This window comes from Mytilus galloprovincialis, chromosome 12 (assembly GCF_965363235.1).
Source record: "Mytilus galloprovincialis chromosome 12, xbMytGall1.hap1.1, whole genome shotgun sequence".
Classification (NCBI taxonomy): domain Eukaryota; kingdom Metazoa; phylum Mollusca; class Bivalvia; order Mytilida; family Mytilidae; genus Mytilus; species Mytilus galloprovincialis.
In genome coordinates this window covers 4,774,662-4,846,750 of record NC_134849.1, presented here as the reverse complement: position 1 = coordinate 4,846,750, position 72,089 = coordinate 4,774,662, and the positions used below count along the sequence as shown (strand labels likewise).

General features: G+C 33.4%; 2 protein-coding genes across 2 annotated transcripts; one reads left to right on the top strand and one right to left on the bottom strand.

The window, feature by feature from the left end:
• Positions 1 to 15,514: 15,514 nt before the first annotated feature.
• LOC143054224 (T-complex protein 1 subunit alpha-like) lies at positions 15,515 to 47,688 on the top strand. The gene is made up of 12 exons (XM_076227151.1): positions 15,515 to 15,637; positions 23,130 to 23,215; positions 23,624 to 23,752; positions 28,371 to 28,468; positions 29,310 to 29,420; positions 31,025 to 31,206; positions 31,916 to 32,042; positions 35,999 to 36,174; positions 36,729 to 36,852; positions 38,196 to 38,388; positions 39,109 to 39,272; positions 46,847 to 47,688. Exons 1-12 carry the CDS (start codon positions 15,565 to 15,567, stop codon positions 47,058 to 47,060), a joined length of 1,677 nt encoding a protein of 558 aa, XP_076083266.1. The 5' UTR covers positions 15,515 to 15,564; the 3' UTR covers positions 47,061 to 47,688.
• Positions 47,689 to 62,800: 15,112 nt separating this feature from the next.
• Positions 62,801 to 71,220, bottom strand: LOC143054770 (uncharacterized). The gene is made up of 3 exons (XM_076227818.1): positions 71,143 to 71,220; positions 65,846 to 66,183; positions 62,801 to 64,911 (listed from the first exon to the last, which is right to left on the bottom strand). Exons 2-3 carry the CDS (start codon positions 66,174 to 66,176, stop codon positions 62,933 to 62,935), a joined length of 2,310 nt encoding a protein of 769 aa, XP_076083933.1. The 5' UTR covers positions 66,177 to 66,183; positions 71,143 to 71,220; the 3' UTR covers positions 62,801 to 62,932.
• Between the last annotated feature and the right edge of the window lie 869 nt (positions 71,221 to 72,089).

Sequence of the window (72,089 nt, the reverse complement as noted above, 5' to 3'; positions counted from 1 at the left end):
TAATCTTGAATGATTTGTGATATTCTTCACACTGACCACAAAAACCCTACTCATAGGTGGTACACCAAGAAATGGCTTCCTTTGTCTTATTTTTTACATGACACGAATTACACATTTTTTCAGACCTTTGACTCGCACTCTCGTCCAACATTGAGTCAATGACGTAACAAAATTGTTCCTTGGTAGCTTTGAGGCCCAAGCCTCTGGTTTCTCATATATTCCTTTGAATGACACAACAAACATTCGGCATACTGGACATCTAAACCCCTCCGAAAGTATTGTCCTTTTCCTTTGATGACACAATGTAGGTGTCAATACATGTTTCACAGAAGGTATGAAGACATGGTAGATATTTTTGAACTTTAAAAGTTTCTAAACAAAGTTTACACGTTAATAAATCATCGAACTGTTCCGTGTCTTTTGAAGGTGTGGCAATTTTAGATTTTGTTTTGACTATGATAATTTCTTCCTGTTTCGTATATATGATCACAATTTACCTTGATACGTTCTATATGGGTCGCAGTTGTTTCTAGACAGATAGTACACGTCAATAAATCATCGAACTGTTCCTTGTATTTTGAAGGTGTGGCCATTTTAGATTTTGTTTTGACTTTGATAATTTCTTCCTGTTTCGTATATATGATCACAGTTTACCTTGATACGTGCTTTATTGGTCGTAGATATTTCATAATGGTGAATAAACTCTCGTTTTGATCGTTTTACGAAATCAAAGGTCCACAGCATTGATGGCATTCATAGCCTAGGAAATTCAAATCAAATCATCACATTCAAAATTTTTAAATAACGTCAGTGTGTCACATATATATAGGCAAAACTACCTCAGTTGAACCCGGAAGATTTTCGTGTATAGAATGTCTGTAAGGGCCTGACCATTAAATATAACCGACGATTGGGCTCAAGCAATAAGAATATCAGGTGCTGACAATTTATTCTCAAACCAATCTAACAAATTTATGGTAAAAAGCTGAAAAACAAATAAAATTACAATGTGTTGAATTAATGTTTCTAGTGTATGAAATGTCCAAATCAATTGATTGCACAGTCCCGTTGAATTCGAGAAAATGTTGTACTTTCTAGAACGGTTACATTTCCAGTATTTCACGGAGAAAAGGTTCAATTTTACGAAAGGCAATTTGAAGGCTTTAAATACAATGTTATATAATTAACTCACTCTGTGGTTAGCCACGAACTGTGTCCAAGGTGACGTCTCAACGAAATGTTCCTCGTGGTCGTAAAAACCTTGCAATTTTCCTGTAACGGATACGTATAAGAGAGGAAAAGGTAGCGAAAATACGATGTTTTAACGTTCTTATATAATCCTCATAGACTGGAACGCAGAAACAGATTAAGAATATAATAAAACTAACTATATATTAAAATTGAGGAGCGGCGTAACAGAATAATGTCAGTAACTGCTAGTAGTCTTTTGTTAATTTATGTAACATTATCATTTTGTTTAGTTTATTTTGTCTAATGCTTAGTCCGTTTCTGTGTGTGTTATTGTCCATTTGACTTCTATATATTTGCAGAAAAAAATTCTTAAAAAATCATTTTTATGAATTAATATTTTTTTCCTTGATGTATATTATTATATGGTATATACGAACTCTGACTATTAATTTCATAATTTTTGGTCAATAATTAAAAAAGTTTCCCATTAGGTCTCTATGTTAATTTTATTTTTTGAAGTGTTGATTACCTGATGGAGTAAGTATAAGTAGTGTAACAGCCTTCTAAACACAACAAAAACAACATACATGTGCTTTTAATGTTTGTTTATTTGTTTCGTGCTTTAATGGCAATGTTAAATATAACACTAAAATAACAGCATTACATGACAGGACTACAGTATACAAATAAATGCAAGAACATTCATGACAGAGAATTCACAAATAAACATTACAATGAGACATTTAAGTCATTTCTTTTTTTTTCTGTTTTCAGTCATGGTTAAAGTTTGCAAAATGTCAAATGCCGAAAAGGCTTAATTTTACACAAAAAAAAAAGAAATACGTAGAAAATCACAAAAAAATAGATTGCTACCATACGAATTCTGAAAAGTATAACAAAATAAGACAGCCGAACGCAATGCAAAAGGCAACAACTCTCCCTCAACCCATGCTATCTATAAACGCTAACAAAGGTCAAAACTTGATCAGAAAAGAGAAAAACAGCGACAATACAAACAGATGTACCGTAACAGAATCCTGGTTACCTGATAAGACAAACATATCCAAAATAAAACTACGGTGCACATGCGTAGAATTAAAGAATCGAGCCCAATAGATACATCAGAAAAGCGCTGCCAAATACTCCGGGTGATCGTGTAGTATTGGGTCATTAAATGTCTTCATATTCACAGACTGTCCAGAAAATTACTAATCAAAGGAGAAAAAATAGCTGCGTATCGGAACAAATTTTATATTACATAAAAAAAAATGTATTTAAGAAACGAGTATACAAGAAGTACAGTATCTTTAACTGTAATGCATATTCTATTAGTCTCTGTAAGTATAGTAAAATATTTCTTGTGACAATGAGAAAAGTAAAGCAGCAAGAAAGCTTAGTTTACAAGCTCATAGATTATCAGGTACATGAGATAATTCGTACAAGTGTTTTTAAAGCCGGAAAAATGTGCTTTGAACTTTTACAAAACGGCGCACCAGAACAGATGCTACATGTACATCTGATGATACAAGGAAACTGGCGTACGAATTTTGTTCCTTATGGAGCAACCAAGACCCCTCCCCTTTCCCCCAGTTGTTAGCGGGTTTGTATTGCTTAGTCTTTAGTTTTTTTATATGTTGTGTCTTGTGTACTTTTATTTGTCTGTTTGTCTCTTTCTTTCTTTCAGCCATGGCATTTTCATTTTACTTTCGATCTATGAGTTTGAAAGTCTCTCTGGTATCTTTCGCTCCTCTTTTGGATATCTCCGGAGAATTCCAGGACGACTAGAAACAAAAGTGACATTAAACACATGAATATAGCACCTAAAGAGTATGTTTCCCATTCTATCCAAATTTTAGAAAAAACACATAGGAGACTTATTTAGCATTTAAGAATAAATACCCAGAAGTTACAAAGTGTCAAAGTTACAAGCCATTCTTTGTATCTTAAGTTCGCCTTAAAGATAGAAATACTTGCTGTTGTCTCATGCACGTAGAGGTTAAGGTAGTGTTCAAAAAAATATATGAAGCTTAGAATAACAATTACTCACCCGTTTCTTTCAGCAAGTAGTACTCATAATATGGATCATCTGCGAGTACCGCTATAACGGAGTTTTTGAAAATTATGTAATCACTTTAGGTATCCGAGTAGGAACTGTTCTTTTCCTTTGCATCGTTAATTGGATTTAAACACATCATTGTCGTTTTTCTGATAAATAAAGGCAACAGTAGTATACCGCTGTTCAAAACTCATAAATCCATAGACAAGAAAAACTAAATCGGGTACCGGTAACACACTAAAACCGAGGGAAACGCATTAAATATAAGAGGAGAACAACGACATAACACTAAAATGTAACACACATAGACAAAATCTCACGAGAATAACAAATATAACATATATATATAACATCAAAACCAAATACATGAATTTGGGATAGACAAGTACCGTGACACGTCTTATCGCAATGTGAATTTACACTAAAAAATAAGAGAAAACAAACGACACAACGTTATAATGTAATACACACAGAAACGAACTATAATATAACAATTGCCATATTCCTGACTTGGTAACAGATTCGTGGGGATGCACTTTTTAACCAGGAGCAACCGTTATCACAAGGTTACCATAGCTTCATTTTTTTCAATCATTAATGAAAATGAAATAGCGAAATAAGCTTTAAGCAGTCACTTTACCATAGCTCTAACAATCCTAATCTTCCAACGACTCTCCGTAGACAAAAAGAAGACTACTGGATTAGACAATTGGGAACTGCAACACCGTATGGCTGCAATGACAAAATTGATGGTATAGGTATTCTATCTAGTCCTTCGTGTAACTCGGTGAATGTGATGAATATTTTCAACTCGACTCCTCGACGTAGACGCAGTCATGGTCATCGTCATTATACATCACCTTCTCTGCATGATGTCTCTATTAATTACTTTGTCATTCATACAAAAGCCGTTAGGTATTCATCACATTCGCACGAAACTTTATTCATTACCCCTTTCAAAACTTCATTCTCTGTTCAGTTTATGTTTGGAATCCACTGTTACAAAGTTAGCAATATCCTTTAACTCTACTTTCCGCTATATAGATGATGTTCTTTCACTAAACAATTCAAAATTTGGTGACTATGTGGAACGCATCTATCCAATCGAACTAGAGATAAAGGATACTACACATACAGTTAAGTCGGCTTCATATCTTGACTTACATCTAGAAATTGACAATGAGGGTCGGTTGAAAACAAAACTTTACGACAAAAGAGATGATTTCAGCTTTCCAATTGTGAACTTTCCATTTCTAAGTAGCAACATTCCAGCAGCACCTGTATACGGGTATATATCTCCCAATTGATACGATATTCCCGTGCTTGCATTTCCTATCATGATTTTCTTGATAGAGGTTTGCTGCTCACAAGGAAGCTATTAAACCAAGAGTTCCAAGTGGTGAAGTTGAAATCATCCCTTCGTAAATTTTACGGACGCCATCACCAGTTGGTTGACCGTTATGGAATAACCGTTTCACAAATGATATCGGATATGTTCCTTACGTCGTAACTACAATCCCCTTCCCTTTCATGAATATGACCTACCGAATTAGACTATTTACCGGATTTGTAATCACTTAAGCAACACGACGGGTGCCACATGTGGAGCAGGATCTGCTTACCCTTCCGGAGCACCTGAGATCACCCCTAGTTTTTGGTGGGGTTCGTGTTGTTTATTCTTTAGTTTTCTATGTTGTGTCGTGTGTACTATTGTTTTTCTGTTTGTCTTTTTTATTTTTAGCCATGGCGTTGTCAGTTTGTTTTAGATTTATGAGTTTGACTGTCCCTTTGGTATCTTTCGTCCCTCTTTTACAAACCCTCATTCAAACCAATACAAACGTCAAGCTATAATTTCGGATATTGCTAGTCACAGACTTTTCAAGCCAGTTCGCATTGGGAAAGATGAAAAAGAGAAAAGATCTTTTCTAAATCTTTCCTTTGCCAACAAAGGTCTCGATGGCGTCAACCTAGGCAATATCCTTCATCATAAATTAGTTCAATCGAAAATACCTCCTTATTTCAAAGACCAGTCTGTACCAATAATTTCTTATACCTATACCAAACCTATTGCAACTAAAATTTTCAATTACAAACGCGTTTTGCAGAATCTCGATATTGACGACTTCAAGTCTAAACCTCCTGATTGCACTTGTGCTAGTTCCCAATTCACATATAATCCTGCTGGCCACGTTATTACCGGTGACCTTAACATTGTTAATAACACTTCTCTACGAAATGTGTTATCGAAAGGTCCGAAATATCGTGAGCCTAAATCCATCAATTGGAAATACAACTTTAAAATTTTGATGGACTCAGTCGAGGATTATGCCAGGCAATGGGCTAAACGTGAAAAGGAGGACGTAGACACTCTATCAGAATGGATTAAGGCAGTGAGGTCGTTAATACAAATCAGAATTAAGAAACTGAATGGGTCCATCAATGCCCATGCTACGTCAATCTTTAAACACCCAAATGTTGCTAAACACTTATCCGACCTCCATGATAAATATGTTGTTGTTCCCGCAGACAAAGCCCCAAATAACATCGTTTTTGTCTGTAAAAGTCACTACATTAATTGCTTGATAAACGAATTAGGTATAGACAATTCACTTGGAAACTCAACATATACCCTCACGACACTTACCAAAGAGGAAATCCTGGATAATCATAGGTCTGTTCTTTGTTCCTTTGGTATTTCAACCAAAGATATCATGAAGAACTGGATCTTCCATCACTGTATTGGATACCTAAACTACATAAGTGTCCTTACAAACAACGGTATATTGCTGGGTCTTCCAAGTGCTACACGAAACCTCTTTCTAAATTATTAACATCTATTTTATCAGCAATCAAAGACGGGCTTCAAAGTTATTGTGAAACTGCCTATTCTAGAGGTGGCGTGAATCAGATGTGGATACTTAAAAATTCCAAAGATCTTTTAGAGTACATACAATCTAACTCTCTTTCATCTTGTAACAGTATTAAAACATTTGACTTTTCTACTCTTTACACAAGTATTTCACATTCCAAACTAAAAGACAAATTGAAAGAGTTGGTATTACTTTGCTTCATAAAAAAGAATGGCCAACGTAGATACAAGTATCTTGTCTTAGGGAGGGATAAATCATACTTTGTAAAGAATCACTCTGATTCAAACAAAAAATTCTCTGAAACCGATATTATCAAGATGCTTGATTTCTTGATTGACAACATATTTGTAACGTTCGGAGGACGTGTTTTTCAACAGACTGTCGGCATCCCAATGGGAAAAAACTGTGCCCCTCTACTTGCCGACTTGTTTCTTTATTATTATGAGGCTGACTTCATGCAGGAACTTCTTAGGAAGAAAGATAAGAAGTTAGCAATATCCTTTAACTCTACTTTCCGCTATATAGATGACGTTCTTTCACTAAACAATTCAAAATTTGGTGACTATGTGGAACGCATCTATCCCATCGAATTGGAGATAAAGGATACTACAGATACAGTTAAGTCGGCTTCATATCTTGACTTACATCTAGAAATTGACAATAAGGGTCGGTTGAAAACAAAACTTTACGACAAAAGAGATGATTTCAGCTTTCCAATTGTGAACTTTCCATTTCTAAGTAGCAACATTCCAGCAGCACCTGCATACGGGGTATATATCTCCCAATTGATACGATATTCCCGTGCTTGCATTTCCTATCATGATTTTCATGAAAGAGGGTTACTGCTCACAAGGAAGCTATTAAACCAAGAGTTCCCAATGGTGAAGTTGGAATCATCCCTTCGTAAATTTTACGGACGCCATCACGAGTTGGTTGACCGTTATGGAATAACCGTTTCACAAATGATATCGGATATGTTCCTTACGTCGTAACTACAATCCCCTTCCCTTTCATGAATGTGACCTACCGAATTAGACTATTTACCGGATTTGTAATCACATAAGCAACACGACGGGTGCCACATGTGGAGCAGGATCTGTTTACCCTTCCGGAGCACCTGAGATCACCCCTAGTTTTTGGAGGGGTTCGTGTTGTTTATTCTTTAGTTTTCTATGTTGTGTCGTGTGTACTATTGTTTTTCTGTTTGTCTTTTTCATTTTTGGCCATGGCGTTGTCAGTTTGTTTTGGTTTTATGAGTTTGACTGTCCCTTTGGTATCTTTCGTCCCTTTTTTAGTTCCATTTTTGCCAAAATAAGATGATAAATATCCACCTGCAAGTGAAGGTTTAATTTAAGATTTAAATTATTTAATTAGCAAAACAGTGAAATTTATATTTTACACCTCAGTAATCACACTGGTTCAAACTAGATTTTCGTTAGTATAAACTCTTGCATTAAATTTACTCTTTCGCTCTTTTTATTGGATATAAACTTTTCCTTTGTTGTTAATTGTTTATTTATACTATTGCAAAGTGTTTTCTTTATCTTTAAGATATCTGCATTTATTATTAGATTTAGAATATCCACAGTTTGAAGCTTTTCATTTTAGATTAGTATTAAGAGTTTTATGTAGAATTAAGGCAGATTGTCTAAAACAGGCCTTGCCAATTACTCCTCACATTTTACTTCAAATTTATAAGAACCTGGATATGAATAGTGCATATGATGCTACTATATGGTGTTTATTTTTACATGCCTTTTTTCTAATGTTAGGAAATCTAAATTCGTAGATACTATTATGTCATATTTCGGAGATTTAATTCACAAGTTAAAAGATGACATTTGCTAAGTTGATATTTACTTCTATTCTTCCTAGACCAGTTGATCACATGAAAACTGGAGCTAAAGTTAATAAAGTTAATACTGAGTTAAAAAGATTGTGTAAAAGAAATAATTTATTATATTGTAATTTGTATAGGAGTTTCTTACTGGACAATATTCCAGATTCTTCCTTATTTGCTCCGAGAGATGGGCTTCGTTTAAATTTTGCTGGTACAGAACTTTTCAGAAAAAAGATAATCAATATTATTAAGCATCAGAGTATATAAATTGTAATGTGTTACAATTGTGTTTTTTATTTACTTCATACATGTATATTGTTTACTATAATTATTCTTTTTTCTCTTTTCAGAGAACTTGCATCCTGAATATGATGCTGGTTTTCCTCTAACTACTCAAGATCTACATATATTTTGAGTTGGTTTGCTGGAAAGGCTATTTATATTTTTTGCTGTTAACATCATATTAACATGGTTTTAATTTTTTCCCCCTTAGACCTTGCAAAGTTCTACATCTACATTTACATCAATTTCTATGTCGTCACACGAAAAAGATATATTGATCCATCACTCAAGTGTAAGTTTCCTGCTTTATTAAGACGTTTGGCCTATTTCTAGTCAACACGCTTCAACTTAGGAGTATGTAGAAAATTCCTTCTAAAAATCGAAAACAAAAGAAATGGCTTCTGCTATATGACGTCAAAAGTAAATAAGAAAATAGTTTTTCAAGACCTCACAATTATTTGGACTTTGCTGGTCACACCAACATGACATTTGGGACACACGTGGAGCAAGATCCTTCCGGAGCACCTGAGATCACTAGGGTCCCAACCCAGAGTAAAGGGGGGATTCCAATTATATGCTCCCATTCAAATGCTTTGTTCGTCCAAAAAAGGGGGGGTTTCAACCCCCGGAAATCCCCCCTGAATTCGCCACGGAACAGTCAAATGATAGTACACAAGACATAAAACAAAGAACTAAAGACTAATTAAGCAACACAAACCCCACCCCTGGTGATCTCAGGTGCTCCAGAAGGATCTTGCTCCACGTGTGTAACCCGTCGTGTTGCTCGTGTTATTACAAAATGACAAAAGTTTAAGGGAGGGGTCCATGCATTGAAAATTGTTTGTTTCAGACTTATAGACACTTTGATATACATCTGCATGAGCAGAGACATGTGTATATGTCTCTGGTGTTAGCAGGTTATAAATGAAATGTGATAATTTGAGTCAAATCGGTGTAAGTTACTAAAATGAATCAGTTTGACAGATTTTTAGGGGACGGCCATTCAACCTGATAGATCTTCAAAGAAAGGAAGAGGGGTTGGGAAAACATTACCAACTAACATCGGATTTTAAAGACTAGATATTGAGTGTCAAGAATGTAGATAATGGATATCCGTGTGTTACGTTTTTATTTGTACCAAAGGCAAAACATCTTTTATCTTTCACGAATCTGATCATGGGTACATCACTACATGTGACTAAAAATCTGTCAATTTCTATTTGTTCCATATGTGATAACCTGGATAACTGTACATGTCAATAAAGATTAGAAACCAAGGAATCTGATAATACTTTAGATGGGAGATATAATTCTTCTATGTTTTTTTATTTGAACATTTTTTTCCAAAAAAATGGCTAAATTTCGAACCGGAAATGTTACATTCCACCATCTTAGATTTTTAGAAGGTTCTGTATTAAATATGTTTGTGAATAATGAACAGCGCTTTATGAAAATGAATAAAACTGACACATGAATGGCCATTTCTTGTACTACATTCATATTCTATCATTTAGTTAAGTCAGAATATATCGTCAAAAAAACTAATCATGTTCATAACAGTGGTGTCCAATAAAACGTTGGAAGAAAATGTCAAAATTATCTTAATGTTTATACATTCTTATTAGAGCTTTAACTAAAAAAAATCATTGTTAATCGAATATTATCGAGCAAGCAGTTGAAATTAAACACGTAGTCCTAATAGAACAATTATCATTGACCAAATTGTCAATCAGGTTTTCGAGGTGTCCAGTTATTATGAACGTAAAAATACGTAATAAATCCGTTGTTAGCAATACAATGTGCTCCACCAAAATATGGAATGGAACATTCCAGTACACACAAGGTTATGACATAGTTATCATATTGATGTGACTACACACAGAGATGTGACCAACTACACAACGTCGGTGTCCGTCCATAAAATGCGTAAGTTATGAACGCTAGAAAAGAAAGAGCAGCTAGTTTTAATGAATTTTCTAGGTTTTTGTGAACAGTATCAGTGTCGAATGAACTTTTTATCAAAGTATAGTAACTATTAAATAAAATTAATGTAATTATCAGTGTTATATAGTCTTTGCAGTTTGCAAAAATTCAGTTTTTTATACCGACTTGGCGGAAAGGGTCATGATTTCCATAGTTTTGAACATGACATATATTAAAATTCAAACTTGAAATGAAACTTGTTCAACATTGAAATCGAAAACACAACATAATATTTTAATGTCAAAATTGTAAATCTAGGATGTATAATAAACTTTAAATAGAGTAAATTATGCCGTTCATAACTCTAACACTAGCTTACAGTATTGGAGTTATGAACAAATGTTATAAATCTGTTTTTTAATAAATAAAATGAATAACTGGTGCTTGTTTTAAACATAATCGAAAACATTTGATGTCTGATTTTATTTTATCACGTCACACATTTATAACTTTTGGCATGAAGATTAAATTTTCGATATCAGCATTGTTAATAATTTGAAGACACACTATTTTTGTGTCTGTTGTTATGAACGATTATTATTTGATTATTTTTATATGATTTTGAGCAATAAATGATAAATTAGTTGTATGTTCAAGAAATCTTATGTTGTCTTTAAAAGAGGAGTTGTTGAAATTGCTAGCAATTTTCGACTTTCATTTGAATTTTGGGAAAATGTTATTGTTCATAACCATGCTAACGACGGAAGCACAGTTTTGAAATATTGTTATGAACGTTTTAAAAATGTCTATAATCATGGTTTTATTAACAGAATGTAACTTTTTTTAAGACCTTAAGCTAGTATTTGGTATTGTTTGATACAATGAGTTCACATATAAAGCGACTGAAATGTTTATTTATTCACACAGGGAACATAATGATAGATTTGAGAACAATATTTCTGTTCATAACGGTGTCCAAACATTTTATGTATTTTATTTATTACTGTTTGCAAAAAACAATTAGGGCAACGTCGGCAGTTTTCGACCACTTAACTGTAAATTCGATTGTGACGTCAGAGAAAAAACAATGGTCATCTCCACGTTACAAGTGAACATCTTTACATATTGAACATTATTTTCGTCGAAGAAACAATACTTAATTTTTGATAATTGCATTAGTAATGACTATTTTGACGTTGTTAAATATTCGGGTATTTTCGACCATGTTCGGGTATTTTCGACCACGGTCGGACATTTTCGACCACTTTCTAATTTCCTTCTGTCATATCACTGATCATGTGATAACATTATATTATGGTTCGACCCCAGAATCAATTGTTCATGAAGTGTTTAATTGATAATTATTTTGCCATCGTAAGTGGAGATAAACGGCCATTTAACTTCTCAAAGTGATACCGTTTCGGTATTCACACGAACGTTACAAGTTTTGATCCGCAACTGATATTATTCAGGCATGCAGGCTTTAAAAAAAATCAATGTTGTGTTTCTGAAAATTTCGAATGACCTGTTTTAAGCGGATTTCACAAGAAAAAATGAACCTCTACAACTGCTTGCACGGGGCTTGTGAATACTTGTGCGAATTTAAATTAATTGTCGTGACCTGTATTGATAAGATCACATTGTCAGATGAATAAAGTAAGTGTTTCTTTGTGAGAATAATTATAGTGGTGCACGTGATATTGTTCATTCAGTGTGCCCTTTTACGGTCCATATAATTGATTGATAAAGAACACGGGCTTGAATATGCATTGAACACAAGAAGGCTTATATTATAGGACTAACATTATGATATCCCCCTCAAACAAATAATAATAAAATAGTTTCTCCCTAAAGTTACGGCAAGTAATTATTTATGACAAAAATGTATTTATCAGAAAAACGGTATAACAAATTGCCGAAGCCACGCTGAATTTATCATTTTTCAAAATGTTCTGTATTCTAAGATAAAATACGGGGGGGGGGGGGGGGGGGGGGGGGCAGATACCAAAAGGACAATTAAACTAAAAAAAATACGACGACAGTCCACACATACCCAACACAGAAAACTAAGAGTGAGCAACACAAACCCCACAACAAACTAAAGACTGGGCATCACTAACCCTACAAAAACTAAAGAAATTGTGCAACACGAAACCCACAAAAAACTAGACTGTGCAACACGAACCCCACAAAAACATAAGACTGCAACACGAATCCCACAAAAAACTAAAGATTGATCAACACTAGCCCCACAAAAAACTAGACTGCAACAAGAACCACACAAAAAACTAAAGACTGTGCAACACATACCTGTACCAAAGACTAATGACTCCCCAAAAAAATGTGTTCCAACTATCGAAGATAACAACAGATAATGCATCACAGTATACATGTAGCAAAATTATTTCTTTTAAATCATTGCACTGTAGTAATAAATATATAGAATTTGTAACAAGTCATACATTCATTTTGAAAATTTTGTCACATAATATATCTGACGGTTTTTAGAGGCAATCATCACACTCATATGGAAAGCTAACGGTGTCGTCAATATGCACACAAGAAAAGTCAACACCAGAGCATTTTGCATGATAAAAGGAGGAGCAAATCTCGCAACATATATAAACATCGTCTGTTTCAAGTAAACACTTGGAACAAAGCCTGGAAGTAGTCGATTTCTCCGATTTCTTTTGTTTTTTGGATAATTTACGTTTCTTATTTTCTTCCATTCTTTTCTTTTTCTCGTTTTTTTTTCTCTTCCTTTTTAGCATTTTCCTCTTCCTTTAGTTTGCGAATTAATTCTCTATCAATCTTACGCTTTTCTTTCATTTCCTGTTCATCTTCTTTCTGCTGTTATCTATTCTTTAAAATTTTTATCATTTCCGATCCCGATACGGCTTTTGGTAGTACAGTGCGAGTTTTCTTTTTCTTGAGAGTCTTTTGTTCACTTGGAGTAACAAGTAGGAGTCCAAAAGATGATGAAGGTGCTTTTTCACACGATTGTTTGTTTTCGTCTTTGTGTGGTGTTACATTGACATTTCATGGATTAACTTGTATGATGGTTTCTGGATAAAGACAAGGAGGCTGATCATGCAATTCTTCAACTATTGTATGTGATGTTTCACATGAGACAGAGTCAAAAATTTCAGATGGCATTAAAGCAATTCTGTATCCGCCTCATCAACAATTTGTACGGGTTCTTGATCTAGATTGTAGGTCCCAGAACTAAGTGCACCACGAGAAAAACAAACACAACAGAGAAAACAGGTAGGAGTTGGTGGACATGGGGTCCCTGGGATAAGGGAGGCTATATTCGGGAGTAACTGGGAGTAAAATAAGGGGATCGGGTTAAGGGGAATGAGAACAGGGAGTAAAGGGGAGGGATTGTTAGCTCAAGTTGATATTAAAAGAAAGGAAGTGGTGATTGCTACTCCTTGTCAAACCCCTCCCGTCCACCCTCTTTTAGGGAGTATTTTATAAACGTCTTCGAGTTTTCTATTGACACGTAGACAAATTGCTTTGATTTCGCAGGGGAGAAAAAATAAGTTTGGACTAAAATAGTTATCAAAGGTACCAGGATTATAATTTAGTACGCCAGACGCGCGTTTCGTCTACATAAGACTCATCAGTGACGCTCATATCAAAATATTCATAAAGCCAAACAAGTACAAAGTTGAAGAGCATTGAGGATCCAAAATTCCAAAAAGTTGTGCCAAATACGGCTAAGGTAATCTATGCCTGGGATAAGAAAATCCTTAGTTTTTCGATAATTCAAAGTTTTGTAACAGGAAATTTATTAAAATGACCACATTATTGATATTCATGTCAACACCGAAGTGTTGACTACTGGGCTGGTGATACCCTCGGGGACGAAACGTCCACCAGCAGTGGCATCGACCCAGTGGTGTAAATAGTTATCAAAGGTACCAGGATTATAATTTAGTACGCCAGACGCGCGTTTCGTCTACATAAGACTCATCAGTGACGCTCATATCAAAATATTCATAAAGCCAAACAAGTACAAAGTTGAAGAGCATTGAGGATCCAAAATTCCAAAAAGTTGTGCCAAATACGGCTAAGGTAATCTATGCCTGGGATAAGAAAATCCTTAATTTTCGATAATTCAAAGTTTTGTAATCCTTCAAAAGCAGACTGCATTTTGATCTTGTTGCTCAGATAAAGTTTTGATTTTCTTATTTTCAGCTAGTAAAAAAAATTACAATCACAGTGTATTCGACATTCCAATTGCATAACATTGTCCTTCTGACTATGACATTGTCTATACAAGGTGCCCGATTTCGTTACGTCATTCATATTGTGACGTCACTGTAGCCTTGAAAAACGTAAACAAAGCGTCCATAGTAACACAAAATATACAAGACTGGTCGAAAATAGGCGAAATACGTGTGAAAGGGATATAAGTTGATAATCGGTAAAATATTTTTTAAAATGCGTCTGATTTATTCATTTATGTGTTCATTTTTATTCCCAGGAATTTAGCGAACATTGTCATTAGGATTTCATGCTTGAACAGTAGGTGTTTTTTACTGAAATCATTTGTTGAAAGACAGATATTTTTTAACACATGACATAATACTTGTTTTTATCATGGCGAGATTTTCCACGACAACCGTTACCAATTATGTAACTTACTACTTCTTTCCGTGAGTTGCAGCTAACCTAACCTTTCATGACAAATATTTAGTTCTGCAGATCTGCACGCTGAAAGGATGCGGAAACAACGCCTGGCGTGCATGAAATCGCTCCCGAAATGTTCGGTGGTCGAAAACTGCCTCTGGTCGAAAATACCCGACAGTACTCTACAAAGTCGATAATAGTGTGTTAACAAGGCTGTTCTTGTAAACAGTATACACACCAATTATTCTAGCTACTCAATTTGACCTGGTATCGGTATTTTGAAGTAAATAAGGACACTGGTTATGAACATAAAAAATATTTTTCACCTTAAATAAAAGTAAGATACAGATTTTCTACAGCTCTATAAATTTGAAAACAATTACTGGCATTACTTTGGATATTGGGCTAAATACATAGCCCATAATTTTGGTGATTGAATGACATTTATTTTTCCGATAATCTGTAACATAATGTGACCCATGATCAGATTCGTGCAAAATTAAAAAAAAAAAAAAAAATATGTAATAAGATGCAAACTTCGCTGATCTTCGCTGAAAACGAAAATATTTGAACTTTCCCGCCAAAATACTTTTTTTAATAATTTTATTTTTGGTGTTTTTAAAATTTATGTTGCTTATCTTTTCATATTTTTTTTTACATATTTTAGTGTATGAAAGAAAACGAAACTCTAAAAATATCCCGTAATTTATATACATTTTTTAATCGGGATCTACGAGATTGAACATGTGCATTCACAAACAAACATGGCCGACACCACAACAGCTCTCACCGTCGGTGGAAACCGAACAACAGGACAGTCAGTCAGAACACAAAATGGTGTGTTTGTAAAGTTGAAACATTATAGAATTTAAAATTCTTTATCATTATCTCTATTTTTTACTGCTTTTCGTCATAAATCAACCAAAATCGCTCGTCAAACTCAAGGCATGAGTCGCACATGGCTTTCGAACATTCCAGAAAGATCCTATAATTTCTTATTGCACGCAATGAAGATTATTTTAAATGACTTTAACAAGGCTGTGTATTATTTTGGAAACATTTATTGGTTTGAAATCAGATCATATTTTCCATTCGGCATATTAAAATGATTACTGTTAATTATCAAACAAAATCCTAGCTATAGTACCACACCGACACAGTGTCGAGTGACAGGCACTTGTATCGGTCTATGTGGGGTTTACTATCCACACCTGTACTATTTTTCATACTGGTGTGGAAAGAACACACTGCATTGACAGAAAGAATTGTGTCGCTGCATATTATTTTGTAATCTGAGATTACTCTGATGTCCAACGGCTGTTTTGCCAGACATGCTGGGGCCGTGCGATACAGAGGTCATCCCATATCAAAAAGTGGATATTTGCCCATCCAAAATAGATGCGCTGCTTTGTCGCTTCTAGTGCCAATAGTAATGGGATTGGAATTTTATAAATCGGGTATCAATTTGTTCACCTTTCATTTATCTCTTTATTTATGTAAGCTTCACCTACATTTGTACTCGCCACCCTTTATTTTTCCATATTTAATCAGTTTTCACAGTGAACCATCGAATCAGACATTTTTACTTTTATTTTGGATGGGCCAATATCCACTTTTTGATATGGGACGGCCTCAGCTTTGTCCGGCAAAACAGCCATTAGACGTCAGAATAATCTCAGACTAATTATTTTGTTATAAATTGAATCCTGACTAAAATGTGAAATCAGCATTAACCCTCTTGCTGCTGTAGGAACACGTGTCCACACCGACTGTGCTGAAGGGACACATATATGGGCTATTTCAAAAAAAATGATGCCTTTCCTTTAAACCTTTGTCAGTCTCTTGTATGATACTATATCTGTAATGTTTTTAGGTCAGATAATGTATTATGATTAGTTGGTCCTAACTACCAAAGATAATAGCAGTATGTGCTCTGTTTAAAAAATATTGTCCAAAATTGTACCTCAAAATGTCAGGAGTGTAACGCTTTTAGTGTGACATTTAGAAGAAAGCATGTGCATTCATTGATGATATAGAATAAATAAGGGCAGATACAATACCAAACAATATCTTTCATCCAACTATTATATCTTGACTATGATTTCTTGTTCAATTCTTCCATATATTTACATTTTTATGAGCCTCATAAGGTAAGTCAAATAAGTTTGTGTAAAAAAAAAAAATGTTAGTAAAAGTCAATATGCTGCCAGAAAATGTCTTTGTAGGTGAAATAACATGTTTCTGTACATCTTGCACGGTTTATTTTTTTGTTTAGTATCATAGCTTGGCACAGGTGCATCCAGTTGACCCTGAAGTTCTACTACTGGAATATTATGGTTACAATAAGAGGACTACCCAGGTCTGTCAGGAGTGTAACAACTGGGTTAAGATGTATTTTTTTTTAGAAACAATGTTGTTATAGTTTTTGTTTTTTCTTGAATTTCAGTGACCATTACCTGTTACAGTTTATCAGTAACAAACATGCCATTATTATGGCCTTCATTGCTTTTGTATGCTCAATACTTCAATGTCAGGAGTGTAACACAAAAAATGCCTTATTTCAATCTTATTAGCAAAGGTTAGTTATTGGAAGAAAAACAAGCTGACAATTATTATAAAATGACATTACTACACCTCAGCTTAACACAGAATACAAGTCTACATCATTACTTTTGAAATTTTTGAACTAAAATTGCAATTGAACTAGCTTGTTTAAATGTGTTACAGTCCTGACATAAAAGTATTGAGCATAAACAAGCAATAAAGGCCATAATAATGGCATGTTTGTTACTGAAAATATGCAACAGATGGTGTTCACACTCAAATTCCAGAAAAGAAAACCAATAATAACAACATTGTTTCTATAAAAAATAACATGAATGTTACACTTAAACATTTTAAAGCGTTACACTCCTGACATTTTGGGGTACATTTTTGGACAATTTTTAATATACAGAGCACATACTGCTACCATCTTTGGTAGTACGAACAAACTTATCATAATACATTATCTGACATAAAAACAGCATATATATAGTATCAAACAGGAGACTGAACAAGGTTTAAAGGAAAGCCATCTTTTTTTTTTAAATAGACAATTAGCAAAATTTGTAAATATGTAAGAAGTATATAATTTTTTTTAACCTGTTCTTAATTTGAACTAAAATAATATGTGAAATATAAAGACTCTACATGATTTCAGGTCAGTTTCAGGTTAAAATATGGTAGCAATAAATTATGGTCAGGAGTGTAACATTTGTTACACTCCTGACAAGTTTCTGATGTAGCTTATCTATAACAAAATTCAACATGATTCTTTATTAAAATAATTGTAACATCTTTACAATGTAATGAGAAAGCCGATCTGTCTTGTAAAAGTGATTTTTCTGCACACTATTCACCAAAGATTCTTAAAAATTAAAGTGTAATTCTCATTAAACATGTTAAAAGTTTGCTCTTTGCTCAGAAATTAAAAAAATATGTAATCAAATATCTAATAAATTTATTTATTTGTGAGATTGTAAATTTAAAATAGATATCATTACTGATTTTCTAAACATTCCATTAAAAAACAGTCTTACAGTTACTGAAAAAATATGTCAGGAGTGTAACAAAAGGATAAAAAACACATGTTTGTTTTTTTAAATGAAGAAAACTTAGAATTGACTGAAGCAATTGTTGTGAAATTTTCAGAGGATGTAATTAGATCATATATGTTTGCTTCCTTATACTTTTTATATAAAATTAAAGCTTTTGCAAAGAGATATAAAAACTTTTGAAATAAGATATTAAAGAATACACTAAAAATTGGTGAAATTTACATAATTAAAAAAAAAAACTGTTTATAAGTAAAAAAAAATTGCAGGAAAATCATTTAGTACCTTTATTGCAACAAACAAAATAATTACATTGACATTTATATTCTTATTTATTTTTGTCAGTTGATATTATTATTTTGTTGTTTCCTTTGAAAAGTGGATGAATTCTTATGAGTAAAATGTTGTTAAAATTTTTGTTTTTATTATTTTGCATAAACCCTTGGTAGTTTTGTAAACTTGAATGTCTCTGGATTAAAGAAAAATGATAGAAAAAAGATTAGCAATGACTTAATTTTTTACCATGTTTGTCACACTTTGGCATCATTTTTTTTGAAATAGCCCATATCCATGTTTTAATTTTTGCAAGCTTCTCCTCATTCATGTCATTGCTTAATCTTTAAAAAAAAAAAAAAAGACCAAAGATTAAACTGGTATTTTCATATCCAATGGGTTCCTAATGTATCAGTCATGTTGTTGTGACCAGCAAAGTCCAAATAATTGTGAGGTCTTGAAAGACTATTTTCTTATTTACTTTTGACGTCATATAGCAGAAGCCATTTCTTTTGTTTTCGATTTTAGAAGGAATTTTCTACATACTCCTAAATTGAAGCGTGTTGACTAGATATAGGCCAAACGTCTTAATAAAGCAGGAAACTTACACTTGAGTGATGGATCAACATATCTTTTTCGTGTGACGACATAGAAGTTGATGTAAATGTAGATGTAGAACTTTGCAAAGTCTAACTGAAAAAAAATTAAAACCATGTTAATATGATGTTAAAAGCAAAAAATATAAATAGCCTTTCAAGACGTCATAATTATTGGACTAGTGGTCCTATGATTAAGTGTGAAGACAGGGAAATACACACTGCAAAATTTCTGTCCCCCTTGATTTAATACAGTACGCCCAGAGAGTTTTTAATCGCGAACTTTTATCACCGATTTCCGAGTGTAGCGGTGTGACACCGCGAATCACGGATTCTACTCCCAATTTCCTCCAAAGATTCTCTCCCAACACCGCGTGGCTGTTAATTGGTTTATTGCCCATCGGATAAACTGAAAATTAATGACGCGTGACAACATAATCGGATTAGGCAGATTTATAACCTTTGTACATTTAATCAATCTTGATTGCACCTGTGTGCTTTAAAATGTACGTTATTTAAATGTCCATTCATTGTCAGATAAAAGTGTGACATTTTTATTTAAAATAAGATAATTATTCTTGTATGTATATGCCCATGTCATTGTCATATTAAATAAAACGTAAAAACGTATAAAAATACGAATAAAACACTTATTTAGTATTTTCATTATAGTCCGATCAGGTCATAATTTTTGTTTTTTCAACAAAGTTTCAACAAAGATGATTTTACACACAATTAGAACCTTTTATGACCTACTCAGTGAATATCCGGTTCATTAATAGTTCAATATTATATAATTAATATCAACTGGCTTAAAACAAAATGATGTTTTTACGGTAATTTGTCCAATCTAAATCAAACCCTAGAGTTAATTTATCGGACCAACAAGTGAACTCTGTTACTTTCAATTTATTTTGAAATGTAAAATATTATGTTTCACTACCTCGGTAGATTACCGACTTGAAATATTTGAATTTAAAAAAGAAACTGTAAAGTGACAAATAGTTTTGTATGCAATGTGGCAGCCCTATATTCATAAATACTGAGATAATTCCCCGCCCAGACACAACACAATCATCACAACCTTATTTAATTATATGAAGAAATAAAATCATGTGTTTTTTATCTGTTACGATCTGTTATTGATCTTTTATTATTTAAAATAAAATTGGATTGGCTCAATCCGTACTTTACTGCTCGTTAAAAGTCCTCGGCGAAATATAAAAAGAAGTATTTCAACAATTTATACTATAGAATATTAAAATGAAATTATATCGTACAAGAAAGAAATATGTAAAAAAAAATGTGGATCGGATTTTTACGATCGACACATTTTCACAGAGGATCTCTACCAACGCCCATCAGGAACTGAACGACATGCATCCTGTTTTCATCTACCATTAATGTATAGTGTTGACTATGGAAGTATAAATAATGTCCAGGTTTATGTCCTCTGTTGACTGAGAAACGTATAAATAAAAGGCTGATGTTCGTTTATTCAGAAAAGGAATAAAATTTAGAATCCGGTTAATCAATTGTAAAAGGACTTTCTAGAGCCTCAATCTTAACGCACACAAATGTCAATCATTACATGAATTTTCCCACGGTTATCCAGAAAGGTCACCTGAGTTTACTGTTACATGATACTATTTCCCGCCAAATAAAAATCTCGTGGACAAAATTGATGTCACTATTTTTAGTATTCAATATTGTGAGCGAAGTCAAGTTCAAGTTCAATCACGCACTGTTGATCACTGAGATGCGTGTCGTCTTCCCACGGCAATTAATTGTTTTAAAAATATTAAAAGATAACTGTTCTAAATACAACACAAAGGTTTACATTCATTGTGCGTAAATGAATATTATGCAACGACGAGTTGATGCAGCTATAGAAGTATTCCTGTTGTAGCCGAAATGTATTATATCCTAAAGTAATGCTAATCGTAAAGAGAAAATGCCGTAGACTTATTAAGCATAACGAATGGTGAATAGTATTTTCTTTTTTACTTGCATATACAAGTTTTAAGACACGTAATTTTCTTTAAACTCACTGCTCACATTTTATACCTTCAGCGTTAGTTTCCGTTTATTTTCACGCAAGTATGTCTCTTTTCGTAAGTTATATCAATTACCGATAAATAAAAAACGAGGTCATAATCAAGTATAGATTTTTTTTATAAAACTTTAATGCAATTGAAAGCATTAACAACAACGTTTTGGATTTTAAAACTTTTATTTTGTAATCGTAAAATGGAAATGGCGTAGAATTATTAGCATAACAGATAAGGAATAATATTTTCTTTTTTACTTGTAGTATAAAAAACTTTGAGACGTGTAATTTTTCTTTAAACTGCCTTCATTCATTCAGCGTTAGTCTCCGTTTATTGTTGCACAATTATATCTCTTTTAGTGAATTAAATATTTATTTACTGATAAAAAAAACGGAAGTCAAAATCAAATATAGTTGTTTAAAAACTTGATTAAAATGTACAGAGTAATTGAAAGAATTAACAACAACGTTTTGCTTTTTATTTTAATCTTTCATTTGTTTCAAGCAATCAGATATAACCTGATAATCAATAGACAGGAAATATAATTGTTTAATTACATTAGAAATCTCACATACCTTGACTGTCGCGTGCCGGCATAGATCAGACGGATTAGGGCAATTAATTACCTGGTGTCACACCGCGTCACACCAGACTGGGAGAGATGTCGCTAATACAATAAACAAAAGGTAGCGGATTTACGCGGAAGTCGGAGGGAATACTCCCAAATTTCTCCGAGAATTTTGGGAGGGATGTCGGAGTTTCCTGGTGTTACACCAGGAAAAATATCGGAGTATGGAGTTTGGGATTACAAACTCCTTGGGCTTACTGTATATTTGAAACTCGTTGACATTAAAAACAGGATGAGACTTTGAATTAAAGACTTTTGGTCATAACCATGATAACCAAGGGTAAATAAAAAAAAACCAACACAATTTTCCTATTTCGATTCATTAAACTCCAGTTGCCTATAGTTGTAAAACCAGTGCTAATGCCCAATTGTGCAATCTTTCTAAATCAAAGTGTAAACTCTTCTCTTATTGACTCTAAATGGAAAGAAAAATAAATTTAGCAAGCAGCGGTTGTCAATTTTCTTCTTATAAATGTAAACAAGTTACAATTGGTTCAATATGTTCAAATTTTCAATATATGTGTGGTTCCAGTTGCATACTTTTAAAAAAATGAAAAATGGTCTGTAGGTCGGCAAATTTTAATTTTTTTTTGAATTTTTTTTTTTTGAATGTCAAAATCCGGAAAAAAAATTGTGTTTACCAAAATTGTTTCCAGTATTATACACGCCCCAACCGGACGTCAGCCATTTTTACATGTGTTTGATTGTAAAATAAACAGTCATGATACGCTTATTAGTTAATTTTGTTGCATTCTGTTATGAATTCTTGCATTTTAGCCATAACAGATACTTGTGATGGAAATTCAGATGACAGAAATCTATGAATTTAATTATTTTAATTCACAATCCTCAAAATTTGATCTTTTGAAAATTTATTTTTCAGAAATGAAAAAAAAAATTCTAGGGTCGGGGGTTTTAACATGGGTCGGTCGGGTTACTGGAACCCCACATATATTTTTCTTTGGCCTTAACTCTGTGGTCCTCAAGAAAAAATGAAAAAATTAATGTCTTCAAAGTTCTCAAATACACTTTATTAATTAATGTTTGAATTTGTTTGTTGATGTAAATCATACTTGTTGTTAGAAATAAGTAACTCCTGGACCACTTTCTGACATTTTTTAAAAAGTCTGTAAAAAAGAAACAGTATTGGTCTCCATCCTAATAATATTCTTTGTTATATTTCAGTAAATGCAGCATGTGCCATAGCCAACATTGTGAAGTCCAGTTTAGGACCAGTGGGTCTGGACAAAATGTTAGTGGACGATATTGGGGTATGTACAATTCATATTTAGTGCCAATTTGTCAAAGGTAATTGAGACTTGGTGTTAGGTGAAGGTTCATAATTTAGAATTATTTTAGTCACCAATTAATTTCAGGGATTTAGGCAGTATCATTTAAATTAAGTACATCATAATGAAGAACATGTTATTCAAAATTTGAAAAGAAAATGTTTATATAAGTAATAAATCCTACAATTTTTACAAACTCGTGTAGTCTTTGAATTATGTTGTGAAACCTGTAATGTTATGCAATTCCAGAAATGTCTTATAAATTATAATGAAAGGGAATCATATACTGAAATGAAAATAATCAATGTTTAAAACTGCACCATTTGAAATATTGTTGGCCAATCATTAGATACACTCTCAAAGATCATTTAATGATTTATATATTTACAGGATGTGACCATTACAAATGATGGAGCTACAATATTAAAGTTATTAGAGGTAGAACACCCAGCAGCCAAAGTTCTAGTAGAGTTGGCTGATCTACAGGACCAGGAAGTAGGAGACGGTACAACCTCTGTGGTAGGTTGACACCAATTTCCCAGGGTGTAGTTCAAAAATTTATCCAATCACAATCTCTTTTGTATTTATTAGATATCCCATTCAACTTGCTTACAATCTATGTAGATTGATAGTATATACAGTGGGGTACAGTAAGTCAGTACTTTGATCCGAATACTTCTGTCATGTTGGAAGTAATTCTTACAAGGTTCTGTACACTACATTCTTTATAATCAGTAGCTGTAAGTTACAGAAATATTTTAATATTGATGCATTGATTGATTTATTAAGTAAAGGAATTGAAACGGTCAAAGCACCTTGCCCCTTTAAAGCCTACTAGAAATGATAGACATTAGTATGCATGTCAAGTGAGTCATTAGCACCTGATAGCGTCTTGTTCCTTCTGGCTGACATAAGTATGCATGTCAAGGGAGTCATTAGCACCTGATAGTGTCTTGTCCCTTCTGGCTGACATAAGTATGCATGTCAAGGGAGTCATTAGCACCTGATAGCGTCTTGTTCCTTCTGGCTGACATTAGTATGCATGTCAAGTGAGTCATTAGCACCTGATAGCGTCTTGTTCCTTCTGGCTGACATTAGTATGCATGTCAAGTGAGTCATTAGCACCTGATAGCCTCTTGTTCCTTCTGGCTGACATTAGTATGCATGTCAAGGGAGTCATTAGCACCTGATAGCGTCTTGTCCCTTCTGGCTGACATAAGTATGCATGTCAAGGGAGTCATTAGCACCTGATAGCGTCTTGTCCCTTCTGGCTGACATAAGTATGCATGTCAAGGGAGTCATTAGCACCTGATAGCGTCTTGTTCCTTCTGGCTGACATTAGTATGCATGTCAAGTGAGTCATTAGCACCTGGTAGCGTCTTGTCCCTTCTGGCTGACATTAGTATGCATGTCAAGGGAGTCATTAGCACCTGATAGCGTCTTGTTCCTTCTGGCTGACATTAGTATGCATGTCAAGTGAGTCATTAGCACCTGATAGCTTCTTGTCCCTTCTGGCTGACATTAGTATGCATGTCAAGGGAGTCATTAGCACCTGATAGCGTCTTGTCCCTTCTGGCTAAAGCTTTTCTTTTAGGCCATAATAATTAAACTAAATCTTTTTGTTTGATTTATTAAAAAAAATTGTTGTTTCTTTGTTCCCTTTGATTTCACAATTAAAAATATACTGGTTGGTCCTCAGCCAAGGTCATTAAAAATTATACTGGGCCAGTATAAATTATTTTGAAGACTTATCTAGCCATATCAATCTTGATCACAGTACTCACTGAGTATGAAATTATCCATAATTCTTGAGAACCTAATACATCGAAAAATGTTCGAATTGTGAGACTACAAAACAACATTCTTTTTATGCCCAACCTACAATAATAGTGGGGCATTAAGTTTTCTGGTCTGTTCGTTTGTTCATCTGTGCAACTTCAGGTTTTTGGTCACGATAGTTTTTATACGACCGCAAATTTTGAAAAAATTTTCGTCGTATATTGCTATCACGTTGGCGTCGGCGTCGTCGTCTGGCGTCCGAATACTTTTAGTTTTCGCACTCTAACTTTAGTAAAAGTGAATGGAAATCTATGAAATTTTAACACAAGGTTTATGCCCACAAAAGGAAGGTTGGTATTGATTTTGGGAGTTTTGGTCCCAACATTTTAGGAATTAGGGGCCAAAAAGGGCCCAAATAAGCATTTTCTTGGTTTTCGCACTATAACTTTAGTTTAAGTTAATAGAAATCTATGAAATTTTGACACAAGGTTTATGACCACAAAAGAACGGTTGGGATTGATTTTGGGAGTTTTGGTCTCAACAGTTTAGGAATTAGGGGCCAAAAAAGGGCCCAAATAAGCATTATTCTTGGTTTTCGCACAATAACATTAGTTTAAGTAAATAGAAATCAATGAAATTTAAACACAATGTTAATGACTACAAAAGGAAGGTTGGTATTGATTTTGGGAGTTTAGGTCCCAACAGTTTAGGAATTAGGGGCCAAAAAGGGACCCAAATAAGCATTTTTCTTGGTTTTCGCACCATAACGTTAGTATAAGTAAATAGAAATCTATGAAATTTAAACACAAGGTTTATGACCATAAAAGAAAGGTTGGGTTTGATTTTGGGACTTTTGGTCCCAACATAATAAGGGGCCCAAAGAGTCCAAAATTAAACTTTTGTTTGATTTCATCAAAATTGAATAATTGGGGTTCTTTGATATGCTGAATCTAACTGTCATGACTGTGTATGTAGATTCTTAACTTTTGGTCCCGTTTTCAAATTGGTCTACATTAAGGTCCAAAGGGTCCAAAATTAAACTTAGTTTGATTTTGACAAAAAATGAATCAGTTAGGTTCTTTGATATGCTGAATCTAAAAATGTACTTAGATTCTTGATTATTGGCCCAGTTTTCAAGTTGGTCCAAATCGGGGTCCAAAATTAAACTTTGTTTGATTTCATCAAAAATTGAATAAATGGGGTTCTTTGATATACCAAATCTAACTGTGTATGTAGATTCTTCATTTTTGGTACTGTTTTCAAATTGGTCTACACTAAAGTCCAAAGGGTCCAAAATTAAACTTAGTCTGATTTTAACAAAAATTGAAATCTTGAAGTTCTTTGATATGCTGAATTCAAAAATGTACTTAGATTTTTTATTATGGGCCCAGTTTTCAAGTTGGTCCAAATCAGGATCTAAAATTATTATATTAAGTATTGTGCAATAGCAAGTCTTTTCAATTGCACAGTATTGCGCAATGGCAAGAAATATCTAATTGCACAATATTGTGAAATATCAAATTTTTTTTTAATTAGAGTTATCTTTCTTTGTCCAGAATAGTAAGCAAGAAATATCTAATTGCAAAATATTGTGCAATAGCAAGATTTTTTTTTAATTGGAGTTATCTTTCTTTGTCCAGAATCAACTTAAATCTTTGTTATATACAATATACAATGTATATTCACTTTTTACTACCAACTGATAAATTAAAATAATCTTTACCATTCAGTGATAACAAGCAGTTTTTTTACATCTTAATATTTTATGATGTATTTAAATGAGTAGTTATTGTTGCAAACTCCTTTAGAAATTTTAATTGAGATTAGTTTTGGAATAAGGGAAAGGGGGATGTGATTAAAAAAATTGGGTTCAATTTTTCTCATTTGAAATTTCATAAATAAAAAAGAAAATTTCTTCAAACATTTTTTTGAGAGGATTAATATTCAACAGCATAGTGAATTGCTCTAAGAGAAACAAAAATTTTAAGTTCATTAGAACACATTCATTCTGTGTCAGAAACCTATGCTGTGTCAACTATTTAATCACAATCCAAATTTAGAGCTGAATCCAGCTTGAATGTTGTGTCCATACTTGCCCTAACCGTTCAGGGTTCAACCTCTGCGGTCGTATAAAGCTACGCCCTGCGGAGCATCTGGTTTATGAAGTTGAAGTTCAATCAACTTGAAACTTAGTCACATGTTCCCTCTGATATGATCTTTCTAATTTTAATGCTAAATTAGATTTTTGAACCCCCTTTTCACGGTCCACTGAACATAGAAAATGATATGTAAGTTTCAGGTTAAAGTTTTTGGTCAGGGTAGATTTTGAAGTTGAAGTGCAATCAACTTGAAACTTAATATATTGTACAATTTTTCTAATTTTTATGCCAAATTTTATTTTTTACCCCAATTTCACGGTCCACTGAACATGGAAAATGATAGTGCGAATGGGGCACCTGTGTACTTTGGACACATTCTTGTTTATACTGTTCCAATGATAAATCTTAAAATCCCATTCAACTTGCTTACAATCTATGTAGATTGATAGTATATACAGTGGGGAACAGTGAGTCAGTACTTTGATCCGAATACTTCTGTATTGTTGGAAGTACTTCTTACAAGGTGCTGTACACTATCATATTATTAAGTATATTTTTAATATTCAGTAGCTGTTACTTTGGCAATTACATTAATGTTTAAATATTGATGCATTTATAAGTTTATTTAATAAAGTTAGGATTAAAAACTGTCAAAGCACCACACACCTTTTAAAATTTACTAGAAATGTCAAGTGAGTGTTGTTAGCATCTGAAATCCTCTTGTTCTTTCCAGCTAAAGAGTGTCTTTAAAACCAAATGCACACCAAATTTTCTTGTTCAATTTAAGACACAAAAATTCAGCCAAGACAAATAGAAATTATATCAGGCCAGTATCAATTATTCTGAAGACATAACTAGTCATATAAATCTCAATGAGGGTACTAAGCATACTATGTATGAAATTACCCATAATTCCTAAAATACTGATACATCGAATTGTGAAATTGGTAAAAGAGTTATTCTTTTACACTGTTTCAATGATATATTTAAAATCCCATTCAACTTGCTTACAATCTATGTAGATTGATAGTATATACAGTGGGGAACAGTAAGTCAGTACTTTGATCCGAATACTTCTGTCATGTTGGAAGTACTTCTTACAAGGTACTGTACACTACATTGTTTGTATTCAGTAACAGTGACTTTGGCAGTTAATTTTTTTCCCTTTCCCTCATACATTTTACAACTTTTTAGAGTCATACATTTGTTATTAAAAATTTATTAAGCTGTAACCTTAGTTTACACTTTTTTCTCTGTAGGTAATTATTGCTGCTGAGTTGTTGAAGAATGCTGATGAACTTGTTAACTGTAAAATCCATCCTACCTCCATCATCAGTGGATACAGACTGGCATGCAAGTAAGTAGCCTCCCTTTATAGACGGGCATGCAGGTTAGTTACCTCCCTTTATAGACTGGCATGCAAGTAAGAAGCCTCCCTTTATAGACTGGCATGCAGGTTAGTTACCTCCCTTTATAGACGACATGCAGGTTAGTTACCTCCCTTTATAGACTGGCATGCAAGTAAGTAGCCTCCCTTTATAGACGGGCCCTTTATAGACTTGACATGCAGGTTAGTTACCTCCCTTTATAGACTGGCATGCAAGTAAGTAGCCTCCCTTTATAGACGGGCATGCAGGTTAGTTACATCCCTTTATAGACTGGCATGCAGGTTAGTTACCTCCCTTGAATAGTTATTTCCATTTCAAAACATAAAATGTGAAGAAATGTGAGTATGTTTGACGAGAATCCATTAGGTTATACAGTTGAGAGGCATTGTGTTTTCTGGTCTGTGCATCTGTTTGTTCGCCCGTTCGTCCGTCTGTTCCGCTTCAAGTTAAAGTTTTTGGTCAAGGTAGTTTTTGATGAAGTTGAAGTCCAAACAACTTGAAACTTAGTACACTCATTCCCTATGATATGATCCTTCTAATTTTAATGCCATATTACAGTTTTTACCCCAATTTCATGGTCCACTGAACATAGAAAGTGATAGTGCCAGTAACGCAATCATTATTTTTGTTATTTTATTGAGGTGTTAAATATTTGATCTTGCACACATTTTTAAGTAAAATCATATTTGCTGCGACATTTGAAGGGTTTGGTACAAGTAACTTGCACTTTACAAGTATGTATGAGGATAAAACAGTAACTAATCATTTAAGATTGATGATTATAATCTATTATGAGAATTCTATTTTTAGAGAAGCTTGTAAATACATCCAGGAACACATGACAATAAATGTAGAGGAGTTGGGAAGAGAATGTATCATTAGTGCGTCAAAAACCAGCATGTCAAGTAAAATCATTGGACCGTATCCTTTACTTATAGCTGATGTTTATCGTCATTTTATATCTGTAATGAACATGATGAATGTATTCAAATAGTTGTCACAGTCATATTAAAATAAGGAGATAGGGTATGATAGTCAATGAGACAAAAATAAATAAAACAACACAATTTAAATGAAGTATCTTCCTAAGTTCAAATGAAGTGGATATAACAATTATTAGGGAGGGGCGTAAAGGGGGGTATCTACACGGAAGAATGCAATATAACAATTATTAGGCAACCATGCAGTTGAATCATCAGAATACCGTTATTCTCTGCACCTTTTGTATTGGCTCAGATTTAAGGTCATTTTGTATCGGCACAGATTTAACGTCATTTTGTATTGGCGCAGATTTAAGGTCATTTTGTATCGTCACAGATTTAAGGTCATTTTGTATCAGCACAGATTTAAGGTCATTTTGTATTGGCGCAGATTTAAGGTCATTTTGTATCGGCGCAGATTTAAGGTCATTTTGTATCGGCGCAGATTTAAGGTCATTTTGTATCAGCGCAGATTTAAGGTCATTTTGTATCGGCGCAGATTTAAGGTCATTTTGTATCGGCGCAGATTTAAGGTCATTTTGTATCGGCGCAGATTTAAGGTCATTTTGTATCGGCGCAGATTTAAGGTCATTTTGTATCGGCGCAGATTTAAGGTCATTTTGTTTCAGCTCAGATTTAAGGTCATTTTGTATCGGCGGAGACTTAAGGTCATTTTGTATCGGCGCAGACTTAAGGTCATTTTGTATCAGCACAGACTTAAGGTCATTTTGTATCAGCACAGATTTAAGGTCATTTTGTATCAAATTTCAGCTATATACCAAAAGTGAAAATACGTTTATACCCAACACAAAAATTCATAATTAAGAAAATATAGTAAATGAGAAACCTATATGGTTAATGATTTCTACAATTTAGCCATTCCCATTCAACTTGCTTTCAATCTATGTAGATTGATAGTATATACAGTGGGGTACAGTATGTCAGTACTTTGATCCAAATACTTCTGTATTTTTGGAAGTACTTCTTACAAGGTACTGAACACTTTTATGTCTGTAGTATAACATAAACCTTTAAAAATTGAAGGAAATATTCTCAGTTGCAGCTTATTTCTCTTATTATTAATATTATTTTTTTTACTTGTATTGTATACATGTATATGAGGGCCTCAGGAAAGATTAGTAATTGTAACTAACTGTGTTTACCCTCTTTAAATAAAAAAAATATTATTATTATTATTATAAGGAGACTTTTAGTATTGTTTGGACCATTAGTCTTACTGTTAAGTCTAATGACTGAACAGCCAGTCAAGGTCCTTAATAACCCCCATCATCTGTTAAGTTTTGTATTACATGAGCTATAGTGTTCTTTGCAGCAATGGTACAGCATAGGTTTCTACTGAAAATTATTCGGAATCAAAACACTTCGTAGGAAAAAATACAACTTCAAGGAGTCAGAACATCTGTCACAAATTCCTAAACTTGACCTAGGTAGATCCTTAAGGGGTCATGAATACAATTTTGAATGATCAAAACTCATTTGAATTTAAGAATGCCTTGAGAATTATACAACCTTGACTTAAGACAGTGAAATGGAATTCTTTTCCAACATGGTTGTTGATGCTGCCATGGCAATTAAAACATCTGATGGCAAAGGGGGTTACAGATATCCAATCAAGGCAGTCAATGTACTGAAGGCTCATGGGAAGAGTTTGAAAGAAAGCACACTTGTTCATGGATATGCTTTAAATTGTACAGTAGCCTCACAAGGTAAGTAAAGATTTTTTTACAGCACATTAAACTTGAGAACGACCTGTCAAGGTATATTTACAGTCTTAAAAATCCTTTCCTGATAATTATGATCTGCTACATCATCCCCATCAGGAAGGCTCATATCTTAAAAATTGTATGCCATCTTAACACAACAGTGTGACAAACACCGACTGTCCTGACCGATGAAATAGACTTAAATCGTATGTCTGTTGTGACACCGTCTCGGTTCTGTGACTTATTGTATTTTGATATGCTTGCGCACAGATCGATAGAAATGAAAACTTCCGGGTAAAATGTTTACTCTGAAGTATGTTCAAGGGGCTATCCCCAGTTAGTCTTGAAATGTAACGTGACTGACAAAGGAAGCAATCATGACAAAAAGCGCAAATATTGTATTGGCTTTCCTGTAATGCATTTTTCACCATGAATATCATCATAGACCAATCAGAACATTTAAAATATACCCAACACAAAAAGCTAAATTAATTGAATTTTTTTAGACAGACAAAAATTGGTTCGGTCAGACAATCTACAACACTATCTGACAGAAACCTACAGAGTTTGGCACAGATTGATATAAATACCCTATAACATGAAGAGATACATGGCAAAAAGGTGGGGATTTAAACGCAAATAAATTATTTTTGTAAGAAAAAACTCTGATATATATATACAAGTTAAATTAGAAGTTTTATTTTTATTGCAGCAATGGTAAAGAAAATATCTGGAGCAAAAATTGCGTGTTTAGACTTCAGTTTAATGAAAGCCAAGATGAAGATGGGTATTCAAGTATTAATAGAAAATCCAGATCAGCTAGATGGTGTTCGTCAGAGGTAATGTCTACACAGATTTATTAATCCCTTGATGAAATAATATGTTTTTGTCCAGAAACTAGCTTATCTGGCTTGTAGTTTTTACCGCCAATTACATTGGATGTCTTTCAGTTCATGTGTGAATCCCAAATGTTTTATTGGACCTTTAATCCCAGTTTAAAATATCAATATCCTACATGTACTAGTTATGTGTGAATCCCAAATGTTTTATTGGACCTTCAATCCCAGTTTAAAATATCAATATCCTACATGTACTAGTTGTGTGTGAATCCCAAATGTTTTATTGGACCTTCAATCCCAGTTTAAAATATCAATATCCTACATGTACTAGTTCATCCTTAGAATATCAATCAGTCAATATACTTGTCTGAACAGTATTTCTTCTTTTGGATGTTGGACAGATGTCTTTCATTTTCTCTGCCAAAAAATGACAACAAAACCAAAATTCTACAGGCAATTATATATTTCATTTCACTTGGAAATCTCTGTATCCAATGTTAAAGTATATATTTTCCTATGACTTTTTCTAAGGAATGGGTCATGACAAATTATTCAACAATACCTGCACAATGAAATTTACCTGGAATAGCTCTCAAATAATCAATGTCAAATGAAGACTTTACCCATAACTTTGCTGTGGTATACATATGATTGTACCTATAGTTATACATTTGGGTTATATAAACACCAGAATATGAACCAAGGTTAGTGCTTCTTATTGGTACTAATGGTCTATCAAATCTGGGATAATGCTAAAAGAGGGACGAAAGATACCAAAGAGACAGTCAAACTCGTAAATCTTAAACAAACTGACAACACCATGGCTAAAATGAAAAAGACAAACAAACAACAGCACACATGACACAACATAGAAAACTAAAGAATAAACAACACGAACCCCACCAAAAAACTAGGGGTTATCTCAGGTGCTCCGGAAGGGTAAGCAGATCCTGCTCCTCATGTGGCACCCGTCGTGTTGCTTATGTGATAACAAATCCGGTAAATAGTCTAATTCGGTAGGTCACATTCATGAAAGGGAAGGCTAAGATTTTTATGAATGAAAAAGGATGATAATTGGTCATTATGTTTTCCCTTGGAATTTTGAAATTATTTTGTTTTGTCATTTCAGTGTTAAATTTATGGCTAACTCAACTTTGCTTTAATCTATTTATTCCAAACAAAATGTGTTTAAGTATAGTATATGCCTAGATTGATTTACTTAAAACACTATGCTTTTATTGGGATTGATAAAAGGAAACTACCTTTTGATTTTGAATATTTTATGGTTTTCATTCGAGAGTTGTAGGACTAACTTAACTGTCAGATTTTAGGTTATCTTTATAGGATTTAGGATATCCTCAAATAACTTTTTCTATATGTCTATTTTAATGACTTCTGATTATAACCTTGTAAATAATCAATTTGATTCTTACAAAAACTTCAATATGCAATTAGCAAAGAAGGGCATATCATGGTTCTCCTGGTGAAGCAGGTCATTAAGATCTACTGTATCATGATTATAAGAAGGGAACATCAAAGCCTTAAGGTGATTTTGTTGCTTAGTGGTCTTAGTAGTTTATCTACAGCGATCATTAGCCTGTCAACACTGAGGTTGTCAGTTCAAATCCTTCATTATGCATTCAACTACTATCTTAACTGACAAGGAATGCCAGTTTTCCTGCCAATAGTCTTTTGTTTTCTCAAAGTACTATGCCAATAAATACTGATCGACAAAGCCAAGTTGAAGAGAGCTCAAAGTGGTGTTATCAAAATCTTGAATCAATTAATGAAATTTTGTATTTAATTTTTCTTCAAATTATTTAACCAATAACTTTTAAAATTACCTTTAAATAATGTTGAAAACGATGCTATCTTTAATTTTACTTATATAAGTAACTTTTCTTAATATTATTTTTTATAGGTGTCCAATTATACAGATTTTACTAGCTTTAACAAATTTTCACAGTCATCTGGTTATTTTTCCCATGAAATATTAAATCTACTCTTTCTGAAACACTAATTGCTGTTCTGACGCATTTATCTTTCACATCAATGCTTCTGGGTCAAAGATGTGGACTATTGTCTGACTGTAGAAGACAAAACCCATAACTTTGCTGTGGTATAAACACTATTGTACCTCTAGTTATACATTTGGGTTATATAAACACCAGAATTAACCAAGAGTTAGTACTACTTATTGATACTGACGGTGAATTAAATCTGGGACAATGATGAGTAACCAAGAGTTAGTACTAATTATTGATACTGACGGTGAATTAAATCTGGGACAATGATGAGTAACCAAGACTTAGTACTAATTATTGATACTGACGGTGAATTAAATCTGGGACAATGATGAGTAACTTTGATACTGACTGTGAATTAAACCTGGGACAATGATGAGTAACTTTGATACTGACAGTGAATTATATCTGGGACAATGATGAGTAACTTTGATACTGACAGTGAATTAAATCTGGGACAATGATGAGTAACTTTGATACTGACTGTGAATTAAATCTGGGACAATGATGAGTAACCAAGAGTTAGTACTAATTATTGATACTGACAGTGAATTGAATCTGGGACAATGATGAGTAACTTTGATACTGACAGTGAATTATATCTGGGACAATGATGAGTAACTTTGATACTGACAGTGAATTAAATCTGGGACAATGATGAGTAACTTTGATACTGACTGTAAATTAAATCTGGGACAATGATGAGTAACCAAGAGTTAGTACTAATTATTGATACTGACGGTGAATTAAATCTTGGACAATGATGAGTAACTTTGATACTGACAGTGAATTAAATCTGGGACAATGATGAGTAACTTTGATACTGACAATGAATTAAATCTGGGACAATGATGAGTAACTTTGATACTGACTGTGAATTAAATCTGGGACAATGATGAGTAACCAAGAGTTAGTACTAATTATTGATACTGACAGTGAATTAAATCTGGGACAATGATGAGTAACTTTGATACTGACAGTGAATTATATCTGGGACAATGATGAGTAACTTTGATACTGACAGTGAATTATATCTGGGACAATGAAGAGTAACTTTGATACTGACAGTGAATTATATCTGGGACAATGATGAGTAATTTTGATACTGACAGTGAATTATATCTGGGACAATGATGAGTAACTTTGATACTGACAGTAAATTATATCTGGGACAATGATGAGTAACTTTGATACTGACAGTGAATTATATCTGGGACAATGATGAGTAACTTTGATACTGACAGTGAATTATATCTGGGACAATGATGAGTAACTTTGATACTGACAGTGAATTATATCTGGGACAATGATGAGTAACTTTGATACTGACAATGAATTAAATCTGGGACAATGATGAGTAACTTTGATACTGACTGTGAATTAAATCTGGGACAATGATGAGTAACCAAGAGTTAGTACTAATTATTGATACTGACAGTGAATTAAATCTGGGACAATGATGAGTAACTTTGATACTGACAGTGAATTATATCTGGGACAATGATGAGTAACTTTGATACTGACAGTGAATTATATCTGGGACAATGAAGAGTAACTTTGATACTGACAGTGAATTATATCTGGGACAATGATGAGTAATTTTGATACTGACAGTGAATTATATCTGGGACAATGATGAGTAACTTTGATACTGACAGTAAATTATATCTGGGACAATGATGAGTAACTTTGATACTGACAGTGAATTATATCTGGGACAATGATGAGTAACTTTGATACTGACAGTGAATTATATCTGGGACAATGATGAGTAACTTTGATACTGACAGTGAATTATATCTGGGACAATGATGAGTTGAATGATTACAAACTGATTGTTTCAATAGTACTATTGTCTTCATACAAATTTGTGTAGATTATTGAATTAAATTTAAAAATAATGTTTACAATAATTTTTTACTTTAATTTTAGAGAATCTGATATAACAAAGGAAAGAATAGATAAGATTTTATCATCGGGAGCCAATGTTATCCTTACAACTGGTGGTATAGATGACCTCTGTCTTAAATACTTTGTCGAGGCTGGAGCAATGGCAGTCAGGAGGTGTAAAAAGGTTGACTTAAAAAGAATAGCTAAAGCTACAGGAGGTCAGTATTGAATCAAGGAGAACATTTGAATAACAAATGTTTAATCCAGTCAATGAATCATGGCTTCACATATTGTGAATTTGTTTATCCAATAGAAAAATAAGATGTGATATAATTGCCAACAAGACAACTCTCCACAAAAGACCAAATGACATACAAACTATAGGACACCATATGGCCTTCAACAATGAGCAAAACCCATGCTGCATAGTCAGCTGTAAAAAGTCTCTAAACAATGCAAAATGACAAATGTAAAACAATTGAAACAAGAAAACTAATGGCCTATTTTAAGGTACTTTATTTTGTAGATTAATGAAAAAAGTGTATTCAGTGGATATATGTATATCACTTTATGGTTTTAATGAATTATGAATACAAGCATATAATTTGTTTTTGATGTTATATTTGATTCTTAGTTCCTTCATATATTCCTACAACACTCCCCCCCCCCAAATAGCACCCATGGAATGATAATGAATAAACAGTAACAGTAAACAATAAGCCAATGACTGAATTATAAACTGAAGTATGCTCTTTATCTGGGTTTTTTTCAGGTCAGTTAGTATCAACATTAGCTAACTTAGAAGGAGAAGAATCCTTTGATGCTGCATTCCTGGGTCAGGCTGAAGAAGTTTGTCAAGAACGAGTCTGTGATGATGAATTATGTCTCATTAAAGGGTTAGTGGAACCTTTAATATGTCAAAAATTTCATATACTTCTCACATTAAAAAAAAATTCCTATTTTACTTCAGATAGATGTTCAGTAAAAGATTTTGCTTGATATAAAAAAAATCATGTTTACAAAATTTGAAGGAAAAAAAAAACCAACACAAATTTTGTATGGCTTTAAAAATACATTCTTGGACCAGTATCAAACATTTGCTCAACATAAGTCACTCAGGAATAGGAAAGGGGTAAGAGGTATGTGGCTTCAAATTTAATTTGGTCTATAATTATATTGCATATATTGCAAATGCCTTTTTAACAGTAATAACAGGTTTCTACCCATAACTTTGCTGTTGTATATATGTTGTACACACAGTTATACATTTGGGTTATATAAATACCAGAAAATGTTCTATAGGCAAGTACTGCTTATTGGTACTGACTTTGAATTAAATCTGGGACAGTCAACCAAATACGGGTATAAAACTTTCAAGTTTGATAGGTAATAGTTATCTAAATGTATAGATAAATAGTCAATAGGATTGTTAACAACTGGCTCTCTCCACCAATAAAAACTTGCCACCACAAAATAGCTCCAAAAATGGCTCTTATCAGTGGTGTTATAACATCAACTATCAGTCAATGTAATCATTTGTATGTTTGCCAATCAGTCAATGTAATCATTTGTATGTTTGCCAATCAGTCAATGTAATCATTTGTATGTTTGCCAATCAGTCAATCAATGTAATCATTTGTATGTTTGCCAATCAGTCAATGTAATCATTTGTATGTTTGCCAATCAATCAATGTAATCATTTGTATGTTTGCCAATCAGTCAATGTAATCATTTGTATGTTTGCCAATCAGCCAATGTAATCATTTGTATGTTTGCCAATCAGTCAATGTAATCATTTGTATGTTTGCCAATCAGTCAATGTAATCATTTGTATGTTTGCCAATTAAACAACGTAATCATTTGTATGTTTGCCAATTAAACAACTATCCACCAGTTTCTGCACTTTCCTCTTTCAAATTTTATGAAACTTATACTACATGTACATAATACTAAGAACTAATGGAAGACATGATGACAGAGTTTGGGCAGTGAATCACTTACCGTTCTAAAGTTATTCTCCTTCATGGTTGGAAAGTTACAAGTTTTTATGGTTTCCACTCTCTTACTCTCACATTTGTGTCCTGATATACATTCATCTTTTAATTGTTACATTTTGATATTAAGAAATGATCGGTATTCCACATATAGCACTAAAATAAACACTATCTGTTGTAAAAATGAATTGCTTGCAAAAATTGTTAAGTTTCCAGTATTAAATTGTTTATATTTTTTCCAACAGACCAAAGGCCAGATCAGCTGCTTCTATTATACTGAGAGGAGCTAATGACTTCATGTGCGATGAGATGGAACGATCTGTTCATGATGCCCTGTGTGTAGTGAAGCGTGTCCTAGAGTCCAAGACTGTAGTCCCCGGTGGTGGTGCTGTAGAGGCTGCTCTGTCTATCTATCTAGAAAACTTTGCTACTTCTTTAGTAAGTTTGCTGTCTAAGTATAAACAAAAGAAAATGTGGTATGGTTGGCAGTGAGACAACTCTTGAGGCCCCTCATGGGGGTGTCCAAGTAATCCGATAACAAATTGCCAATATGATCACATGATCATTAATTATTTTGTACACAAGATAATCAAATAATCAAATGGCAGTCCTAGATTATCAAATAATTATTAAATATTAGGTCTGGTAATCAAATAAGGACTAGGGCTATTCCAAAAAAAAATGTATGGGGGGGTTGGAAGGCAGTTTTTGTCAGCACCAGCTACCCAGACAATTGTAATTGAGAATTATAGTGCATTATTGTGTGAAAAGTTGCTCTGATACCCATCACCCATGTATTATTAATACAATGTGCCTTCCAACCCCCCCCATACATTTTTTTCTGGAATAGCCCCTATATAAAAGGTGAAGTTATCAAACTATCAAAAAATCCCATGAGGAGGCCCATTCAATACAATACACTATGCTATATTTATAAACACTTTTGTCACATTCACATCATGTGAAACAAGAGATAAACATATACACAATTCAATTGCGTACAATCACATATAATCAAATACAATCATAGAAATAAATAAAACAACTTTAAAATGGAATATATTAATAATAAATATACATAGTACTTTATAATACTTTAATTAACTTTGAAACAAAAAGAGATACAAATAGAATATATATATATTTATATGATTGTAGGGTTCAAGGGAACAGTTAGCTATAGCAGAATTTGCTCGATCATTGTTAGTGATACCTAAACAGCTAGCAGTTAATGCAGCCCAGGACTCCACAGATCTTGTAGCTAAACTTAGAGCCTTCCACAACAAATCACAAACAACTAAAGAACATAAAGACCTCAGATGGTAAGTCAAAGTATATAACAACAGACATAAACTCAGAGCCTTCCACAACAAATCACAAACAACTAAAGAACATAAAGACCTCAGATGGTAAGTCAAAGTATATAACAACAGACATAAACTCAGAGCCTTCCACAACAAATCACAAACAACTAAAGAACATAAAGACCTCAGATGGTAAGTCAAAGTATATAACAACAGACATAAACTCAGAGCCTTCCACAACAAATCACAAACAACTAAAGAACATAAAGACCTCAGATGGTAAGTCAAAGTATATAACAACAGACATAAACTCAGAGCCTTCCACAACAAACCAGAAACAACTAAAGAACATAAAGACCTCAGATGGTAAGTCAAAGTATATAACAACAGACATAAACTCAGAGCCTTCCACAACAAATCACAAACAACTGAATAACATAAAGACCTCAGATGGTAAGTCAAAGTATATAACAACAGACATAAACTCAGAGCCTTCCACAACAAACCAGAAACAACTAAAGAACATAAAGACCTCAGATGGTAAGTCAAAGTATATAACAACAGACATAAACTCAGAGCCTTTCACAACAAATCACAAACAACTAAAGAACATAAAGACCTCAGATAGTAAGTCAAAGTATATAACAACAGACATAAACTCAGAGCCTTCCACAACAAATCACAAACAACTAGATAACATAAAGACCTCAGATGGTAAGTCAAAGTATATAACAACAGACATAAACTCAGAGCCTTCCACAACAAATCATAAACAACTAAAGAACATAAAGACCTCAGATGGTAAGTCAAAGTATATAACAACAGACATAAACTCAGAGCCTTCCACAACAAATCACAAACAACTGAATAACATAAAGACCTCAGATGGTAAGTCAAAGTATATAACAACAGACATAAACTCAGAGCCTTCCACAACAAACCAGAAACAACTAAAGAACATAAAGACCTCAGATGGTAAGTCAAAGTATATAACAACAGACATAAACTCAGAGCCTTCCACAACAAACCAGAAACAACTAAAGAACATAAAGACCTCAGATGGTAAGTCAAAGTATATAACAACAGACATAAACTCAGAGCCTTCCACAACAAATCACAAACAACTAAAGAACATAAAGACCTCAGATAGTAAGTCAAAGTATATAACAACAGACATAAACTCAGAGCCTTCCACAACAAATCACAAACAACTAGATAACATAAAGACCTCAGATGGTAAGTCAAAGTATATAACAACAGACATAAACTCAGAGCCTTCCACAACAAATCATAAACAACTAAAGAACATAAAGACCTCAGATGGTAAGTCAAAGTATATAACAACAGACATAAACTCAGAGCCTTTCACAACAAATCACAACCAACTGAATAACATAAAGACCTCAGATGGTAAGTCAAAGTATATAACAACAGACATAAACTCAGAGCCTTCCACAACAAACCAGAAACAACTAAAGAACATAAAGACCTCAGATGGTAAGTCAAAGTATATAACAACAGACATAAACTCAGAGCCTATCACAACAAACCAGAAACAACTAAAGAACATAAAGACCTCAGATGGTAAGTCAAAGTATATAACAACAGACATAAACTCAGAGCCTTTCACAACAAATCACAAACAACTAAAGAACATAAAGACCTCAGATGGTAAGTCAAAGTATATAACAACAGACATAAACTCAGAGCCTTCCACAACAAATCACAAACAACTAAAGAACATAAAGACCTCAGATGGTAAGTCAAAGTATATAACAACAGACATAAACTCAGAGCCTTCCACAACAAATCACAAACAACTAGATAACATAAAGACCTCAGATGGTAAGTCAAAAGTATATAACAACAGACATAAACTCAGAGCCTTCCACTACAAATCACAAACAACTAAAGAACATAAAGACCTCAGATGGTAAGTCAAAGTATATAACAACAGACATAAACTCAGAGCCTTCCACAACAAATCACAAACAACTAAAGAACATAAAGACCTCAGATGGTAAGTCAAAGTATATAACAACAGACATAAACTCAGAGCCTTCCACAACAAATCACAAACAACTAGATAACATAAAGACCTCAGATGGTAAGTCAAAGTATATAACAACAGACATAAACTCAGAGCCTTCCACAACAAATCATAAACAACTAAAGAACATAAAGACCTCAGATGGTAAGTCAAAGTATATAACAACAGACATAAACTCAGAGCCTTTCACAACAAATCACAACCAACTGAATAACATAAAGACCTCAGATGGTAAGTCAAAGTATATAACAACAGACATAAACTCAGAGCCTTCCACAACAAACCAGAAACAACTAAAGAACATAAAGACCTCAGATGGTAAGTCAAAGTATATAACAACAGACATAAACTCAGAGCCTATCACAACAAACCAGAAACAACTAAAGAACATAAAGACCTCAGATGGTAAGTCAAAGTATATAACAACAGACATAAACTCAGAGCCTTTCACAACAAATCACAAACAACTAAAGAACATAAAGACCTCAGATGGTAAGTCAAAGTATATAACAACAGACATAAACTCAGAGCCTTCCACAACAAATCACAAACAACTAAAGAACATAAAGACCTCAGATGGTAAGTCAAAGTATATAACAACAGACATAAACTCAGAGCCTTCCACAACAAATCACAAACAACTAGATAACATAAAGACCTCAGATGGTAAGTCAAAAGTATATAACAACAGACATAAACTCAGAGCCTTCCACTACAAATCACAAACAACTAAAGAACATAAAGACCTCAGATGGTAAGTCAAAGTATATAACAACAGACATAAACTCAGAGCCTTCCACAACAAATCACAAACAACTAAAGAACATAAAGACCTCAGATGGTAAGTCAAAGTATATAACAACAGACATAAACTCAGAGCCTTCCACAACAAATCACAAACAACTAAAGAACATAAAGACCTCAGATGGTAAGTCAAAGTATATAACAACAGACATAAACTCAGAGCCTTCCACAACAAATCACAAACAACTAAAGAACATAAAGACTTCAGATGGTAAGTCAAAGTATATAACAACAGACATAAACTCAGAGCCTTCCACAACAAATCACAAACAACTAAAGAACATAAAGACCTCAGATGGTGAGTCAAAGTATATAACAACAGACATAAACTCAGAGCCTTCCACAACAAATCACAAACAACTAAAGAACATAAAGACCTCAGATGGTAAGTCAAAGTATATAACAACAGACATAAACTCAGAGCCTTCCACAACAAATCACAAACAACTAAAGAAATATAAAGACCTCAGATGGTAAGTCAAAGTATATAACAACAGACATAAACTCGGAGCCTTCCACAACAAATCACAAACAACTGAATAACATAAAGACCTCAGATGGTAAGTCAAAGTATATAACAACAGACATAAACTCAGAGCCTTCCACAACAAATCACAAACAACTAGATAACATAAAGACCTCAGATGGTAAGTCAAAAGTATATAACAACAGACATAAACTCAGAGCCTTCCACTACAAATCACAAACAACTAAAGAACATAAAGACCTCAGATGGTAAGTCAAAGTATATAACAACAGACATAAACTCAGAGCCTTCCACAACAAATCACAAACAACTAAAGAACATAAAGACCTCAGATGGTAAGTCAAAGTATATAACAACAGACATAAACTCAGAGCCTTCCACAACAAATCATAAACAACTAAAGAACATAAAGACCTCAGATGGTAAGTCAAAGTATATAACAACAGACATAAACTCAGAGCCTTCCACAACAAATCACAAACAACTGAATAACATAAAGACCTCAGATGGTAAGTCAAAGTATATAACAACAGACATAAACTCAGAGCCTTCCACAACAAACCAGAAACAACTAAAGAACATAAAGACCTCAGATGGTAAGTCAAAGTATATAACAACAGACATAAACTCAGAGCCTTCCACAACAAACCAGAAACAACTAAAGAACATAAAGACCTCAGATGGTAAGTCAAAGTATATAACCAGTGATATTGTTTGCCTCAAATTACAGCCGAAATTCGGCCTTTTCCCCTAGAGAAAATTCCCAATTACTAAAAAAAATGGCTTAAAATTCCTCCCAAAAAGTTTCAAATTTTCCCCAAACAGTGATGGCATTGGTGTAATGTTTGTAAATATCGTATTCATGCTATTATTTTGATATTAGAAAGCACTTTTGAGATCCGGTTTTCTGTTCAGAATCATCATGATGTTTGTAACACATGTAGTTTTCAATGCATAAAGTACCATCATTGCTTCTGTTTCTTTCCCCTCTCCGAAAAGTACCTTTCAGGTTGAAAATGTCTGACAACCAAAATATACGGCCAAAATATACATGAAAAAACAGTGCAAAAAAGACAGCAAAGGTCAGCAAAAAATTGGAGATGTGTTTAGAATAAAATATACAAATTTCCCAATTTCAATAAAAAATATGCATTTTTCCCAATAAAAAACGGTAGAGGTCGTTTTGAAAAAAGACAACAATATCACTGATAACAACAGACATAAACTCAGAGCCTTCCACAACAAATCACAAACAACTTAAGAACATAAAGACCTCGGATAGTAAGTCAAAGTATATAACAACAGACATAAACTCAGAGCCTTCCACAACAAATCACAAACAACTAGATAACATAAAGACCTCAGATGGTAAGTCAAAGTATATAACAACAGACATAAACTCAGAGCCTTCCACAACAAATCACAAACAACTAAAGAACATAAAGACCTCAGATAGTAAGTCAAAGTATATAACAACAGACATAAACTCAGAGCCTTTCACAACAAATCACAAACAACTGAATAACATAAAGACCTCAGATGGTAAGTCAAAGTATATAACAACAGACATAAACTCAGAGCCTTCCACAACAAACCAGAAACAACTAAAGAACATAAAGACCTCAGATGGTAAGTCAAAGTATATAACAACAGACATAAACTCAGAGCCTATCACAACAAACCAGAAACAACTAAAGAACATAAAGACCTCAGATGGTAAGTCAAAGTATATAACAACAGACATAAACTCAGAGCCTTTCACAACAAATCACAAACAACTAAAGAACATAAAGACCTCAGATGGTAAGTCAAAGTATATAACAACAGACATAAACTCAGAGCCTTCCACAACAAATCACAAACAACTAGATAACATAAAGACCTCAGATGGTAAGTCAAAGTATATAACAACAGACATAAACTCAGAGCCTTCCACAACAAATCATAAACAACTAAAGAACATAAAGACCTCAGATGGTAAGTCAAAGTATATAACAACAGACATAAACTCAGAGCCTTCCACAACAAATCACAAACAACTGAATAACATAAAGACCTCAGATGGTAAGTCAAAGTATATAACAACAGACATAAACTCAGAGCCTTCCACAACAAACCAGAAACAACTAAAGAACATAAAGACCTCAGATGGTAAGTCAAAGTATATAACAACAGACATAAACTCAGAGCCTTCCACAACAAACCAGAAACAACTAAAGAACATAAAGACCTCAGATGGTAAGTCAAAGTATATAACAACAGACATAAACTCAGAGCCTTCCACAACAAACCAGAAACAACTAAAGAACATAAAGACCTCAGATGGTAAGTCAAAGTATATAACAACAGACATAAACTCAGAGCCTTCCACAACAAATCACAAACAACTAAAGAACATAAAGACCTCAGATGGTAAGTCAAAGTATATAACAACAGACATAAACTCAGAGCCTTCCACAACAAATCACAAACAACTAAAGAACATAAAGACCTCAGATGGTAAGTCAAGGTATATAACAACAGACATACACTCAGAGCCTTCCACAACAAATCACAAACAACTAAAGAACCATAAAGACCTCAGATGGTAAGTCAAAGTATATAACAACAGACATAAACTAAGCCTTCCACAACAAATCACAAACAACTAAAGAACATAAAGACCTCAGATGGTAAGTCAAAAGTATATAACAACAGACATACACTCAGAGCCTTCCACAACAAATCACAAACAACTAAAGAACCATTAAGACCTCAGATGGTAAGTCAAAGTATGTAACAACAGACATAAACTCAGCCTTCCACAACAAATCACAAACAACTAAAGAACATAAAGACCTCAGATGGTAAGTCAAAGTATATAACAACAGACATAAACTCAGAGCCTTCCACAACAAATCACAAACAACTAAAGAACATAAAGACCTCAGATGGTAAGTCAAAGTATATAACAACAGACATAAACTCAGAGCCTTCCACAACAAACCAGAACCAACTAAAGAACATAAGTCAGGGTGTAAGGCCACCCTCATTAAATAAGAAAATAAAATGTGTTTGCTCTTGCCCACCCATGACTTGTAGGGTTAAGTAGGTAGGTTTTAGGAAATTTTGTTTTTGACCAACAACTTCAGTTACATGTTTTAGACCAGAAATCCACGTTATCTTTAGAAAAAATGTAATCCCATCTGTTTTAAAAGTTTTTTTTTTATGGTAGGCTGTTTGCTAGATGTGTAGGTACTAAAATGTAGGCAACTTTTTTTAGGAACAGAAATCATTATCATTGAAAAAAATTGGTTATATCACGAAGATATTTACTGTGTGAAATACATTTCTTTTCTATCATATGACTAATGGTACCTTGACAAATTTAGTTAATATTTTGGAGTATATATTTTTACAATATCTAAGGTAAACATATTAGGGGTGCCTATTGTATGCAGGTTGAAATTATAATATCCACTTGAAATGTAGTGTATTGGGGATTTCCTGAGAGGTGTATAAAAGGCCATTTTGATATGCATTTTGTGATAAGAACTTGTACCCATAACTTTGCTGTGGTATACATATGATTATACCTATAGTTATACATTTGGTTATATAAACACCAGAATATATTCCATGGTCTGTACTGATTGGTACAGATTGTGAATTAAATCTGAGACAGAATTTATCAGCAGTTTTGTGTCTGAATTATTCACATATACTCCTTTATACATGTATAATCAGTGGAAAATAAACATCTCCATTTCACACAATATTTAAAGTAATGAACAGAAATTTGTTTAATTACACATATCTGATTGGTGTCATAGGGTTGACTGTGAGATAAAAGCCTGATATTTATGGATTCATTAATTTCGTGGTTTGAGGAAAACTTGCATATTTTCTTTGATATTTAATTTTGTTGTTTTTCATACAATCCTATAGGACATTAGTCATTTGTTGAACATTTGATTTTGTTGTTTTTGCAGAAGTTTACATATAATCCTATAGGAAATTAGTCATTTGTTGAACATTTAATTTTGTGGTTGACCCATACCAACAAGATCCACCAAAATTGTTATTCAACAAATAATAATGAATCCAAAGTATTACTTTACAGAAGTAATTGCATGACTTATGTTGACAGATAGAAATATTTCGACATGGACTCTTACTTTACAAATGTTAATGTTATGTGTGATGTGAAATTTGAGAAAATTATATAAATAATGTTGCCTATTTCTATAGAAATAATGTTGCCTATTTCAGGGTTGGTTTAGATCTGTATGAAGGTACTGTCCGTGACAACAAGAAAGCTGGTGTTTTAGAACCCGCCATTTCTAAGATCAAATCTCTCAAGTTTGCTACAGAAGCTGCTATTACCATTCTAAGAATCGATGATATGATCAAATTAGAGAAAGAAGGTGGCCAAGGTGGAGGTAGTGCTTATGAACAGGCTCTACGATCTGGACAACTCGGATAATTATTTATTTATAGATTTATGACAATTATTTTACACAGTATGATTGTAATATTCAAATCTCCTAATCTTATGTTACTCCAAATTCTTCAAAGTGCTGATAAGACCCAGAAGAAAAAATGTAATATATAAGTTATTATTATTGTACTTAAGGGTTTTTGGGGTCACACCTGATTATGTGGGAAGGGGAAGGGTAAAAGACAGACAACACAATAAATGTTGGCTCTGTAATTATTTGTATTAAAATTTCATTACTGACACTTCAATCTGTTATGGTTAACTTTAATGATATATTTCAATTAAAACTTTAAATTTTATAGCAAACATTTATAATTTGAAGGAAAGGGAGAAGCATTTAATCTGAGCGTTGAATTATTACAAAATTTATTCCCACTGCTATTAAATAAATCTAACAATGGTGTACTTATCATATATTGAAAGTATCTAAATTATTGCAGTATTTCTGTACTGCCATATAACTACAAAACCATGAAAACATTTAAACAGTTATGTTAAACATGTCTGTTTGGGGTCATATTTCTTCATATTTGTGGCATTTATCCATTATACTGTACTGTGATGTTTGTGTGAGAGCTTTTGTATGTCAAGTAAAACATTTTCTACAAAATAATAGTTGTTTTATGACTTTGTCAGAAGAAGTGCAGTGGAAGTACTTTAATTAGTCCTCTTAAGGTTTGCACTCAGTCTGTCTGTCTGTCTGATGATTTTGTGTAGAGTTATGGTCCTTGGACTTAAATTCACTCAAACAACAAGTTTTCAACACTTTTTAACGGATTTTTGTAACAAAAATGTCGGTTATTGATTTGGGGATGTATGGCGGGCGGGCGGGCGGCAATCAAATGTTGTCTGTGCATTAACTCATGAACCGTTCAACCAAAGCTTTTGAAATTTTAATATGTTGTTACTGACAACTAAATGAAGGTCAAGTTAAATAATGGCGATTTTGACTTTTACCGTTCAGGAGTTATGGTTCTTGAAAGATTGAAAAATGGAGTTTCCAGTCGTGTCCGTGCATTTATGCATGAACTGTTCTACCTAAGCTTCCCAAATTTTAATATGTTGTTACTGATGACAAAATGGAGGTCAAGTTCAATAATGGCGATTTTGACTTTTACCGTTTCAGGAGTTATGGTTCTTGAAAGATTGAAAAATGGAGTTTCCAGTCGTGTCCGTGCATTTACGCATGAACTGTTCTACCTAAGCTTCCCAAATTTTAATATGTTGTTACTGATGACAAAATGGAGGTCAAGTTCATTAATGACGATTTTGACTTCTACCGTTCTGGAGTTGTGGTTCTTGAAAGATTGAAAAATGGTGTTTCCAGTCGTGTCCCTGCATTTACGCATGAACTGTTTTACCAAAGCTTCCCAAATTTTAATATGTTGTTACTGATGACAAAATAGAGGTCAAGTTCAATAATGACAATTTTGACTTTTACCGTTCAGGAGTTATGGTTCTTGAAAGATTGAAAAATGGTGTTTCCAGTCGTGTTCGTGCATTTTCTCATGAACCATTCAATCAAAGCTTTTGAAATTTTTATATGTTGTTACTGATGGCAAATTAGAGGTCAAGTTCATTAATGACGAGTTGACTTTTACCGTTCAGGAGTTATGGTTCTTGAAAGATTGTGAAATGGCGTTTCCATTTACGTTGTTGCATTTACTCATGAACCATTCAATCTAAGCTTTTCAAATTTTAAGATGTGGATACGAAATGGAGGTCAAATTTGATATTGACGATTTTCACTTTCACCATTCATCAGTAATGGTTCTTGTGATATTACCAGGACACAAATAAATATTAATAAATCCGGTTTGCTGTCGTTGTGACAGCCTCTTGTTTCAGTCTTGCTTGAAGATTCTGACTTATTATTTGTTCTTAAGTATACCCCATGCCAAATTGAAGATCAAGATAGAATTTTGTTTCAAACAAATGAATATTTTAACCGGTAGGGCAAATAATGCTTGACAGATTTCATCTTTTGATCTGGAAGACCTTTGGATGCTGATTGATGTATTATATATATTGTTGACTGCATATTAAGTAAACTGATCATAGATACCAGGACCAAATTAAGTGGACTGCCATGAACACAATGCCTACAAAGACCGTGATCAAGTTCGAGTTAAAATGGATCTGGGTAGGGCAGTCTAAAGAAGGGCATTTCAGATTTTTGGGATTAACCAAGACCTGGATGGTGAAGTAGTTGTTCCCTAATTGTAAATAACCCTCCATTCGAAGTAGCCTAATTAGTTATCAAAAGTACCAGGATTATATATCCTTAGTTTTTCGAAAGTTTTGTAACAAAAAATTTATAAAAATGACCATATAATTGATATTCATATCAACACCGAAGTGCTGACTACTGGGCTGGTGATACCCTCGGGGACGAAACGTCCACCAGCAGTGGCATCGACCCAGTGGTGTAAATAGTTATCAAAAGTACCAGGATTATAATTTTATACGCCAGATGCGCGTTTCGTCTACATAAGACTCATCAGTGACGCTCATATCAAAATAGTTCAAAAGCCAAATAAATACAAAGTTGAAGAGCATTGAGGATCCAAAATTCCTAAAAGTTGTGCCAAATACGGCTAAGGTAATCTACTCCTGGGGTAAGAAAATCCTTGAAAAATCCTAAGTCCTACAGACAGATAGATTGGTTATCTGTAGCACTAGTCTACTCTTAAAGGAGGGTAGTTTACCTAACCTAATGATGACTTTTTGTTTCAGCTAGCAAACAAGATTTTACCTTTACATACACGCTCATGCTATTGGCTGTTATAATAAAAATATATGTAGTTAGATATCCATCAGTTGTATTTTGGAAGTTTTAGGCTATGAACTGCTTGGGTAAGACACAGGAGGGAAGTGCATCCCGCGGGGAAAAAAGATTTTTTTTCTTACTTTCAAAGTTCCTATTTTAGATCAGACTACATCTTGAAACAAAGAAACATAACAATAAATAGCCCAAGGTTGAGGGAACATGCAAACATGTTCTTGAAATACATTTACTGTTGACATCTAAAATCATATAGAGTCATTGTCCAAAAAAAGTAATTTAAGGAAGCCCCTCTGGTTAATTAAAAGCTGTTAGGGGGTCAATATTTATGCAATTGTCAATTTTCCACAGAAAAGTTGGCGATCACAATTTATTTTTGTAAGTTCTTGTATATAAAAGTAAAATTGAAAATGGAAGTCAGGAATTTGTCGAAGAGACAACAACAGGACCATAGGGCAGACAACAGGCAAAGCCCACCAATGAGTCTTAAATGCAGCGAGAAATTCCTGCACCAGGAGGCGTCCTTCAGCTGACCCCTAAACAAATATGTATACTAGTTCAGTGATGATGGACATCATACTAAACTCCAAATTATATACAAGAAACTAAAATTAAAAATCATACAAGACTATTAGGCAAAGGTCAGAGGCTCCTGACTTGGGACAGTCACAACACTAAAATATTAGTGGGTTAAACATGTTTTTTGAGATCTCAACCCTCTCCCTATACTTCTAGCCTACGTAGAAAAACATATGCACAACAATACGCACAGTAAAAGTCAGTTTACAAGAAGTCCGAGTCCAATGTCAGAATAGGTAACAAAAGAAAATAAACAAAATGACAATAATACATGAATAACAACAGACTGCTACCAGTTACTGACATGCCAGCTCCAGACCTCAACTAAATTGATTGAAAGATTATGTCTTCATCATATGAATATCAGGCACAATCCCTCCTGTATTATACCATCATAAAATATATGAGAAGAACATAACCTGTATCATGCCAACAACTGGTTTTAGAATAAATGTGTTTAATTCCGATACAAAGACCTTATAAGTTAATCAATATCAAAGCCAAAATATGCAATCTTTAATGACCTGACAACAGTATCGTAACTATATCCCTTCTCAATGAGTCTGTTTAAAGGTTTTGTTAGCTTTTTATGTGAAAACTGAAATTTTTGTGCTTTGTAAAGAATATTACCATAAAAAATAGGTAACAAAAGAAAATAAACAAAATGACAATAATACATGAATAACAACAGACTGCTACCAGTTACTGACATGCCAGCTCCAGACCTCAACTAAATTGATTGAAAGATTATGTCTTCATCATATGAATATCAGGCACAATCCCTCCTGTATTATACCATCATAAAATATATGAGAAGAACATAACCTGTATCATGCCAACAACTGGTTTTAGAATAAATGTGTTTAATTCCGATACAAAGACCTTATAAGTTAATCAATATCAAAGCCAAAATATGCAATCTTTAATGACCTGACAACAGTATCGTAACTATATCCCTTCTCAATGAGTCTGTTTAAAGGTTTTGTTAGCTTTTTATGTGAAAACTGAAATTTTTGTGCTTTGTAAAGAATATGGATGTGAAATACCTGAATGTATAAGATGTCTGCATATCGAGTTATATTCCTGAATGATGTTCGTATACCGATGATAAAATTTAGTAAAAAATTTGACTAGTTTGTGATATCGAAAACCCTTGTGTAATAATTTTTCAGTAATACATAAAATTCTCTCGTTAAAATCTATATGTTGTTGCACTAGGGAATCACACAAACACCATCTTGAACGTCACCATCTAAAATAGATACGAAAGTAATTAACGTCAGGAAATGAAAAATCATCTCTTTTATCATAACTTTTTGTATTAAGCTTCCCCTTAATGATATATACACATGGAAAAAAGTATTGCAACACCTTGATTTTTCAAAACTTGGAAAATCAGCCTCTTATTTTGGATGGAATACGATAAATATTTGTAAAATAATATTAAAACGTAGTTAATAAAATTAACGGTATCAATTTTCTTGCACCAGATGCGCATTTCGACAATACATGTCTCTTCAGTGATGCTCGTGGCCAAAATATTTGAAATCCAAAGCTTATATAAAAGATGAAGAGCTATAATCCAAAAGGTCCAAAAAGTATAGCCAAAACCGTGAAAGGAATCAGAGCTTTGCATGAGGGAGATACATTCCTTAATTTATAATAATTTCTATCATTTTGTAACAGCAAATTTTAATAACACAAAAAATCCGTATTTTCATGCCAGTACCGAAGTACTGGCTACTGGGCTGGTGATACCCTCGGGGACTAATAGTCCACCAGCAGAGGCATCGACCCAGTGATAGTAATAAAATTAACGGTATCAATTTTCTTGCACCAGATGCGCATTTCGACAATACATGTCTCTTCAGTGATGCTCGTGGCCAAAATATTTGAAATCCAAAGCTTATATAAAAGATGAAGAGCTATAATCCAAAAGGTCCAAAAAGTATAGCCAAAACCGTGAAAGGAATCAGAGCTTTGCATGAGGGAGATACATTCCTTAATTTATAATAATTTCTATCATTTTGTAACAGCAAATTTTAATAACACAAAAAATCCGTATTTTCATGCCAGTACCGAAGTACTGGCTACTGGGCTGGTGATATTGACATTGGCATTAAAACAAACAAAAAATGTATGACAAAAAAATGTTTTATCAAACCAAACTTTTTATAACAAAATGAAGTGTTTTTTGTACAAAAAAATGCTTTTTGAACTTTTACTGTAGTCGAACTTTACAATGTCAGACATTTCAAAATTAATCTTTAGTTGATTGTTCACATCATGGCTGATCGTTATACGCCAAATAATAAGTACTTTGTGCGCAGTCTCCATTCAAACGGATAACAGCCTCTTAACGTCTTCTGATTCCTGCCTGATAACTATTTACACCACTGGGTCGATGCCACTGCTGGTGGACGTTTCGTCCCCGAGGGTATCATCAGCCCAGAAGTCAACATTTCGGTGTTGACATGAATATCAATAATGTGGTCATTTTTATAAATTTCCTGTTTACAAAACTGAATTTTTCGAAAAACTAAGGATTTTTTATCCCAGGCATAGATTACCTTAGCCGTATTTTTTGGAATGCCGTATTTTTTGGAATTTCAACTTTTTGGAATTTTGGATCCTCAATGCTCTTCAACTTTGTATTTGTTTGGCTTTATAAATATTTTGATATGAGTGTCACAGATGAGTCTTATGTAGACGAAACGCGCGTCTGGCGTTCTAAATTATAATCCTGGTACCTTTGATAACTATTAACCCCATATTTCTCCCAGTATGTGATTTTTCTCATGCCATGCATATTCTCTTTGTCGTCATTTTCCTTGTAACTATGATTTGTGTCCATGATGAATCTAAAAATAAAAATCATTATCAATTATTAATGAAACAATAAAATGATTTTCAAAGAGCTGTGAATTCGAACATTCCTGTTAATGCCGGAAACGTTGTTTACTTAAGCTGTGTTCTTATCGAGAACAACTTGATGTGGTGACAGTGTCCTTAACGCGTACAATATATTACATTTAATGTTACATGTAGTATACTCATATTTGATTATCTTCCGTCGATAATCACCGTACATTTCATTAGGCGTAATTATCTTTAAACCTTTATATTCAGTCAGATGTATAAAAAAACAAAATGTTGTATGATTGTCAATAAATATTTTTTTCAGCGTTTTGTAGTATAGGGGAAAATACTGTCTTAAATGTTTCTATAATATTTTGTATGGGTTAATGATGTATGATTCGATAGGTCACAGGCCCGTAGCCAGGAATTTCAAAAGGGGGGTTCGTTTGACTCAAAAACTCGACTTTAACAGTCACAATTCGAACAGAACATTGACTTTAACAGTGCTTATTTGTTTTCAAGGGGGGGGTTCGTCCGAACCCCCCGAACCCCCCCTGGCTACGGGTATGGGTCAGGTGACCTAATGTTTTGTTAGGTTAATTTGTTTTTCGCGGGTTCGTGAACAATTGTTTAGGTGGTCATTCTAGCCGTAGACATCGTACAGTTAAAATTTCGGAGCCGGTGCAGCTAGATTCTTTGATTAAACAACGTGTGCAAGAAGCTGTTTCAACCGCACATAATGATATTGTACATCACATAGACAGGATTATCAAAAGCAGTTTTGACTTTTTCCAAAAGTCGACGAACGAAAATCAACGACAATTGTCAGAAACACAACTTGCCAAGATTGAAGAGATGAATTTGGACAATTACGTGTTTAAGAGAAAGGGGAATGAAGAACAATTTAAAGTAAATTCCAAAGTTGCCAACACGATGAAGGAAGCTAGATTTTTTCTGAGGGAAGACCCGGAGCAAACCCAACAGACACAAAAGGCAGCACAAAGTATCAGTGAAGGTTTGGATATATTACGTCATAGACAAAAATTAGTTAAATTGGCAGACCAATTTGAGAGTGGCTGGAAAACAGTGACAGAATATGAAACTCATAATCTGGCCGACGACTCTGAAGATGAAAAACGAATCATCAGACCCGAAAACAAAGCTGCACGTAAAATCAAGAACGAGAAACAAAGTAAACAGCATAGATCAACCCCTTACAGTACCTCTCAATTGTAGAGATTTAATTCCAACGCACCTAGAAATATTGTTCCAGTTCAACGTCCAGGGAAATTTTATGAGTGTGGTATTCCCGGACACTGGAGGGTCGACCCTCAAGCTGGTGCTTTTGGTGCAACAATGCAAAGAAACAAGATTGACCAGATAAGTAAAAACTGTAGAAAACTGTGATAGTTTTGACAAAAGCACAATTGCAAAAGATACGCATTCACAATTCGTCAAGCTTGATAACACATTTAAAAGTACAGTTACAAAGGTGAACTCTAACGATTCACCGGTAAACAGGTTACGCAACGCGTACACTTATTGGCAAAGTATTAATGCAAACGACTATATTCTAAGTATTATTAGAGATGGTTACATAATTCCGTTTTATACAGAACCTGAAAGCTGTAGTTTAAGGAACAATAAGACAGCATTTGATAATGCAGAGTTTGTTGGATCCGAGATCACTAAGTTAATTAGTCGGGGTTGTATATCTCAAGTACCCGAGTTACCTAAAGTAGTCAATCCTCTCACAGTTGCGAAGAATAAAGAAAAAATCAAACTTGTCTTGACTGCAGGCATATAAACCCCACTTACACAAATTTAGGTTCAAATATGAAGATGCTGTTGAAGCTAGTCATATGTTCAAAAAGGGGGACTATCTTTTTACATACGATCTTCGATCGGCATGATATCATATTGAATTATTCGAAGATCACAAAACGTACTTAGGTTTCAGTTGGTTTCATGAACATGAAAAAGTAACAAAATACTACGTTTTTAACGTATTACCTTTTGGTGTTAGTACAGCAGGATACATATTTACTAAGATTGTTAGATGCATTGTAAAATATTTCAACTCTAAGCACTGGTGTCCGAATACTTCAGGTATTAATGCTTTCGATCAAGATTGGAAAAGCGAAATTAATTGGATTGTACCACCACATCACTTGTTTCAAGATGTATTCAAAAAATGAAACAAGAAAAATCTATCGGTACACTAATTGTTACACACTTGAGGTCAGCTCCTTTTTGGCCAATTTTAAACGTTGGTATTGAAGGTTCGCAAAAATTTGCGAGTTTTGTAGGAGACAGCAGATTGTTGTCATCAAGTGTAGTCATGAGAGGAAGAGGAAAGAACGGATTATTTGGAAAGACAGACACAAATTTCACTTTGTTGGCACTTAAAATTAGATTTTAGATATTTATTATAATATTGTATTTGTTTGTTAGGGATCGGGTTCAAATGTACCATTCAGAAAGAGATTTCACAGTGTGGAGCGATTTCAGAAAATTTCACTCAACTTGGCGGGAAAAAGGAGGAATTTTTGTTACATTCACATAGCAGCAACACCAATAGTAAATATTTTTATTCTTTTTAACGTTGGGAACAGTTTATATCTAAAAAAAAAGGAGGAAAATCTATATCCCGCTTCTCCAATTCACGTTGCGTTATACTTTACTCATTTACTGGATAAAGGCTCGTCTAAATGTGTAGGGCAATCTGCCGTTTACGGGATCAAGTGAGCGCATAACATTCAAGGAATTCAAGATCTTTAATAAGCAAAGTTACAAAGTTTAACCGATGTATCTGTCCATAATTCAAAATATATTTGCTCAGTGCTCGGAGCACAAAAATTACGCTCGAAACATGAAATCCAGCATTTTGATTGGTTGATTTTGGAATATGTCTAAAAACCATATTCAGTAATTCACACACCTCATTCATTCGGACATTTTTCTCCAAAATTGACTTGATAAATTTGAAAATCGAAGGCATAAATAAAAAAATGACAGTAGGTCAATTTGCAGAAATAGTTTAACAGTATGTACAGGATAAATTAAAACATAAACGAAGAACATAAATATGACAAATGCAGTCATCATGCGCTGCTGTATTACTTGAACCTTTCGATCTATTTTTCCTGTATAATTACGCATTAATTGACTATTTTCCTGATAACATAATTTTGCCATTCTAAGCACTCTAAATGTATTTGTAAGACATCGAAAAGTAATTGTTTTAATTGAAACAGTTGAGTCCTACTCTTATAAAACACAAATTATATTTTTAAGAATAAAAAGGAACAAACGTTTGTTTTTAAAACTCAAACTTGTGTTCATTGTTCCCTCTTTAAAATGCAAACACAACTTTTTCGACCTTCTTCTTTTCTATCGTAACATTTAAAAAATAAATTGAAGAAAACAGAAATGCCTCTTCCCTAGTAATTAGAAAAGAAAAAAATAATTTAAAATTTATTGTAAACAGATATAGAGTTTGAGAGGTCTAGAAATACAGGCAACGTTTTATTTATTCATTGTAAACATTTCACAATTATTGCAATTGTATCGTAATACTTTACAATGTTGTAAATGATGTCAGAACACGAGTCTTTGTGTAGTGACACTCAGTTATAAGTCCGTAACTCGAAAACATTATTAAATGGAGAACGTCACATTTAAATTTTGTTAAATTGCGTTCATGGATCAGGTGTTACGAACTTCATAAGTATTATAGACAAGACCGAAATTATAGAATGATTGAGTTAATTGTTTTGCACTACAACTGAAATAAGGTTATATCCGAAAAGTTACAAATGAAAAAAGGTTATTTCCGAAAGGTTATAAATGAAATAAGATTATATCCGAAAGGTTACAAATGAAATAAGATTCTATCCAAAACATGCAAAAGGTTACAAAGGAAATAAGGTTATATCCGAAAGGTTACAAAGGAAATAAGGTTATATCCGAAAGGTTACAAATGAAATAAGGTTATATCCGAAAGGTTACAAATTGAATAAGGTTATATCCGAAAGGTTACAAATGAAATAAGATTATATCCGAAATGTTACAAAGGAAATAAGGTTATATCCGAAAGATTACAAAGAAAATAAGATTATATCCGAAAGGTTACAAAGAAAATAAGATTATATCCGAAAGGTTACAAATGAAATTGTAAATAAAATATGTTTTTTATTTCTGATATCATTTACTGCAACGAGATAAACTGTGACTTTCTTTTATTGGAGAAACATTTACAGTCGTAAATTCTGCTCACATTTACAATACTTTGTGTAACTGTTCAGCCTTCGAAAACCCCTTCTTTGTCAATAACCTTTAAAAGGCCTTGCACATAAAATGTATAGTCAATCAAACGGAAAAAGAAATGCATTGGAACCCTGAATACTAGTTTGTTGATTACTACCTCTATATCACAAGAAACATTTAACATAGCAACATGTGATGCTATTAACAACTAGTGCTTAAGCCTAAATATAACAGCCGTGTGTAGAGCAGGATCTGCTTACCCTTCCGGAGCACCTAGTTTTTGATGGGGTTTGTGTTGCTTATTCTTCAGCTTTCTATGTTGTGGCATATGTACTATTGTTTTTCTGTTAGTCTTATTCGTTTTTTCAGCCATGGCGTTGTCAGTTTATTTTCGATTTATGAGTGTGTCTGTCCCTCTCGTATATTTCGTTCCTCATATAAAGTAGTCGTTTAAGGAAGTTGAAGAAACCAGAAAAAAACTTCCTGGTTAACGAATTTTAAAGCACTTTTTGGGATGATATCTCTTATTGTTTTCATCAAAACAAAGATAGTAAAATCCTGATTATCAGTGTTTAACACTTATATCAATGAACTAAACGGATTGTAATGCACTTGTTCAGATGATATCTTTCATAGTTTTTATTAAAACAAAGAGATGATGAACTAAAGATAACCAGACTGAGTATAAAACACTTAAGTTATAGCAATTGAATTTAACGGAAATCAACATACATTTATGAATCATCTTTCAACACCCACTTCTTCTTATTAATATACATATTTTTTTTCAATAATCGCATGTATCAAGAAACTATTAAATGAATCATATCAGTTACACGTATAGTTATTTTTAATGACACCACCCTCGTTAAACTATCTCTGGTTAAAATTGAGAATGGAAATGGGGAATGTGCCAAAGAGACAACAACCCGACCAGATAAAAAACAACAGCAGAAGGTCACCAACAGGTCTTTGCTATTTAAGAAAATAAAATGGTCGATCATGTATACATGCACTTGACATGTAAATATAAACAAGAACAAAGAGGTATCCAAATGTATATCGTGATTATACTTATATGTTGTATAATTAATACACAAAGTTAAACACACAAACTAAGTGAATACAAACCATTCAGGAAATTGTTCCGCCTTCATTCTGTTTTTTGAAATTACATTATTTATATATATAATTTTTTGCAGCATAAAAACGTACATACACAGATGTATCAGGTTTCTTCGACATTGTAGCAAAATATTATTTGTATCTCGATACAATGTGAATTAAAAAAGACTAACACCCCTTACATAGTCAAGTTCGATAACATAAGCGTATTAATTGTGGCCTTAAAGTTCATAGTATTTTTTAGGAATGCATTTGCATTGCAGCGATACAACTTTGATTTAAATGTTTAAAAGTCTTGACTTCCTTTTTTCTGCTGAACTACATATACAATCATCACATTGCAAAGCGTCTTCATAATAATGAAAAGCTGCGTCATTGTCACCGGCTATCTCACAACATACTCCAAATAGTGTTAATGTATTAGAAAATACATTGGTTGTCACATATTGTAATGAACCTAAATAACGTAAAGCCTGTTGTTTGTTGAAAGTATCACCAATATGCCAAATACGTTACAACAGACAGTCCTTTATATCAGCTATATCCTAAGCTGTGCAAGTTACTGCTAGAAAGCAGAAGTGACAATACTATTAAATCTTATTTTTACGCATTTAGACGTTGGGAACAGTATAAAACTAAGCTAGGTTTGCTGCTTGGCCAGCCTAACCTATTCATATTGCACTTTATTTCATTCATTTGCTTGATCAAGGTTCGACTTTTCCCCCTATTGACAATGTTTAGTACGGGATTAAATGGGCACACGAGGTCAATGGTTTGGCCGATCCTACAGAAAACTCATTTGTTTCATCCATACAGGAAGCTGCAAAACATACGGCTTACAAAACTGTTACTAAAAAAGAACCGGTTACTACTGATATGTTGATACAACATTGTGAAAAATATTCAGATTCAGAAGATATGTTGATTGTGAGGGATTTAACTATGACTTTATTAGGGTTTGCAGGTCTTCTAAGATGTAATGAATTACACTCTTTACTTTTTAGCAATGTTAAAGTTAAAGATGATTTTCTAGTTTCGTATTGAAACAAAAGCAAGACTGACCAGTATAGGCAAGGAAATGAAATGTTCATTTCCAAAGGTTTTTCAGTGACTTGTCCTTTTAATATGTATTTGGAATATGTTGAAATATGACTAGACTTAAATCAGTCTCTGGTAATTTAAATTTAGGTTTACATTCTCGTCGTTCTGGTGTGGCAACCGCAGCCTAAAATCATGTTGCTAACGATAGTAGATGTTTGAAAAGACACGGGAGATGGAAAACTGAGAAAAGTAAAGATAGTAGTGCTGTGGACTCCAGTAAAAAGATTTTTAAAATGTCACAAACACTGGGACTGTAACGTTACTTTTTTCCTGATACCCCGTTCTTTGTGTTTTTCTATCGAGCATTACGGGCTGTCGGCAAACTAAGATTGTGTTTGCGTTGTTTATATTTGCCACGAGTATGTAGTTTAAATACTTGTGTTTTCCCGCTTTTCATTTAGTATAGGGAAAATATTGTATTGACGGGTACGGGTCGTATGAATATATAATAGGGTCACACATAGTAACCAATGGGTAAACTTTTTCTAGTAGTAAAGCATCGGGTCACTTTCTAGCTGTCGTACAACGAGTGAACACTCAATTTGCCAATACACACATGTTTAAGGTGTAGGTCAGAGCACCTTGCCCTGGAGACGGGTTTGCGCACTTAGCATTCACTGACACATGTTTCTAGAGAATTTTGGTCGATTATATCGTTTTATCTCTAGTTGTTCCTGCCCGGCCCTGACTGTCGATGCAGGGGTGCATTTAGCCGGAAGTTTGGTTTTGGTGTATTTGGGATAATACGTACATAGGAAACAATGATGTTTGAATATGCATTGTAATTGTAATAATGATGATGATAATATTTGTAAATATTTATAATACAAGTTGGCGTCCACCGAACATGACGGGCTGTCGGCAAACTAAGATTATGCTTGCGTTGTTTGTATTTGCCACAAGTATGTAGTTAATACGTATGATTATTCTTAATTTAGGCACGGTATTTATAAATGTATGGACAACCGTTTAGTGTTATGATTTGCGATTAATTTGATTGAAAATTCATTATGATACATATAATTTAGCTGTTATTTTAATGTTTTAGTAGTCATGCGTTAGCTTAGGTTTTCGTTTTTGTTTTTTGTAGCGTTTTACCAACATCACATCACACTGATGTAAAACGTAGATGCTGTCATTGTTTTCGGAATAAATTATTATACCTTGTTGTGGCTTATGGCTTATGGCCATTGTTATATCATAGTTCGTTTCTGTGTGTGTAACATTTTTACGTTGTTTCCGTTATGTCGTTTGTTTTCTCCTATTTTTGAGTGTGAATTCACATTACTATAAGACGTGTCACGGTACTTTTCTATCCCAAATTCATGTATTTGGTTTTGATGTTATATTGGTTATTCTCATCGGATGTTGTCTAATGCTGAGTCCGTTGCTGTGTGTGTTACATTTTAATGTTGTGTCGTTGGTCTCCTCTAATATTTAATGCGTTTCCCTCAGTTTTAGTTTGTTACCCCGATTTTGTTTCTTGTCCATAGATTTATGAGTTTTGAACAGCGGTATACTACTGTTGCCTTTATTTACTATGAACTATGGCAGAACTCAACCAAAACCGAGTTAGTAAGACCCCGTTTACAATGACAAAAAAAAACGAACTTAACTGAGATCGATCTTTGGTCTAATATAAACTGGAAAGATCGATCTTCAATCGGACTTAGAAAGTCTACCCCCAGACGTGGTTTTAAAAATCTCGATCTTATTTTAATCGATCTTTCTTTTAGTGTAAACGCTTAGATCGATCGCGATCGATCTTTATTCAGATAAATGTTATATTTAGATTTGAAGAGAATCTGCGAATGTTCGGCCGCAAACACGCACGTTTTTCAAATCGATGGATGGAATAAGAAAATTAAACATAGATTCCGCTGTTTTAAGGATTATCCTCTAAATCGATAAGTTATATTTCTTTGCTGCAAATTCCCATCTTCAAACGCATTTACATTTTTTAAAAAATCTTTTTCAATAACTTGTGATTTATGAACCAAAATAATAATTTATAAATCCATACGAAATCCCAATGAGCCAACTATTGTCTACATCACTTTGCAGTATGTGCGAGAGCAAAACTACCTTTAATATTCTTTTTTTTTTGATTATTTCCTTACAAAATATAAGGTAATAAGGTCAGACGGGTTTTTTATGATGTAGTGTAAACGCACTGGATTAAATAAGATTGATCTCAATCGATCTTGCTTATGCAATGTAAACGCGAACAGATCTTTTTAAGATCGATTCAAATAAAGATCATTTCAATTTCGTACAAGTGTAAACGGGGTGTTCGTTATAAAAGGCCCAGAAAATAAAAATTGAAAAAAAAAAAATCAAAGAAAAAAAAACGTCCTTGAATTATGGATGAACATTTGAACAAAGTCAATATCGCATCAATTAGTACGAGTAATCATTTGAAGAAGCTGAAACAAAAGAGAACTATCCGGGTTAACAAATTGTTAAGTTCTTTTTTCAGATGATATCTTTTAGTGCTTTTGATAAATTAAATTAGAAACGGATATGTACATATGTCACATGCTTAGCGAGTACTACTTTCGATTATTATCACTGTTTCATTTCCGTTGATAAGTTAAAACATATATTTATGTATAGTGGATTGGGAAACAAGTTAATGCAACTTATATTTATCCAACTCCACTTTGCAGGTGTATCCAAATATATCTCGTCATTTATATATATATGTTGTATGGTATGTTAAACAAACATAATAAGTAAATATAAACCATTCATCAAATTCTTTCGCCTTCATGTCGTTTTGCAGAGAGTACATTATTTTATGATTTATTTCCAGCCTGATATGTACAAGTCCCTAATCAAATACATAATTGTACCGACTATAAACCGTTTAGCATATTGTTTCGCCTTCATTCCTTTTTTAAGAGATTACAATATTTATATATCATTTATTTTCAACATACATACGTACATGCACAGATGTATCAGGTTTCTTCGACATCGTTTCAATACATTATTTGTATCTCGATATAATGTGAATTAAAAAAAGACTAACACCCCTTACATAGTCAAGTTCGATAACATAAGCATATTAATTGTGGCCTTAAAGATCATAGTATTGTTTGAGAATACATTTGCATTGCAGCGATACAACTTTGATTTAGATGTTTAAAAGTCTTGACTTCCTTTTTTCTGCTGAACTACATATACAATAATCACATTGCAAAGCGTTTTCATAATAATGAAAAGCGACGTCCTTATAACCGGCTATTTCACAACATACTCCAAATAGTGTAAATGTATTAGATACTACGTTAGTGTTCATAACATGTGGTGAACATAAATGACGCAACGCCTGTTGTCTGTTGAAAGTATCACCAATATGATGATAGCATAGAAATCTAAGACAGTGAGACATTATAATAGGTGGTATTTCAAAGAAAGTGTCTTCTACCTCCAGCTCTAGTTCTTGTGGTATTAAGGATGAGTGCTGTAAGAATATGACATTATCTGCAACAGCGTTTTTCATCTTGGCATTCAGTGTCATTGAAGAATGCACATTACGTCTGTATTTATCTATATCTGCTTCACTGTAGTGGTCTTGACCTAAACACACCATATCGAGTAAATTCATTGATAGAATGTATTCTGTAAGTCTGAGTGTTACATTGTACTGTTCTGTTACATAATAAAACGACGCGTATAACAACCAACCTGTCACAGCATCCCTCTGTAAACCGTCATGTAAATGTCTATGATAACTTGTGTGTATGTTATAATTTGTATTAATTTGTTTTAGTGTCGGTAATAGTTGTGCAGCTTGTTGACTGATGGTAGCATAATGAAACTTACAAACACCGATAGCAAATGAAGACGATTCAGAATTTTGTATAGATTCAATATATTTTAGTAATTTATATGTTTTTGTAAGATTTGACATCATTCCCGGACTATTCATCAACCCATCAGATATTCTGTAAAACAGGAAGTCTAACATTAGTATTGATTGTTCGCTGGTTTCACTGTATGGTGGGTAACAGCTGTTTTTACAAGGATAAGAATGAAATAAATTCTGCATCAATCCACTGATACCACTATACTTTATACTGTTGAGTACACTGAGTAGAGATTTATTGTTATATTGATTGATCTTTCCCAAGAACATGTTGTGTTCAGGTATGAAATAGTTTGGACAGTAACAGTTGTTTACCCATGCTATCAGCTTATTCAGGCAGAGATCAAAACAAATAAACAATTTAGGTAATTGAAATGTGTCAATATCCACTTCTTCTGAGACCCAGAATAAAGCCGTCTTCAAAAAGTAAGAACACAACAAATCTTTAACATCGTCGTTTGTGTTTACGATACGCTTTAATGTTAATTTAAGAAGACCATAACACAAGACTTGAGTAAAATTAAACGAATGTACAAGTTGTTTTTCTGCCACTGAGAAAGATATTCTCCATAATAAATTACAATTTTCCATAATCCTGGGTCCTATAGGTACTAATAAACAACCGTAATTTATTATCCTGTCAATTATTGCATTAGGGGGCCATTGCCGTCGATAACGCAATTTCCATGGCATAGCATGGTATGGCAAATATTTACTTCTTAGGCAGAATGCAATATCTACAGTTTGATTTGTATCTGATAAGCAGGGACCGTGTATAGAAACATTATTCTCCTGGTTTTTTTGCTTTAAATAATTTACAAAGTGGGTAGATGATAAATAGTGACCTGTTTGTGTATTTACAATACATTCATTAGATACAACTTCATTTGCTCTTTTCCTTGCTGCTATCAATCTGAGTCTAGTAAATCCAGGATAATCAGTATCTGTCTCCATAAATACTTCAGTACGTTGTACCGGATGTTTGATATTCCTTTCAATCTGTGTTACGTTTACCACTTCATCGACAATCATTATATCTACGTCACTTCCTGGTAAATCCAATCCTTCTGCTAAACTCCCACTTGATATTTGTGTTATATTGTTTTCATGTGCATTGACTATTTTATCATTTAAGATAAACAGTATTTGTCTTTTACGTATGTCTATTTCAGTACCTATTGTTCTTATAAGGTGGTTAACCAAGTGGTTTTCTATATAATCATTTTCAGTCCAAGACAAATGCTCTATGAAAAAAAAAAAATATTTAAATATACTTCTTCATATCTAAATCGTATAATGACGTTCGTAATACATAGGTATAGCCCCAAGATCCGTTACATAATGACAAAAAAAGTCTTACCACCAATTGCACAAAACAGTATTGTTGGATATATCGCCTTCTGTAGTATCATAGTCCTTTTACTTAAGATGACGAAATATCATTCGGTAGTTTATAGTAAATTTTATTGTTTTCTAAATTTTCGGGTTTTTCAATCGTTTTCTGTTAAGTAATGTCTTTGTACATGTAAATACGAAGAAGTGGCATAAATGCCGATGAGACAACTCTTTCAGACACAATTTGTAAAAGTAAACCCTTATCATGAATATAGGTCAAAAAGCGGTCAGCATCACGGAGGCTTGGTTCATATCGAACAGTAAGCTGTAAAGGGTCCCAGCACATATTAGTGTAAACCATTCACACAAGGAAAACAACAGTCCAAGCAATACACAAAACGAGAAAGGAAAAACAGTTTATGGTGTTGTCAATTTAAAAAAAAGATGTTGTATGATTATAAATGAGACAATTATCCACCAGCGATTGATTGAGGTTGATGTTTTGGAGCTGTTGGTTGCAGTTTGACTCACCATATAAACAGAACCTAAATTACAATAAGCAAGTGTTTAATGGCATTGCCATAGTAAATTTACGCGAAACAATCGATTGCTTAAATAGAGACAAAAAAAAATAAACAAAAAAAAAATATAATGTTATACAAAGACAGAAGACAACGTCTGAATTAAAAGGTCCTGGCTCTGTTTGTCTCTGACTTATGGTTCTAAATTATCACATGTTTTTTTTCATCTTTCAAGATTAGTTTTAGATTTGTTCCAAATCAAAATTTTAGACACAAATCCAATTCTCTATTTTGTGACAGAAATAAAAAAAAAAGTAATTACCTTTATTACAGTCTGTACACTTATCTAAGTATTCCAGATATTCATTTGAAGCTTTGTCGGGATATCTAAGATTCATTATCCAGCTTTCGTGTGTTTTTCTTCTATCTAAACAATCTTTATACATTCGTTCAAACTGTCTGATTGTCAATCCGAAAACGTCATTTGAGATAACGATTCCTCCATCATCAGCCTGGTAAACCAATGGAGTGTATTTGCGCTTTCCACGATAAGGAAAACGTTTAACCCCATATTTCTTCCAGTATGTAAATTTTCTTATTCCATTCATTCGCTTTTTGTCGTCATTTTCCTGGTTACTATGATTCGTGTCCATGATGAATCTAAAAAAAGAAATTATCAAAGTTGAAATCATAAACTAACATTATTTTATAAGAGCAGTGTATTCGAGGTGTGACAGCCCTGTTCGATATTTTTCATCGTGAATTAACCTAACCTTTTTATAAAATGCCCTGTACCAAGTCAGGAAAATGGCCATTGTTACATGACAGTTCGTTTCTCTGTGTGTTACGTTTCGGTGTTTTGTCTCTGTTGTGTCATAGTTTTCTTATATTTGATACGTTTTCACTCAGTTTTAGTTTGTAACCAGGATTTGTTTTTTTTTTCTATCGAATTATAAATTTTGAACAGCGGTATACTACTGTTGCATTTAATTAGACCGTGTTTTCATCGAGCTATATTAAATGTTTTACATGGAGTACAATCAGTTGTTAGTGTCTTCACAGCACTGCATGCCTTGTCAGTTGTAGTTGATCTTAAATTTCGAGGACGAGGAAGCTACTAAATACAATTGTAAAACACTTGTATTAACGGACGTTAACTTAAAGTAACATGAATAATCCTATTACGTATATATAATAATTAAGAGGTTTTCAATGAACTAAAGTTTCCGGGTAGATAAAATGTAAACAAATCAAAAGAGATTTACATTGCAAAAAAAAACACCACAAATATAATAAAAACATGTTCTCAATATGGCGGCAATGTAAATCAGCACTTATAATCAAAACTGAGGGATGTGAATAAAAGAGATGAAATTATAAAGACTGTGGAATTGAAAGATAAACTTTAAGATGGAAAGATGACTACAAGCTTCAATATTTAGAACCTTTTTTGGATAATATAAACAACTAAATATCTACATTAAACTTAACTTAAAAACCTAAGGATTTAATCAATAAAACAGACTCTGTTTTTTATAACTGAAATGCATTTGTGTTGCTGTAAATTTAAGGAATGTCAAAAGTGTGCAAAACTCGACAAAAACGAACGAAGTAATTCAAGGGTTGGATAAACCATGGTTTTACTAAATAAAAGAGTCGATATAAATATTGTTGTTTGATTTCGTTATTTCTTGGTTTTTAACATTAATTTCAGTACTTTTGGCTTTTCATGAGGTTCAGGTTTTATTAACATAGGACGCTGGAGGGCATTGAAAGAACCACCGCACAGCTGAAGGAACCAGCAAAAACCACAGAACTTCCGGAGTCCGAATAGAACCAACGATCGACCGCATTACAATTGACAATCCTAGTCAATTAAGATTAAACTTTTCAGACTTTGTTCCCCTTAACATTGTGGATTGTCGAGAGGATACCAGCCTAAGAATGCGTTATGATGCTAATCCAACAGATGTGGCTGATTTTCCTGGCATTATACTAGTAAGTAAACTGCAGTGGCTGGTTATCTTAACTTTATACACACATAATAAACAGTGTACCAATTGAAAGGGCAAACACGTATGATACCTTTACTGATGATTAGTTTGGATGTAGACTGTATGTGTTTTTATTAAACATTTAAAACAAAAGATTTACCACTGGAGATATACAACGTTATATTCGTATTCATCATTGTTAATTGTTATATTTGAGTTGTGATTGACACTTGAAGTTACACTGAATCATCCATTTTTTATTTATGTAATGACAGTAAGCTTTAACGTGACAAAATAGTCCATGCCCACCACAGTACCTCTATGATTTAACAGTGCAGTAACAGGGAAATTAAAACAAAGAAAAACTTCCTGCTGGAAATTTACAATTCTTGTCCCTACATAAATTTTCATTGGCTTATGATTTCTTAAATATATAGAAGGATACTTATCATAAGTGTTTAAAACTAGTTCAACTGTTCAGTAAGGAAATAAATTGAAATGAAATACGAGTTACAACAATGATTAGTTTTTTTTGCGATGTTTTAAACTTTCATTGTGTTCATAGGATGATGTTATTTTATTCGAGTTGTGCATATACACCGATTAGATACAGTTACGAAACACAGCATACTACTTTTCATTAAATCAATCTAGGGAAAACGCGTCAAGATAAAAAAAAAAAAAAGATTGGACTAAACAGTTTCCTAACAGTTTTCGAAAACATACAAATTTGTAGTATGATAGTAAATGAGATAATTCGGTGACTATATAATGGAATTTGATGCGACTGTCATACAAGTGAGAGGTTTATCTAGCTATAAAACCAGGTTCTGATGCGTTTTGTTATTTGATTTTGCCATGTGATTATGGACTTTCCGAATTGATTTTCCTCTGAGTTCAGTATTTTTGTGATTTTACTTTTCTCCACCTGAGACCACATGACATTGAATGTTAGCAAAATAGGTAACTGTACGGCAAAGATAAGCAACTTCTTCTCTCCGTATAAGCTTCCTTTTTAAGGAACACCAATGATTATCTCCAAGTAAAAGTACTATATACATATTAAAATATATGGTGTATATATTTAAAAAGTTAATATCCAACTGTTAAAACATACAGTACAACTCTTCTATTTACACATAAAATCTGAGTGTCATTTATAAACGTTAAAACACAACTTATACGGAATAAAAACTGTTTGTTGCAGACCGTCAACCATCCATTGCCTCAAGCAACTTTAAGCGTTTTATATACAGTTTATAGCACATCTCCCTAGTTTTGGTGTCTATCGTGTTCATTATCTTGCCGTCTCTTAGTGTTTGTGAGAAATGCCTGGTAATACTTGATTTGGATTGAAAGACACTGTGCCAAACTTCAGCTGTTGTATGTTGAGTTCAAAGTATGTAATTCTTGTATATGATAAGAGTGGACACTCCAGGAGAAAATAAGAAATGTTCAAAGAGTTAATGCTATCATCATCAGACAAATGTCGGTCAACTATGATAACCCGAACAGCTTTTTCTAGAAAAACTATTCGAGAAATCCTATTAAAGTATGGACTGCCTCCGATTCATCTTCTTCAAGAAACTCTTCCCTCAACATTGAAATGGAAATCTCTTATAACGAAGCATCTGAACACATACTGGCAAAATACATTCACGGACGATGCCGAATCTAAATCATCTCTAAAATATATGGAAACTAAACATCTTCTTATTGTCAAAAATAATTCAGTATGGACTATATTTGACAAGACAAAAGCCGAAGTTCGGAAAGCTATTATTAAAGCTAGGATAGTTTCAGGAGCTTTTATACTGAACTCTGATCGAGCAAAATTTAATCAAGCACCTTCTTTGAGGAAAGTAAGTTATGGAGTTGCTTTTTGTGAAGTTCAGCTTCTATTAGCAATCCACCAATTAAAAGATATATTGCAGCTATAGCCGTACGTTGAGGAAGAGTTTGAAAATGTCTTAAATTCTTTCTATGAAAAGATTCCAGCTGTGATATATTAATATACTTTGAGAATGAGAATCCATTATGTGAGAATTGTTTGGCAGATGAGAAGGCTTCTTTTGTGAAGATTGTGAATGAGATTGTTGTTGGAAATTATTCAAATGAGTTCTAGGTTGTCTTGTTTGAGTTTCAGAGTGTGAAACCGGAAATTGTCTAATAGGTGGCCCGTATTTTGGATAGTTGTGCTGTTTAAGGTGTTGTACCCGATCATGCAGTCCACTTGTGTCCATATGGTTAGTTGATGGATGAGCCATATAGACGTTGCTTCGGTGAGGTTCATTTGAATAGTTATAAGCTAGTGGTTGAAATTGATGAACAAATTGATGGTGATTGTAGGCTTGAAAAGATGGGATAGAGTGCAACGGTATGTGGCTAGGTGGAAAATGGCTAGATGTTGAAACTGGATAAAGAAAATGGTTAAACGGTGGTGCACCACAATGCATATTTGGAGTATGTACCGACATTGGGTAGGTTGATCTTGTTTGCATTGCGAGCTGTGTTGTTAGAGCTGTATTGATACACATATTTTGTACCATTTGAGTTTCGAGCATTCTGATTCGTTGATCCATAAGTTCATCTCTAATATTTTGTTGGCAAAACGAATTTTGGTTGTGTTGACTCTCGTTTTGACTATTCACTACATTTTTGAGCTGATTTATTTCGTTTTCTAATGTGAGAATTCTTGTCTTTTGGTTAATAATAATATCTTCTTTTTCATCTTTTGTTTTATAAGCTCTTTTTGTTGTTTTAGGTTTTAAATCAAGAGACTTAATGGAAACACATCTCTTTGAATCATATATGGCGGAATTTAACAAAATTAACGTTGGCACTTTCAGATGTTCTTCCTAGTAACAAAATGTCGTGAAAATAAGGTGGAAAATTTGACAGAGCCTCACATAATAAACAGTAAAAAAAAAGGATACACATTTTAAGTTGATCAATGTTTGTTCCCAGGATTATCCTTGTAAGTAAACCACAGTGACTAATTAGCTAAACGTTGTTAACACATGAAACACAGTGTACCAATTGAAAATAAGCTCTATAATACCCATAAGACCCACTGAATAAATTGGAAGAGCAAATACGTATTATACCATGACCGATGATAAGTTTTGGCGTCTGGCGTACTAAATTAATGTAGACTTTTTATTTTTTAATGAAACATTTTAAAAAACAATATATCCCTGGAGATGATCAATGTGATATATATCTTAATTATTACGTTTGATTGTGGTTGACACGTGAAGTAAGACTAAAGTATCCACATTTAATAATTAATTATATCTTAATTATCACGTTCGATTGTGGTTGACACGTAAAGTAAGACTAAAGTATCCAAATTTTATTACTAATGCAATGCCAGTAGGTGTTGACGTGTTTAAAAAGTAAATGAAGTTTACAAATAAATCTGTTTGTCTCTGCGATACAATTACAATCTACCATTTTCTACGAAGAACATGCATAAATCAAATCAGGAATATGACAACTGTTTTTCATTGATTTAATGTGTTTGAGCTTTTGACCTTGGCATTTAATGAGAAAATTTCTGTTTTGAGGTTTCCCCTGAGTTCAGTAATTTGATTTTTTTGCCCTGGAATAAAATAAATCTTACCTTCCGTTCAATGGAGACACTTTTACAGTTGTAACCCCTGACCACCACAACACTTCTATGATATATCGCTGTAATTGGAGGAAGATGAAAACGACAGAAGAAAAACTTCCTGCTGGAATTTGTCAATACTTGTCGTAGTGAAATTTTCATTTATTCATACTTTAACAAATAGATTGAAAGATAATTGTCATAAGTGTTTAATACTAGTTCAACTGTACAGTAAGGAAATCAAGTAACGTGGCTTCAGACTTACATATGTTAAAATTACTTTTTTTGGTTTTATTTTCCTCGTACTCAAACTGTACATGTCATAGGCTGATTTTAATTATATTTTGCTTTCATTTTTATTGCATGGTATACATCACAAATAAGTTTTTTAGAGAGTTGAACTTATAAACCGGTTTATGCTTTTCATCAGTGAAATAAATGTATTTTTTAAGGAAAACGCACGCCGATACATATAATATTCAATTAAACAGTTGTTACAGTTTTTAGAAAATAAACTAAGGTGGTATGATTGTCAATGAATCAACTCTCCAAGAGTAACTACATGACATAACATTTAAACAACTATAGCATGTTTAGATCATTGTAAGGTCTTCAAGTTAGCTAGTAATGGCCCCGAAAAATAAAAAATAAAATGAAATAAAACTTCCTTGAATTATGGATTAACATTTGTTTCTTGCTAACTCAATGTCGCATGAATTACTTTTAGCAGTCGTTTAAAAAATCAAATCGACTTACAAAGGCAGTCATGTAAAGATGTAACATTGAGAGATCAAAGTATGACAGTTATAGAAACAAACTGCAGTTTTGAAAGAATAACTTATAAACGGAAGGATGACTACAAACTGTAATATAACAAACCGCCAGGTGGAAAGAGTGACAATTTAAACTGGGCATGTGGAAACTCAAACTTTTAATTAGAGGGTGACACAAATGAAATT

What these genes read in the sequence shown, in the direction of transcription:
- LOC143054224 (XM_076227151.1), top strand. Translation starts at nt 15,565, where the DNA reads ATGGCCGACACCACAACAGCTCTCACCGTCGGTGGAAACCGAACAACA. An exon ending in GTCAGTCAGAACACAAAATG is followed by an intron (nt 15,638 to 23,129) that starts GTGTGTTTGTAA and finishes GTTATATTTCAG; the next exon opens with TAAATGCAGCATGTGCCATA. An exon ending in TTGTACAGTAGCCTCACAAG is followed by an intron (nt 31,207 to 31,915) that starts GTAAGTAAAGAT and finishes TTTTTATTGCAG; the next exon opens with CAATGGTAAAGAAAATATCT.
- LOC143054770 (XM_076227818.1), bottom strand. Translation starts at nt 66,176, where the DNA reads ATGGACACGAATCATAGTAACCAGGAAAATGACGACAAAAAGCGAATG. An exon ending in GTGTACAGACTGTAATAAAG is followed by an intron (nt 64,912 to 65,845) that starts GTAATTACTTTT and finishes TTTTTTTCATAG; the next exon opens with AGCATTTGTCTTGGACTGAA.